This window comes from Lampris incognitus, chromosome 13 (assembly GCF_029633865.1).
Source record: "Lampris incognitus isolate fLamInc1 chromosome 13, fLamInc1.hap2, whole genome shotgun sequence".
Classification (NCBI taxonomy): Eukaryota; Metazoa; Chordata; class Actinopteri; order Lampriformes; family Lampridae; genus Lampris; species Lampris incognitus.
In genome coordinates this window covers 17,864,126-17,936,214 of record NC_079223.1, presented here as the reverse complement: position 1 = coordinate 17,936,214, position 72,089 = coordinate 17,864,126, and the positions used below count along the sequence as shown (strand labels likewise).

General features: G+C 43.7%; 1 pseudogene; it reads left to right on the top strand.

Annotated features, from left to right (window-relative positions):
* Window positions 1–60,483: 60,483 nt before the first annotated feature.
* Window positions 60,484–71,791, top strand: LOC130123165 (glutathione S-transferase alpha M14-like; annotated as a pseudogene).
* The last annotated feature ends 298 nt before the right edge of the window (window positions 71,792–72,089 follow it).

Here is a 72,089-nt window from a genome sequence, read left to right as displayed (position 1 = left end):
CAGTAAGTACAATAACTTCACCCTGACCCCACTGCAATAAGTACAATAACTTCACCCTGACCCCACTGCAATAAGTACAATAACTTCACCCTGACCCCACTGCAATAAGTACAATAACTTCACCCTGACCCCACTGCAATAAGTACAGTAACGTCACCCTGACCCCACCGCAATAAGTACAGTAACATCACCCTGACCCCACTGCAGTAAGCACAGTAACGTCACCCTGACCCCACTGCAATAAGTACAATAACTTCACCCTGACCCCACTGCAATAAGTACAGTAACATCACCCTGACCCCACCGCAATAAGCACAGTAACGTCACCCTGACCCCACTGCAATAAGTACAGTAACTTCACCCTGACCCAACTGCAGTAAGTACAATAACATCAACCTGACCCCACTGCAATAAGTACAGTAACATCACCCTGACCCCACCGCAATAAGCACAGTAACGTCACCCTGACCCCACCGCAATAAGTACAGTAACATCACCCTGACCCCACTGCAGTAAGCACAGTAACGTCACCCTGACCCCACTGCAATAACTACAATAACTACACCCTGACCCCACTGCAATAAGTACAATAACTTCACCCTGACCCCACTGCAATAAGTACAATAACTTCACCCTGACCCCACTGCAATAAGTACAATAACTTCACCCTGACCCCACTGCAATTAGTACAGTAACGTCACCCTGACCCCACTGCAATAAGTACAATAACTTCACCCTGACCCCACTGCAATAAGTACAATAACTTCACCCTGACCCCACTGCAATAAGTACAATAACTTCACCCTGACCCCACTGCAATAAGTACAGTAACTTCACCCTGACCCAACTGCAGTAAGTACAATAACTTCATCCTGACCCCACTGCAATAAGTACAATAACTTCACCCTGACCCCACTGCAATAAGTACAGTAACATCACCCTGACCCCACTGCAATAAGTACAGTAACTACACCCTGACCCCACTGCAGTAAGTACAGTAACTACACCCTGACCCCACTGCAATAAGTACAGTAACATCACCCTGACCCCACTGCAATAAGTACAATAACTTCACCCTGACCCCACTGCAATAAGTACAGTAACTACACCCTGACCCCACTGCAGTAAGTACAGTAACTACACCCTGACCCCACTGCAATAAGTACAGTAACATCACCCTGACCCCACTGCAATAAGTACAATAACTTCACCCTGACCCCACTGCAGGGGGTTTCAGGAACGCTGGTGTATCCCTACCAGATCCCTAACAGACAGTTTCACCTCTACAAATATGCAGTCAGTGACTAAGCTGTGGTCAGCCTTACTGAAGAGATCTGTGTGTGCGTGTGTGCGTGCGTGCGTGTGTGCGTGCGTGCGTGCGTGTGTGTGTATAGCACGAGTGAACTGCTATCTCTGTTGTGCAGCCCTACACTCTAGGCACCGAGTCTGGCTGAGTTGACAAATCTGCTCAGATACATCCCCATATCACCCATGGGGGGACCCCCACTAGCTCTGGAGTGAGGGTGTTTATCCATATATGCATGTGTGTTGTAGATCCTAGAAGATTCTCATCAAAACTATTGGCGAGAAGCCATAGTTGAGAGGACAACACAACATTTCCACCAAGTGAAGTTATTGAAAAAGACAACCATCCGGACAGCATTGGTTTAAATGTAGGTTTCGTTGAACTTAAGAGGATGTATATAAAGTCAGTTCAAGAGAAAAGGAAAACACACAGAAGAAAGGTTATATAGTAAATACTTAATGGTGTCTTACTTTCGTGTGTTCAGTGTCGTGTGTTTTAGGGCCGCATTAATCCATCACAGTCAGAAACTAAAACATTAGAGAGGTCCAAACTGATGTGTCAGTTGTAAAAACAGTACATGTACAAACACTTTTGTAAAATTAAGTGTTAAGGGGTGTGCGGGTAGCGTAGCGGTCTATTCTGTTGCCTACCAACACGGGGATCGCAGGTTCGAATCCCCGTGTTGCCTCCGGCTTGGTCGGGCGTCCCTGCAGACACAATTGGTCGTGTCTGCGGGCAGGAAGCCGGATGTGGGTATGTGTCCTGGTCGATGCACTAGCGCCTCCTCTGGCTGGTCGGGGCGCCTGTTCGGGGGGAACTGGGGGAAATAGCGTGCTCCTCCCACGCGCCACATCCCCCTGGAGAAACTCCTCACTGTCAGGTGAAAAGAAGTGGCTGGCAACTCCACATGTATCAGAGGAGACATGTGGTAGTCTGCAGCCCTCCCCGGAACGGCAGAGGGGGTGAAGCAGCAACCGGGAAGGCTCGGAAGAGTGGGATAATTGGCCAGATACAATTGGGGAGAAAAGCAAAACAATTTAAAAATTAAGTGTTAGAAACATGTAGGAGGCTATGTGTTTTAAGAATTATTGACATATACTATCACAGTATGATAAGGCCATGTCATTTTGTACCCCATCAGTGTATACTCCCACATACATATAGTATCCCTGCTGTGCCTCTACCTCCACCCTCTGGCCAAGCTCCGTCAATCAATAACCAGCTGTTCTGCATTTTCGTACACTTAAATATATGAAGTTCATTATGACCATTACATGCAGTTGTACTGCATTAAATGTGCTTCATGATTCCACCCACGTACATGAGAAAGGTCTTACCTTCCCCAATCTCAGCGAAAGCTGTGCCGGTCAATTACTGAACTAGTCGCTCCGGCACCAGCAATTAACACAAAATTTCACTGCGCGAGACAGCATGTGTTTGTGACTTTTCCATCAACCCTTGCAATTACAGCAACACCAATATACTGATATGCAGGCGGCATGGATGAATGGAAGTAGACGGCTCATTCTCCAAGACTCAAGAAACGTGGTTTTCACGAGATTCGTGTTTAATTGCTCAGAACGTGTGAGCATAGTCTTAATCATTCATCACATATTCATTCTCCTTACGTAACGGACTGCTGTTGCTTTACAATTAAGTAAAACTGAAGAAACAGGGGACCATTTTCATCCTATTTAAGATTCATCCATGCGCTATAAAGAAAGCAAGCTGAAGAAAAGAGGAAATCTATTTGGTCACAAAGTAATGCTAAGCAATCTACCATGAAAAAAAAAGGAAGCCTCAACAAGGAATTTTCCCTGTGCTGAGAATATGAAATGAGACCATCTATTCACCAGTCGACTGGTTGCTGTTCTTTAAAGCATGGCATTCAAAGCAAATGAACTGAAAATTACGTGTTCCTTCATTGGATTTTTGATGAGGCAGATAAAATGTACACACCGTGCAATAAACTTTGAACTTCGCTTTAAAGGAGCTCATTAATGAGAGGCTGTGTGTGACAAAGAGAGTCTGGGAGTATGAGAGAAACAGATATTGTGTTTACTCAATATGCTGGTGAGGATAGATCCTCATCGGGCGTCCGGGTGACGTAGCAGTCTATTCCGTTGCCTACCAACACGGGGATTAGCAGTTCGAATCCCTGCGTTACCTCCGGCTTGGTCGGGCATCCCTACAGACAAAATTGACCTTTCACAAAGTACCGCCCCAGAACGGTGCTTGTCCAATCCTACCTTAGCAACGGTCCGTCAAGCTTTCAAACACACAACAAAACGCTGAAACGGTGTGCCTATGGGATCTGCAAATCGGATACTAGATATCTGAAAAGTTTGGAGGAGGTGTAATTTTCTTTCCCTTCCCAAAACCCAGAACGCAAGAAGCGCAATGTCAACAATAGATTTGGCAGTATAGCAGACCCCATGGCCAGCTTAATCCATCCAAAATCAACAAAAATACCTGTCTGCTCCAGGCTAAGCTTGCTACTAGCTATTACTGATAGCTAATACAGCTAACGTATTATTACTGTTACTTTTACCCACACAATGCGCTGATTTCTTCCTTCATGTTTTGGTGTTTTCCGGCTACTTCCTGGATAGTTCTGAAATGCTTGACGGGCATAGCAACAGTAACTAAGGGGGATGGGACTTTGCGAAAGGTCAATTGGCCGTGTCTGCGGGTGGGAAGCCGGATGTGGGTATGTGTCCTGGTTGCTGCACTAGCACCTCCTCTGGTCGGTTGGGGTGCCTGTTCAGGTGGGAGGGGAAACTGGGGAATAGCGTGATCCTCCCGTGCGCTACATCCCCCTGGTGACTCCTCACTGTGAGGTGAAAAGAAGCGTCTGGCGACTCCACATATATCGGAGGAAGCATGTGGTAGTCTGCAGCCCTCTGGATCGGCAGAGGGGGTGGAGCAGCGACCGGGACAGCTCGGGAAATAGGGTAATTGGCCAAGTACAATTAGGGAGAAAAATGGAGAGGGGGGGGCGGGTAGATCCTCATCAGTTGGAGAAATTGTGTGGAAACCTAACTCACAAAAGATAATAGGCTGTATTGGTGTTGGTGTTAATGCAGTTTTCTTATGTTACCACCTAAAACAGCAGGATGGATGCGAGTGTACGTTGAATTATTATTCTAATATTGCTCAGATTGGGTAAAATTTGTAAGCCACCATACCTGACACTGATTTAATAACAGCATTCTTCATATGTATATCCCTACCACTGAACAATTCATGTGAAGTTATAGCAATTCAAATTCAACACACACGTTCCATGCAAATGAAGTAAGTTGTACTTTTCTGATTCGAGAGGATGTTAGCGCCGTTAAAGAGTGTTCACTGTATTAATTAATCAGCTTTGATATGCGCACCAAACTCAAAAGCATACCACCAGAGATAAGCAGTTAAACCTGTGCTTTATTGCACTTAACTTCTTTTTTCATCAAAATAGTACTCTTCCAACATAACGTCATATGACTGTTCATATCGTCTCTTTAATTTCCTGCCAGATTGGAAATGCAGCTTCCTGTAAAATGTATTTCATTGGGACTTGGGGTCATAGCATTGATTTTACCCTAAAGTGTGAATACATTGCAATTTCCATTGATGACTTATTCATTTTTATGCATAATCCAAAAGGCATGAGTCCACTGTGTGTGTGTGTGGGGGGGGGGGGGGACTCCATTGTTCACAATGCAAATACATCCTCCATCAAAGTAAAGCAAAAAAGAACTGAATAGGTATATTTTGAAGCAACTGGATTAACATTCATTTGTTTCAGAGTTTGATGTTATGATAGACACTCCTGAATAGCCAACCACCCACATTACCCAGTAAGGTGCTGTGATAAAACTAGTTAGTCCAGTGCCTCACAGCGGTTTTGAAGTCCATATTCAAACGCTCCCTTTTTTTCTGGTTTGACTGTGCAATATAAATATTGCAGAAATAATGCCCAACGGGTACTTGGTAACCAATTAAAACCTGAATAAAATTTTAACTTTCTGTATTAACAAAGGATAGGGTTGAGTGTCAAACTGCAGAGGTGTTTAAGGACACTTTTTACTTGTTTCTAGAGAATCCAACTTCATAGAAAGTAAGCGTTCATATCTTTAGGCATATGAAATTAAGTATTCATGTGTTAAGTTATGCAGAAGACATTTATTAATTTATTTTTTTCAATATATGATAAATGTACTCATTTTGTGTTGATCAAGTCTGATAAAACAATCTTTCCAGTCTCACAGAGAGTTGAATCAGTTCATCTGGACAAAAAGTTTATCGTGTTCACATGAACTGATTCAACTTTCTGTGATTTTTTTTTTTTACCTGGATTATTGAGCATGCATGAAGAAATCTTTCCAGTATGTTGCTTTTGTTTGTCATAATGCAAATATTCAATAGAGTTGAGTCGAGAGCAGCAACATGTCCTGTCTCCTCTGTTAAACTTATATCTTCCCCTTTCAGACAGGTAACAATAGCACCGTCCATCTCTGCAACGTCACTACTGACACAGAAGAGGAACCTTAGGATGGGTGCCAGATCATGCATACGTTTCCCATCTCCTATGCCATTTAAAGTTTACAGCAAGATGTTACCAAGACAATGCCTCCCCAGAGACGAGCCAGAGATATTGTACTGTTGTTGCTAATGCAGTATACCTGCTAAGGTCAAACTTTATTACTGCTATAAAGGAGAACTAGGACTCTAGCCGGTATCCTTCTTGTTCTTTCCTAGTCCTTTAGGACCTTTTAGATGTTCTCTTCTCTTCCATGTGCAAAATTCTTGTAATGTAAGATTCTTATAATTTGCAATTTCCACTCAGCTTTAAGTCCTGCAGAGGACGGCTGCTGTATAAACAAAACATGTGAATAAATCCTGTCCTATTGAAGATCAGGTTCACAGAGGGAGAATAAGGCTCTCATTCCTGTTATAACTCCAAATATGGGTCTATTTTTGAGACACTACAAATATGAACAGATGACCAGAATGTCTTCTACTGTAGGTTTGAGAGACAATTCATACCCCTTACCCACTACAGCCCAATGACAACAGCCCCCTTCACACCTCTGTTAACTCCCCCCCCCCCCGCGATACTCAGGCTGTAGTTAAGATATGTGTTGAGGATGTGAACCAGCTTTTCCAGAGACAGAAGACCAGGAAAGCACTTGCTCCAGATGGCGTCTCCCCCTCCCATCTTAAAGCCTGTGCTGACCAACTGGATCCAGTCTTCACACCGATCTTCAACAGATCCCTGGAGCTGTGTGAAGTCCCCTCCTGTTTCAAACGCTCCACCATCATCCCAGCCTGTTGCTCTGACGTCTGTGGTCATGAAGTCCTTCGAATGACTGGTGTTGGCCCACCTGAAGAACATCATAAGGCACCTGCTGGACCCCCTGCAGTTTGCCTACTAGGCAAACTGGTCAGTGGATGATACAGTCAACATGGGACTGCACTATATCCTGCAACACCTTGACTGCCCTGCGACATATGCAAGGATCCTGTTTGTGGACTTCAGCTTGGCGTTCAACACCATCATTCCAGAAATCCTCTCCTCCAAACTCTCCCAGCTCACTATATTGCCCGCCATCTGTCAGTGGATCATCTGCTTCCTGACAGGCAGAAAACAGCAGGTGAGTCTGGGGGAAGTCACGTTTGATATATGAACAGTCAGCACTGGTGGTCCCCAGTGAAGTGTCTTCTCACCACTACTCTTCTCCCTCTATACCAACAACTGCACCGGCAAGGACCCAGCTGTTTGCAGATGACACTATGGTCATCAGACTCATCCAGGATGCGTATCAGCGGGAGGTTGAGCAGCTGGTGCTCTGGTGCAGTCAGAACAACTTGGAGCTGAACACACTCAGGACTGCGGAGATGACAGTGGACTTTAGGAGACATCCCTCAGCACTGCTCCCCCTCACAATATCCAACAGCCATGTGTCAACTGTGGAGACATTCAAGTTTCTGGGAACTACCATTTCCAAAGACCTGAAGTCGGAGACCAACACCAACTCCATCCTCAGTGATATGACGGTCACCTGTGCAACATTTTTCTTTTTTCTGTTTATCTCTGCTCTAGGGATGGAAGGGAGGGAGGGCGGGAAAGAGGGAGGGGACGCATATGCTTGACTGTTTGGTTGTGTTATGTTTAAAAAAAAATTGCAAAACCCAAAAAACAGAGAAAAAAAGGTCCCACGGAGGATGTTCCTTCTGCGGCAATTGAGGAAGTCTGGTCTGCCGCAGGAGCTGTTGAACTAGATCTACACCACAGGCATCGAATCTGTCCTGCGCACATCCAGCAACAAAAGCTACTACAGTGAACAGTAAGGACAGCAGAAGAAAAATTACTGGCGCTCCCCTGCCCACCCTGCACGATTTGTACACCTCTGTCGCTCGGAAATGGGTGGGCAGAATCAGCACAGACCCCCCCACACAGACACACCCAGGACACGGTCTGTTTGAACTCCTACCCTCTGGCGAGCGCTACAGAGCAATGGGCACCAAAACCACCAGACACAGGAACAGTTTTTTCCCCACAGGCCATCGTCCTCATGAACACTTGACAGCATGGCGCAGGAACAGACACTTATTATGTAAATATGACACTTTGTAAATAGCCCCCTCTGGTCAAGATGTCTCACTTACTTATCTCCAATGTGCACTACCTCTTTTTAAATCAGATGTCCAATAAGTATATGACACAGCATATAATCATAAACTCCTAATCATTGCATGCAACATCTCACATTTGATTTCATATGTGGGAAACTGCAACCGCAGCTACACAAAAGAAGTACACATTTGAATATAACTGGAGAAGAGGATTGCAGTAGCAAGTGGCACCTCACATCGGGTACAGACTTTAAAACGTTGTCCAAGTTCTTTGGTATTGGCAAAGCAAGTGTCCAAATGTGTTTGGGAGGTTTGTTGTGCTATACACACACTTCAGCTGCAATTTATTAGTTTGCCTCAAGGGGAAAGACTGCAGCAGACTGTGGATGGAGGAGAGATGGGGGTTCCCCCAATGTGGGGGAGCAATAGATGGCTCTCATATCCTCATCGCAGCCCCCTCCAACAAGGCAAATGCTTACTTCAATCACAAAGGGAGTCATTCCATCATCTTACAAGCTGTTGTGATTACCTCTCTCAGTGAGTAACACACACACAAACACACACTCTCACTCAGTGGGAGAAGGCCAACACTGAAACTCGTGTCACTCCGATGGTTAATATAGGCTCTAGTGTACATCTTTTGAGGTATATTGTGTATGTAATGTATCAAATGGTGTATAAATAGTTACGTATTTTTGTTATGTTAGACTATGATAGAAGCTTGTTTGCCTGCCTCATGGAATCAAAGTAGGTCATTAAAGGTAGTCTATTTCCTTTTCCATCAACATACTCACCAATATCAACATTGGATGGGCTGGCACTGTGTATGATGCAAGCGTGCTATGAAACTCCACACTGTTCGATCTAGCTGAGAGTGGCAGCCTTTTCCCACCGGTGAGCCACATTCTTGCAATATTCTGAAGATGGCCTGCTCATTTGTTTGTACTTGTGCTATGCATTAACTGTAGAGAAATCTAATTATTAACTCCAAGAGTGTTTTTTTCCTCCCCATTTAGGACACTTGAGAAATTGGGGGTGTGCCCATTATGCCCTTGGGAGACCCTGTAGGGATACCCTGACAAATTAGGGCTAGGCATCGCTTGGATTTTTTAACGATTCTGATTCCTATTCTGCTTTTCAATTCTGGTTCTTAACGATTCTCGATTCCGCTTCTTTGAGGGGCGGGGTCAAAACAGGTCACAGGCTTCTTTCACAGAAGCACCTTTTATTTAAAAAAAAACTTTATCCAAGCCATTCTGTTTTAAGAATGGATCATTCATGTGAATGTCTCATTCTTATATTTACATTTACAACAATTGTCTTCATACATGAAAATTAAGAAATAAAGACATAGTCACACCCTGGTCCTAACTACCAGGTATTAAACTCCTTAAATTATTAACAGTTCTTGCTTAGCAAAATGAGCACATCTGCCTTCTCAGGCTGTACATGTGGAGCGTTCATCACAGGAAAAAACAAAAAACACATTTCAGTGTTTGCATACAGTTTATAGCAATTGGCTCATGTATTTTGTTTGCTGTCTCGCTGTTGCGAATAAGACAAAAGTTATTCATTTTCACCTGCCCAATTGCGACGAGATGCTGCTTGCTGTTTGCTCAGGGTTGGCTGAAGAGGACGCCGAGGCAGGAGATGGAGACCACGCTACACTGGTTAATCTGTACAACGTGTAGGCGAAGGTGTTGGGCCATATTTACTGTGTGCATCCTCCCCTGCACGAAATAATTTTGCCACAGGTGTCGCACTGTGCCAACCCTTCATTTTTCAAGGCAAAATGAAGCCATACTCGACCGCTGCTCGCTCTGGTCCATGATGGCGCACATTTAACTTGCGGATGCGGAAACTATGGAAGCTGCATGCCGCCACCACGGAAACTGAAAGTAACTTTAGCGCGAGTGAAATTTATTTAGGAACCGATAGGCAGAGTGAAAATTTGTCTTTCTTAACGATTCCTTTTGGAATCGGAATTTTGGAACCAGTTCCCAACCCTTGTTCCCAAACTTGTCACCTTTCGGCGAAATTCGCCGTTTTGAATCCAAAATAGGTCACCTACATGACTCGTGGAAATCTGCTGAGAAATAATTGGGGGGGGGTCGAGAGCCCCCCCACTCAAAGCAACTTCCATAGAAAGACAATGGAGCGCGAACATCTGACGTTGTGGATGCATGCATCGACTGTCAACAAAAGGCAACAGCCAATCAGTTCGCTTGTTACAGTACAGCGTGAGCCCTTGGTCTACGACCTGCTGTGCGGGAAAAGCCAAAATGAAGTTGCCACAGCAGCGCGTGCCAGCCACAAAACTACAGAGAAGGTGTCAACTGAAAAATATTGGCCAGTCAGAAAGTCTGAAGTAAGGGATTAAATTGGAGGAAATAAGAATTGTTAGCAAGCTAGCCAACACTGTTAAGGGCGGATGTCAGGTACGGGGGGGTGGACCCGCACACTTTGTAAGAACATCCGGTCAGCAGGAACCACTGATAAACGCTAACAGTAACATGAGTAGCATTAGTGTTTGTGAATTTGTCTGGTTCACAGGCTATAGGCATACGGCAAAACAGTGAAAGCGGGCCCTTGAGACACTGGTCTAGGCCAAGAAGAAAAAACAAGGACAGAACCCTCAAGCCTTGTCCTCCCTCAGTCCTACAGCATAGGATATTCTTTCATATTCACATTTGCTATTTTTCTTTTCACATTTTAACATGGTTTCTGGCACAGAGTGAATATAGAGAGTAATAATTTTGAAAACAATTGTAATTAGTTGTGTACCTCGTGGGGCTGCCTTTTGTTAATTTTCTTTGTAAAAGTGAGCATATCATTTGTAAAGGTACATTTGCACTTAATAAATTAATACTTCGTTCTTTATTTTGCTCAATCTTGTAGTTTTGTTAGCTTGTGACCAGCACTAGAGTTATCCTAAAAGGCATCAGAAATGAGCATTTAGTAGCTTATTTAAAAAAAAATTAAAAAAATAATAAAAAATCCCATCCAAGTGACTTCTTCAGTCTCAACTGAGGCCATGAGGTCACTTGGATGAGTGATGAAATATTTCTCCCAATAAACGTGTCCAGATGAACTGATTCAACTTTCTGGGATTTCCTTACCTGGATTATCGAGCATGCATAAATAACAATAAAACATATACTCTATAATCTCATCAGCATAACAGTGCTTGGTAAATTCATTGAGACAGAAACCAACCCGCCACGCAGTACAGGTCATTCCATTCCATTCCATTCTCCAAACCACTGTCTTTGGACTGTGGGAGGAACCCGGAGCACCCAGAGGAAACCCACACAGACACGGGGAGAACATGCAAACTCCACAGAGAGGACGACCCGCAACGACCCCCAAGGTTGGACTACCCCGGGGCTCGAACCCAGTACAGGTCATGAAGTACTCAATTTAAAGGCAACTAATTGTAGATTAAGGTGAAAAGATGAGTTTTAAGTTTGGATTTAAAGGGTTCAACAGACTTTGACTGCCTGATGGCAGCATGCAGGTTATTCCAAAAGAACAGGGCCTGATAGGAAAAGGCCCTGCCACCAACTGACTTCTTTTTAACTTTGGGTACACACAGGAGCCTTGCATTTATTTGTTCATTCATTCACTCCTTATCTTAAAAGTGTTACAAAAGATTGCACATATACATAGATAAAGCATAACAAATTAAATCAAACAAAGAAACATTATTGACTGAAAAGGTGTAGGCTGAAGCTTTAACTCATTAACCTACCCTTTTTATTTCATACAAAAAAAACCCAAACTATACGAAACAACAGTCCCAAAGTACAAAATCAAACGTTTCATTTGTTATTGTCATTCATTCATTATCCAAACCGCTAATCCTTACTCAGGGTCGCAGGGATGCTGGAGCTTATCCCAGCAGTCACTGGGCAGCAGGCAGGGAGACACCCTGGTCAGGCTGCCAGACCATGACAGGGCCCACACACACACACACAATTTATAACGGGCGATTCACCTGACCTGCATGTCTTTGGACTGTGGGAGGAAACCAGAACACCCAGAGGAAACCCACACAGACACGGGGAGAACATGCAAACTCCACACAGAGGATGACCCGGGACGACCCCCAAGGTTGGACTACCCCGGGGCTCGAACCCGGGACCCTCTTGCTGTGAGGCGACTGCGCTAACCACTGCACCAACGCGTCATGTCATATGTCAATCATCATGTCACGCCATTATGTTTATACCTGTTTTATTCATTGTTATTTTTGAGCATTTTTTAATTCATAGTGTGCTACACATTTTTAATTCCCCATCAGTTATTCCATAAATTCACCCATTAAACCGTTAAGACATCTATTCTTTGTATTTGTCCTAGCCCTTGTTTTTTTAAACTTGCAAATCCTTCTGAGTCTGTACTGATTCTGATTTTAAGCAGGGACATTTTGAGAGCGGAGAGCTTGAGATGGAATGAGAGCAGAAAGGTATGTGGGGCAAGCCCATTTAGGATTTTCAAGTCAGCAGAGGCCCCTTGAATTCTGATCTAACATGGATAGGAAGCCAATGTCAAATTGTTGAATGCATTTTAATACAATTCAAGTTCGTTTCTCAAACTAGGTATTACATACCGTCACTATCGCCATTGTCTCCCTGGGTTATAATAGCAGGCATCCTGTGGCTGTGGCATCTCCACTGGCAGCCATCGCCACATTGAACAGATGCTCTCCTTTTCTGCTATCGAGCTCAGAGTCCAAAACTTCACCTTCACCGAGTCAAAATGTTGGTCGGTCTCCTAGCACCTTGTCCAATTCCTCACAAAAAGGGACAGCTTATCCTGTCCCTACAGGACTTGCTGTTCGAGGCCTTGGCTTTTCGAAAAGCACTCTTTGGGGTGTTTAATGTTGCATTGCCATTGCTGCCATGAGCGACTGTAGCTATTTGTTCACTAGTTTGCGCTGTGCTAGCTTTTCAGCCCAAATTGCAATCTGACAGCGTCACTACTCCAGCCATGAGAATCCATTCTGCCTTTTGTTGTTATGGCTTCTCCTCTTCTTCTTTAAATTTTTGGGGCTTCTCCTTGTTGTTTGGCACTTCTATGCCGTAGACGGCGCGCGAATGAGTATGTACTTCTGCCTACACAGAGTACGTCAGCTGACTAGGCCAGTGGTGCCCAGCCCTGCTCCTGGAGAGCTACCCCCCTGCCGGTTTTCACTCCAGCCCTTACTTAACACACCTGATTCTACTAATTACCCACCGACCAAGACCTTGATTAACTGAATCAGATGTGTTAAATCAGGGTTGGAGTGAAAACCGGCAGGGGGGGTAGCTCTCCAGGAGCAGGGTTGGGTGCCACTGGACTAGGCGGTCCTTCAATGCGGCTTGGGTGCATTGAAATAAGTAAATGGCTCAGGAGAAAGAAGATTTGAGTTTTCAGACTGGCAAAATCCAACTGAGATGCTGTGGCAGGACCTTAAGTGGGCAGTTCACGCCAGACCCTTTTCAAGCCTGCTGGTTATTGCCAGGTCTCGGCTTGTCACAGAGGGTGATCGGGCTTTTGCTGTTAGAGCCCCCGCACTACGGAACTCACATCCTATCCAACTACTAAGACAAACCAAGTCTATCTATCCATCCATCCGTCCGTCCATTATCCAAACCGCTTATCCTGCTGTCAGGGTCGCGGGGATGCTGGAGCCTATCCCAGCTGTCATTGGGTGGCAGGCGGGGAGACACCCTGGACAGGCCGCCAGGCCTTCCTTTAAATCTCATCTCAAAACGTCTCTTTTTAAAGCTTTTACAAACGTTTGATATTTTTTATTTAGTTTTTATTTTACTCTTCCTTGTTTTTGTAATCTTATTTTATGGTCCTAGAAAGTTGAATCAGTTCATCTGGACACTTTTTGAGAGAGAAACGTTTCGTAACTCATCTAAGTGACCTCTAAAGTCGCAACTGGCTGCAGGTATCCCCTACCTTATAAACAATACAGTGGCATAATGATCGAAAACGACGATAGGTTCCATATGCAAGTTGCCGTGATCGTTAACAAGAATTACAATGGCCATGTGTACTATTCACAGAGGATTTGGGAGTGGTTGCAATCACAGCATTGTATGATGGCGACAGATGTACTCTTAGCCCCCCTCCCCCCATCCCCCTCAGTTCAGGGATGGTTGTTCCCTCTTCACATAGTTGGCCTCTTTGACTCACTGTTCAAACCTGCGTTCCTCCCTCTGAAGGATGTGTCCATCTTCATCCTTGAAGGAGTGGCCACTGGCCTGCAGATGGGTGTAGACTGCAGAGTCCTGGCCTGACGTGTTAGCTCTTTTGTGTTGTGATTATCCTCTTGGCCAGCGTCGATTTCGTTTCCCCAGTGTACAATTCTGGCCTGGGTCGGGTGTATTTGACTATGTGGGTGTATGCACAGTGCTGGGGCGTGGATGGACATGCCCCCCCCCTCCACCCGCCCGCTGGATGGGCAGTCCCGGCGGTCAGTTGGTCATGGGACACAGCTCCGGGCCAGCGGCGCGTACTTGCCATCCGCAACTTGGGTCCCACGCCTGCAAGTATGTCTTGTGCCTGCATATGTGATAGCGAGTGAATGTGAGAGTGACTGTGTGCATGGATGAGTGCATGTAGATGAATGTGTTTGCAGGCGTATGTACCAATTTTGTGTTTTCAAGTGTTTATGCGTGTGTGTGTGTGTGTGTGTTTCTCAGCGAGTTGAAAAGCTTGCATGTAGAGCAAAATGAAATATCACGAACAATTCAATGTTTGTTGGCTTATTTGTTTGTCTTCAGGGGGTGAGAGAGTGTGTGTGTGTGTGGGGGGGGGGGTCTCATTGGATTTTGAGCTAGAGGGTCCCATTAGGGACGATGTGCAGTGAAATCGCTGCTGACACACGGGCTGCCCTTTGAAATAACATAAAGAACTCCTTGGTGAATGTTTTGTCTGCTGTAGCGGGAGTGTGTTTCTAAAGGTGGCATGTCCACATAATCACTATAATGACATAACCTGCTCGCAACGCACAGGAACGTGCTTTGCGTTATCGAGTTTGTGTCTTTTAGCTTCCCCGTGTGAGCTGGAGGTTGCCACAGGAAAAGCAAATAAATCAGAGACAGGGAACATTTCTACTTTGACTCCTAAGTGTTGGCACGTTAACAGCTTTGTATGTTTCTGTGTGTGCGCGTGCGTGAGAGAGAGAGAGTCTCTGTGTGTCTGTTCGGGTATATGCATGTATGAAAATGTGTGCTTTTGTCAGTAAACATGTATTTATGTGGCGTTTATATCAAACTCATGCATAATGCATAACGCATCAGGAAGGAATTCATTCAGGCCCAGCGCATTTGGAGGAGCGAGTACATGTATGTCTCCAAAGAATATAACACAATCAGCAATCCTTCAAATAGTGCGATGATAGTGTCAAGTGATGTTAGTGCTTATGTGCACTTGTCTTGTGTGTGTGTTGCCGCATTTGAAACTAATGAAGTTTAGCACAACTCCCTGTAATTTCCCAAGGACCAGCTGAACGTCTTGACGTATTGTGTCACGCTCGCAGTTGGATTGATCCATATTTGCATTTCCTCGCAACTGCGCCGTACGTTTTCTCCGTGGCGTGAGATTTTCGTCCCTGTCGCAGATTCATCAAAGTGTAGCCCTACTTGTCTCATCTGATGAAAAACGAACCACGCCAGCGAGGGATAGGCCAGAACCGTTGGATTGTTTCAAACGGCAGACACGCCGGCTATCTGAACAGTTGTGTGATGGTGAAATGAACCAGCGGGCTGGCGGTGGATAAAAACGCTGACCTTTATAGTAACGGGATGTTTTCAGCCAGTCCCACAGCTCAGTCGTGACGCCATTCTGAAATGGCTCGAAAAAAATAAAAATTGAAAAGCAGATGTCTTGTGTTTTGCACCGTGCTTTGTACCCCCAGCAATGACACGGAGGCTCAGAAACCCGGGCCCTTCATCTTTTGCCCCCACCGACTGTCCTCGGATGTGCCCTCCCTGTTTATGAGGTTAAATCAGCGTAATGATTTTTGTGCTCTCTGCGTGCCCCCTTGGGACGGTCATTATGCCCATTTTGTCGCCTGTCTGCTCTTGTGTGTGCTTTCGGCCCGGGCCCCGGCAGCCGGGGCCGAGCGACGCTGCAGCACAGAGGAGAGAAGCCGAGAGTTTGTGGCCCCGAGTGTTGTGTTCACAGCTTGGATAACGCAACACATATACTGGGATATTACTTTCACTATGACTCGCTGTCAGCAATTCAGATCTTAAAAAGCAAAAGGGCACGACGGGGATTGGGCTGAGAAGCACCAGGGGTTATAGATGGCCTGAATAAAGCAGAAAAGGCTCACCTCTCTCATTGTGTGCATGTGCGTGCACGTGATTTGACAAAAATACAGAATGTTTTACAGTGACAGGAAAAATATATGCCTGGGAAAAAAATTATTCATAGAGATCACAAATGGGAACAGTCATCAATTACTCTCTCTAATATACAAATCTTGCAAATCGTAGATTACACGAGGGCATTAACCAAGGAATCAGGTAAGTATTGCACAGTGGCCTGTAGCCGACAGTCAAATTAAAGACATACCCAGTCAATGCCATAACTGCATAAAGCTTGCGAAGAAACTCAAACAACACACAATGTTCTCATTCGGACACGTCTGCAACAGGAAACTAAAACCGATTAATGTTTTTTTTGTTTGTCTCGCGAGATTTCAGTGAATCTGAAAAATCCTCATAGAAAATTCAGCAAATCCTGTTATTTAATTTCCCCTTCGTAAACCCAAGTACTGGAGAAACATACTGCACCAGAATGTTTTGATTCTGAATGTCAAGACTTCCAAATAGTGGTTTCTCTTCCCCCTTTTGATATTGAACTCACTGTATTCATTATCCAACCATCCATTATCCAAGCCGCCTATCCTAATTAGGGTCACGGGATGCTGGAACCTATCCCAGTAATCACAGGGCGGAAGGCGGGGGGAAACACCCTGGACAGGTCGCCAGTCCATCTCAGGGCAGACACGTTCACATCTAGGGACAATGTTGGTAAGTCCGATTCACCTGATCTACATGTGTTTGGATTGTGGGAGGAAACTGGGGCACCCGGAGGAAACCCATGTAGGCACTATTCATTATCTTATTATATTATATTGTATTTTATATATATATAATCCAGTGAGTCAAGTAAATTCTTTATGAGACAGTACAAGCCGTCATTCATATAGTATTATATTGTATTCATTATATTTACATTATATTGATCTATATTTCATATTGCTACAATGCGGAGAACAGAAAAATTGACTTACCCCTGCACTACACTAGTATTTGACTACACCTCTACCGAGATGCACTACCATCCTGCTCCCTTCAGTAAATACACGCACAAAGCTTTCGCCTGCTCTTCCTGTTAACGCATCACTAAGCTGCAGTGGATGATTTCCCATTAGGAAATATGCAAGCCGCATTCTGTCTCATTACACCACGCGCGTGTCGGATGATTTTACATGTTGTAAACTACAGCATCTCTGAATGTACCACACAGCTGCTTATTGATTTCAATCTCTGTGAGGAGGGAGAGAAGCTCCCCTATTTCTAGGTTGGTCCATTTCCCAGACATTTTCAAATACGCCCTTGCTTTCGCTGTTTTACAAAGAATTCCCTCGCTTCAAACTAACGCCTGCCATGAACAAGTCATACATCCCTTGTGATCGGGTCACCCACTCCCATTAACAGGTCCTACACCCCGTTTACACATGCAGCCTAATTCATAAATCGCATGTTATGCATTTGTCTGGTTTATGAGTGAACGCGCACCTGCAGTCGATATTCCATAAAATCGATCTTGGAAAATTTATGGAAACGTTTGCGCGACAACAGTGTGAACAAACGCTGTGAGAATGCCGTATCAGTCTTAGTAGGCAAAATGCTTTAGATTGGTAAGTAAGACGTTGTACTGTCAAACGTGCATATGTAGACAACAATGTTGGATCTAAAAATAGGACGGCACCTGCAGCAAACAGAAGCGTTGGTCGGACCGGCCGACCGAGATCAAGCCCCGGTGCTTGGTCCCCACCTGTGAACACGCATCAGTCACACCCGCTTCATTATTCCACCTCCAGTGAGATTCCCGAGGGGCATTCGTTTCATCACAGTCCATGCACTCCCATCTCCACCTCATCACCAACTGACTTGGCACACGGATGGCAGGGATGAAGTCAGCACGGGAGGAGGGATGAAACAATCAGAGGTTTCTCCCTCTCTCTATTGATGTCTCTCTTTGTGCTTTCAATCAACACCTCTCCATCAAGCTGCCTGTTTTGCTCCCCCCTATGTCTTTTTGCGTCCCAATCCCTGTCTCCCTTTCTGTTATCTGAAAACAGAAATACCCATCTATATTTAGTCGTGTCATGTGATGTAACCTAGTGATCCTTGATCGTAGCCCTTGGAAGCTTTGTAAATACGGATACTGCCCTACTGTCATCGCCTGTGTTGGGATTGAGTCTTATTTCAGGCCTCGCCCTCACCCATCCTTCTCTCCCCTGCACCGTCACTCTGCCCCCCCCCCATCTCATCATTCTTGCTTCATTTCTCCTGTGCTCTCTATTCCAAGTCTTTCCATTTCTTCCCGTTTCTCAGTTTCTGCCTCTGCCTCTTTCTCTCTCTCTCCTCTCAATCTCTGTCTCACTTTTCCTCAGCAGCAGCCAGTGGAGAAGGGACTGTGTCAGTATCAAATGATATTGCGTCCAGTGAAATGCGGAGCTCTTCCACTCGCACACCGGGCCTACGGACACTTTGCCTATCTCTGATTAAATTCATCAGCACCCTCTTTTTCTCCTTTGAGCTTCTCCATCAAAAGGCACTCTCGCTCACTGTCAGAAATAGCTACGAGCACAAACGTGCACGTGCACATGCACACACACCGAGTTGGGTGAAATTATACCTGAACACCTTGCCTATGTCCACCTTATTCACCTGGTTCAGTGCATTTACAGCTGGAGCAACAATTGTAACTTTGCACCTCAAAGCTTTTAACCACAAACATTACTTTACTTAAGGTTTTGTTTTTTTTTTTACTTTGGTGATTGCTTATGCAAACTTGTGAACTCCCCCCTCCCCACTAGCACATTATACACTAAATTGATATTATGCAAATAGAGAGAGAAAATGAGGAAAGGAGATGAGCGCCGTACTACTGAAACAATCCGAGACAGCCAGCAGCCGTATGAATTAATTGCGTCCTGGCAAACAGGACTGGAGGAAGCCACTGTAGTAGTGTGCAAGTTGTGTGTACGTGCACGCATGCGTATGTGTGTGTCTGTGTGTATGCATGTGTTGGGAGGGGGAGGGGTGTCTTTTCCCTCTTGGTGTGGCCTGTAGCTCTTCTGGAGTTTTTAGATCTGATTGCTGGGCTGTGAGGCCGGACATCTCACAGAAATCTCCTCTGAACGCCGAGGAAGTGCTAAAGGCATGTTCTCGGCTGATTTTTTTCCTTTTCCCCAATTGCTTATTTTACTTTACCAGACACAGCTGGTCAGCCCCTCTCACAGTACACGTCCTTGAATTAGAATTTCCCCTCTGATTGTGTGATGCCTCATTGAGTCATTGAGAATGAAGGAGTTCTTTTACCTTATATACCTAAACGCAAAAAGCTTCAAAGCACCTTGGTTATCTTCGTTTTGCTCATTTAAGGTGGTTCTAGAGGCCTCGCGCTCTACCCTGTATTATGAGAGTAACTTGTGTGTAATGAGAAGCCGTGATCCCCATTACACAACATCTAGCCAACCCCGCTTGTTTATTCCAATCTGTACTCTGCACCACGATTCAAGTGAAAATAACTGTCTGAAATGTTAATTCCCTGGATACTCTCACTGCAGGAAAAAAAAAAAATACCCAAGGCTGTATTTCAACCTAAGGCAATGCATTATTCACAAGAACGTAGGCTGTGGGATTTGGTGGATAATAAATAAATAAATAAACACCCCTCCATTCTTGATGGACATGGTGTAAATCTGACATGATACACCTGCACCTTCCCCTCAGCTCTTGCAGCCCTTTCTGCAAAGAAAACACGATGTCATCCAGACGTTTACCCCACACGTTGACGGCAACCGCGCTTTGCTGTGCACAAGCTGATATTTAGGATTCCCGCTATGAGCGTACCATTTGGAATCCTTTTGACTTCACATCAACCTCGCTGGAGTTTTGTTTTCTGCCCTTATTTTTTTTGTGAGATTTTTTTTTTCCAAACTGTATAACCCAGAATACAAGGCTCGAACCTGACATGGTTTACGGCGTGAATGCCATTACAAATTTTAAGCCCCAACATGTTTCATAGATATTTATTTTTATATTCTTTTTCTCTTGTTGCTGATAAGATTGCTTTTATAGTGAACACTGCAGGTTCTCTGGTGAGAAAGACAAAATGATCATCCATGAAATAAGATTGCCGAAAAGGGGGCTACATGATAAATTGACCTGAAAAACTCTGTTTACAGTAAGCAGCACACTGCAGCGTTAAAAGTGAGATGAGAAAGCGTACTGACACTGCTTGAAAAACTGTGCTTGGAGACTCTGAACATTTGCTTTACTTAAAGCGGCTGTAGAACACTTTCCAAACACTGGAGTTGGTCCCCGGATGCTGCAGCTACCCACTGCTCCTATACCATAGGATGGGTTAAATGCAGAGAACGAATTTCACCGTCACCTAACATTTCGTTGTAACCTACAATAACAAAATAAAGTGTCTTTCTTTCTTTCTTTCTTTCTTTAAGCACAGGCTTAGTAAAAGTTACAGACGTTACACAGGCTCTGCATCAATGGCAAATGAACAATGGGTGATTTCTCACAACTTCTTTATGGAAACCTGAAGTGCATAAACAACTGCACAAATGTGCTTACAGAAAAGAAGCCCAACATAAAACACCAAATATAACAGCTAGAGTTTAAATCATACTTATAATAAGACAAACCAAACAGATTTACAGATAATCAAATTAAAGCGCTACGTCTTCAAATGTTGTGCTTTGCATATGTTTATGATAATTAAAAGAAGGAACCAAAATGCTTATTTAATCAGTGCCTAACTGATGATAAAGGTTTGCTTAATATGGTGGCTTGAACAAAATGAGAAGTTGTGTGAATTACTTTGAATCTATGACAATTACCAATCAACGTAAACATGCTTTTGGTTCAATCATCTTCAATTGTTTTCAGAAAACAAAGTTTGTTTACATTTTAAGGCCCAAACTATATTGAAAAAGCAAGTGGACCTTCCAAACATCCCAGTTCTCCAAAACTCAGGGTGGACTAGATCTCCAGACTAGATGTTTTCAGTACAAACCTGTTTTATGGATTTTACTGTTTTTGTGACAGAGTATTCTCAACGGTTCCGTCTTGGGGAAAATTTTGCAGTGAGGCAGAGAGCCTCATAAGTCAGATATTGCTGGCTTCCTGGGGTAGGACATTACTGCCACAATACCACTCAGGTGAAGTAATGGATCGTGTTCCTGTTAACTTTACTGTCTCAGACCAAATGCGGCCTTTATCATGCCAGACACGCCCCTAAGCATCTTCACATTTGTTCTCTGGTATGAGAGACAGATTGGAAGTCAGTCACGGCACGTAAATTAAACACTTCTCATCTTCTGTTTTCTTGGTCCCCTTGTTCCCCAAGCCTTTCCTGGATGGTGCCTCCAGCACGCCAGGCGAGTCCTTTACTGGGAATTCGTTAATTGCATCACCCAGTATTCGTGGCACACTCTGAACCCAAGGGGGAGATGAGGGTTTCTTTCAATTTGTGCCAATCAAATACACTGTGCTTAACTTCTATTTGCCCGTTACTCATTTGCCAAAATCCTGCAGGTGATGAGTGACAAAAACAGCAAAGCTCTACCAATGTGTCTTAACACTATTTTTTTTTTATGTGCTGTTTGGATTTTCTGGTGTTTGCATTCTTATCAGTGTGTGCCCAATTAGCCCAAACATTTCCTACCTTGATTAGGTGCCATGCAATCAGTGGAGAACATGTACATGCAATTTTCATAACCATATCCTCATTTATAAGGAATTGGTAAAGATATTTGTGTCATTCAGACTTCATTTGACCTACACTGACTTATGTGGACTTTTCTCCCATCACGAAATGAAGCAATCGTGGGTTAGGGTATGAGATTATGCAAAGCAAAGGTTTAAATCTTCAGACACTCCTATCCCCCTACGTGTGACCCAGAAACCTGCAACTGAACTGATCACAGTAAACATTCTGCTTAGTAACCAAAACCTACAGGGATTCCTAATTAGGTAGGGAAATAGCACAACATGCAGAGTAGGGATGGGATGTGTGGTGGGTTCTAGGGGCTGTTTGGAGAGTGGGCTGATTGGAGGATGAGGAAGAGAGGAAGCATATAGCAGAAGAGAGGAGGGAAAGGGGTGAGACGGAAGGAGAAGAGGGGTAAGAGAAGAAGAATACCAGGGGCTAATTTTTTAATGATAAAGCAAAAGCAATAAGAAAAAAAAATCATATTTGGCATTTAGAAAGAGAAGCAAGGCATTGGGATAGAGAAGGAATATGAGATAGGGTGTGAAAGAGAAAGACAGACAAAAAGAAGGATTTGACAGAAGACGACAGGGTGAAAGGGAAAATAACTCGTACATTAAACACTGCAAAAATGCCCTGTCAAAACTGAAAGAAAGAACTAGCCTACAGTTAGTATTCAAGTAAGAAAACCCCCAAAACAAGCAAAATAATCTGCCAGTGTGGTAAGATATTTCAACTAGGTAAGATTTCTTGAAACAAGATAAAATCAATTGATTTTAAGATACTCTATCTAATCTGAAGCAAACATATTTAATCATACAATTAGACCAAACCACTTAAAATCAGTTCTCCAGTTAGACGCATTTATTTTACGTCTGAAAATGTTTAAGATGAAATAATTAAGTCAGATAACTCAAGGTAAATATTCTCAAATCTTGATAAATAATCTTATGTAGTCAGTTCGTGATAAGTAAATTACTCTTGAAACAGGATGATGGGATATTTCTGTGGGATTTTACTTGTTCAGATGTACTGATTTTGTAGTGAACGTGCCTGAAAAACCAAAGTGTAAAGCCGGAGTGATGAAAAAGGACACAACACCGCGCAAGAGCCTCCATACATTATCCAGCCAGGCAGTGTAGCAGTCTTCAACACACCTTGTGTGGACATACCTGCCTGTCAGCTCGCCAGTCTGCAGTACTCCATGGGGGTTACATAGGGCCCAGGCTTTCTGCCCATACGTTTGGCTCCAGAGGCCCTTTGAGTAGGCATGAGACGGCAGCTTTGTGGCAACATACCAGTCTGGGTCAGCCAGCACTATGTAGCTAATACGTGCCTAGACTTTAACCACAAAGCCCCTACGGCCCCATAGCCAATGAGCCCAGAGATTGCTGCACCTCTTTCACTTTGGGAGCTTGGGATCCAAGAGAGAGAGCAGAGGGGAGATATTACAGAGGCTTGAAATGAGAAGTAAAACAAACAGACGTTTTAAGAGAGGGATATGGCTGGCTGCTTCTGCAAACTGGTTTTGCCCCTAATAGGTATTCAATGCCAGCATCTGAAAATCCTATCCTCTCTACTATCACCAATAGCTAAAATGTACCTGAAATATGAAACTAAAATAAGAGTGTTTTCGATAGGATTTCTCTGTATGTATCTTTATTTGCAATTCAAATAGTGGCTGTAGGCCTCTTGTATTGAAATCACACTTGCAAATGATGCAGGGGAGTATTTGTGAGGTTCACAGGAGTGTTAGCTGGAAAGCAGTGAGTCCAGAACACCAAGGTGGATGCTTCTGTAGAGTCAAATGCATAAGATTTACTTGATCATCTTGCATTCAACTCTGTAAAAGATTCAATCTGTGTGTACACTCCTTCCGAGTACCAGAGTTAAAAAAAAACATGCATCTCGAATGGTCTGAGTAGAGCCAACACTATTTATTGTACCCCCTGGGAAATAGTACATTCAGAAAAAGCAGTACACACTGAGCTTGAGATGAGTAAGTGATTTCATTTATGTCGCACCTTTCGACAGCAAAGGCCTCAATGAGGTGTGAAGAATCAAATAGACAACATACTTAAGACACCTGTTTGATGATGAGTGAGTGATAACGATTTATGATCCTTCTGCCAGTGCAAATCACTTGTAGGAAGGACCGCTCTAGTTGGCAGTACAGCAAAGGGAATTGGTCTCTGGTTCAAAAGGGAATTTGACCTTTCATTTGTTGCATTGAAGTACTGACAGAATGGTTTGCTGAGGTTTCAAATGCTTAAAAGGCGCAAGCAATTCCCAAATGTGCAGGCAATTCCCAAATGATCAGATGGGTGAAATATAGGACTCTATTTTCATGAAAAGGAGCACAAGCGCAGCTGCAAGCATGGGTACACATGGGTGTGACCGGTATAAATTTTGGTAATTTGGTGACCAGAGACACAAGCGCAACCCTGGCGCCGTTGGTAAAGACGTTGGGAGTGGTTGCAATCACAGCGTTGTACGATGGTAACAGATGTACGCTTAGCCACACATACATTAAAAAGCAGCACATACATTATAAGCAGGTGGAGTCGGGGCGGGCTTCCACTTGGCCAATCAAACCAGTTCCTTTCATACGCTTTAAATGTGCTGTAGCACAGCGTACTGTCACTTTCGTGATGGATGTGGGATGAGGTGGGAAACCCATTAGTACTGCTACGTTCCAAGGTTGACTTGAATGAATGAAATCCGGCGGCAGTAAAAAAAAAAAAGTTCCCTGCACCGCTGCTGTCTTCCAATTACATTGTCTATTCCTATAGATTGTGACAAAATGAAATACACATAATCTGAAGCAGCACGCAGAAAGATCATTATTCAACAGTCTGGCTGACATACCTTATAAACTGACTTCAGTGTTCTCACTGTGCACAAACCGACAGAGACTGTCGGTTTTGAACCGAGGAAGCCTCTTGGATGAGAGGCGAAACGTCTTCACGGATATATGCCAAGTCCAGCTGCACTTGATTCAGCTCCTTTGGATAACCACGACCTGGATGAACGAGAACATTCACAGACACTGTTTGGTATAGTAAACGGCCTCCATGTAACAGAGCTCAGTGTTGTACATATAGTTAGTCATCTTTTGCTGGGCTCGGTCTAGCCGTCGGCAGTGTTATGAAAACAGAACAGTGGTGAAGGGCGTTACAACAAATAACGAGCATTAGGTACAGTGGTTCTCAACCTTTTTGGGGTCCTGGACCCCCTGCGTATTTTTGATCTACCCTGAGGACCCCTCCACCTGATCTTGGGGGAGGGGGGTTGCAATTTGATAGAAACAGTAGAAACTGCATTTTAAATTGCATTATAGCATTTATTCACTCTTTGGGGCAAAAATAAGAGCTTTCAGTTGTAACTTAGATATAGTTAACAAAACAGATTTCTTATGCAGTAACTTTCAGATATATGTAACAAAACAGAATATGTATTCAGTAACTTTCAGATATATGTAACAACAGCATTTTTATGCAGTAACTTTTAACAATGCAAACGGGAGCGAGATCTCTTATTAAAATACAATAAATTACACTTGTGAAACAGATGTAATTAGAGAAAAAAGTCCTGTTACCCTTTATAGTTTAGGTAGATAAAGGTCTCAGTCACATTTGAGTAAAATAATCCTATTTCTATAAATGTCATAGGATCTTTTTTTAAAGATATTTTATTTTCACGGACCCCTTGCAATTACACCACGGACCACTAGGGGTCCGCGGACCCCCGGTTGAGAAACACTGAGCTAGTATGTCCACGTTCAGTCCATGTTTTCAGGCTGTTGGGGTTTCAGAATAATGGGCTGTCGGAACAAAAGGCAGTCCCCGTATTAGCAACATAGCTAGCAAGTTAGCCAAACTAAAGTGGATTGCGGCCGTAACATGACAACTTGTCATTATAAATCCACCTCCACACTTAAACACTGTTCAGCATCTTGTGATCGAAAAACCATCGCCGTATTTCAACGCGATTTTAGGTAAAAGTGGGCGTACAGCTGATTTGCAAAATCATTTGGACACTACAACGTTAGCTTTCACGTCGGCTGTACAGCTTGGGGTGGATTTAGCTACAACCAACAACTCCGTACTTGAGCACTCGGCAGTAGCCATCTTGTTTATTTTAAACATAACACATGCACAGCTAAGAAAGCATACTTGCAAGCGGTCACCCTGAATCTCCAGTTTGGCCCAACAACGTGGGGAAGTGCCTCGCCTTTCATGAACAACCGTGTCGAAAATCCAGCATTGTACTGTGCCCGGTTCAGGAAGCAGTCCTCAGTAAAATAACGGGAACACAATAAAAGGTCGGGGTTGTACTGGTGAGGAATAGTGGTTAAAAAAAAAAGAAGAAAGAATTTTAACCATCCATCCATTATCCAAACAGCTTATCCTGCTCTCGGGGTCGCAGGACGCCGGAGCCTATCCCAGCAGCCATTGGGCGGCAGGCGGGGAGACACCCTAGACAGGTCGCCAGGCCATCACACAAGGCGGACACGCCACTGATTCTTCATTTCGTCTTCCTTTGGTTAGGCTTGGCGCGTTAAATGTCGCACTGCGGAACTTCCGGGTGTGTGTTTGCATAAGAGCTTCCGGTACAACCGGACGCTTACGTCCTACTGAATCATTAGTTAGCCGCTAACTTCTTCTTCCGAAATCTTAATGTCGTCCAAAAAAAATCAATGAATCAAACAGAGCAAAAAGGGGCGTTCAAGAATCAACGCCGTGAGTCAGGCTCCGCTGCGCACTGTTGGGTACCACGGTGTGCGAATTCGGCGCGCTATAATTCTCTTTTACGTTTCCATTCATCCCCCGGTAACCGCGAGGAAAGAGCTAAGTGGCTAGCGAAGATTCGGAGGGATGCATTTACCGTCACCAACACTACAAAAGTGTGTAGTCGCCATTTTGAAACCGGGTGATTGCGCTGTGTTAGCTACAGGTGTGTTAAGGGGCCTTAAGAAAGGAGTTGTCCCCACACTCTGCGTGAAATGCGAGTGGTGTTATTGTAAATAATGTGTTGGGTTTACATGTTAGAACTTACCTCACGCCCTCAGCCATCGTCCTCTGTGTTGGTTTAGGCCTCGCAGACAAGACAACCATTTTGTCCATTGGGCCTGGCTTCGCACCCTATGTAACTGAAAGACATTTGTTTTGATATTGATGTCATGTGTGTTTATGTAGGCCTTTATACTTAAGTAAAAAAGAAAAAAAACATTTAACATATCGTTGTTCCTGGCTTGTGCCAATGCTGCTTGCTCTCTGTGCAGCTCAGGACAGGTGGGACCACTGGAGTCTTCAACTGAGAAGAATGTGGAGACTGATACAACAGAGCTATGGTGTGGTTACATAAGGCAGCACCAGCGACACAGGGGCACTGTGTATGTATGAACTCCACAGGGCATGAGTCCTTCAAGATAACCTAAAAATAGTAAGGAAAGAGGTGGCATAAAAAAAATCCATGTCATGAAGATATTGTTCATATTTCATTAAAAGGTTGTAGAATTATTGGTCTTATTGGTTGCGATAGGGCTTACATACATGGGTTCAAGAAAAACTCAAAATCCAAACTAGCATTTCAGCCGTACATAAATTTGCATTGGACATGCATTCTAATCAGTAATTATTTTTTCATTTTTAATTTTTGGTTCTTGAAACTGTCTCAACTGATTCATTTAAAGGAAGTATGAGTATGTGGATAGTAACAGATAGGAACAGTAAGAAGATGTGTGAGTGGAAGGTGATAGTTCTTAAGGTCAGTGGAACATCTGACATTGAACATGGAACAGATATACTCAAGCCATTTTCTGGGGACGTCATGCTAAACATTTTGCAATTACATTTCAAAAGTGTGCGTGCACACACACACACACACACACACACACACACACACACACACACACACACATATATATATATAAAACACGCTGGTGTTTTGCCTAACATCCAAACTCTGGTAACACTGACTCCCCAGAACATGACTGAGAACTATACCGAGCTAGCTGTGTGTAAGCTACTGAGGTGCTTGAAAGTTTGTGAACCCTTTAGAATGTTCTATATTTCTGGCATAAATATGACCTAAAGCATCATCAGATTTTCACACAAGTCCTAAAAGTAGATAAAGAGAACCCAATTAAATAAATGAGAAAAATATTGATAAGTAGATAAGTAAAAACACTGGACTATAAATGAGACTTTTCAGGCAGTGTTTTTTGTCAGACAGAATAGCTCCCTTTGGCGTGGACTTTGGGCTTTGTAACTGCAGACATTTTACATGCACCTCCCAGCCACATAACACAATAAAGGAAAGGGAAAACCCCAAAAAGCATGATATGGCCTCTTTGAAAACGCCTGTCCAGTTCTGCTAATGGGATTGATAGTAGAGCTGACTCCCGTGCTACAGGATTTTCAACCAGATGTCAGGATAGGCAGTTTTTACTTATGGATACATCTGTCTTGACAAGATATTCACTTTGTGAAGTTAGTTTGAATTTCCTGTGCATCACGATGAGTGCAAATTGTCTTTGATTCACTTTAAATTCAATAGCCACATATCAACATTTTTTATTAACTTATTCAGAAGGTTGCATTCAATTAGTTGTTGCCATTGGTTTAATGATTTATTTCAGCAGGGTTAAATTCATGAGTTGACATCCATTAAAACACATTTGGGTATTCCTGTGTGGCTGCACTTGCACTGCTGCACGAAAATAGCTGTTCAACACACCTGTATCTGCATTTAGACGTGGTCTAAGCTGGTGGACGAATAATTTCAGGCCAAAATGTACACCAAAACTGTACTAAGCCAGCAGATCTGCATTAATATATCCACTGCTGCGCCCCCACACCCCTCTCGGCGCAGGCGGGTTCCTTTCAAGCCACAAAATCAGACGCAGGAAACTGCCAATCAACCTGTATTTGCATCCCCACCGGCTCTGCGCTGGCATGAAAACAGAGCAAATAGTGTCATCCCATTTGGTAATTTGGTAAAGTTTTGGAGAAATGAAATCGGGGGGGGGGGGGTACAAGGCCAAGTTTAAAATTCCTTTGAAAATACAATTCTACAGCACTTGTATAACTTTGCCTCAATATATTATGCCGGCATGCTGCCCTGTGACTGGTGAGCCACTAATTCACTTCAACAGTACAGAGGTCACTGTAGCAGGGAATCATTTGCAAGCGTTAGACTGAATGCAGAATCTCTGCCAACTCCGAATCAAAGTATCCTGCACGTCCAGCTCGATTTCATGATAGACTCGTCAGAACTACGCCAGTGTGTTTGATTGAACATCCTGAAGCTTCTTGATCATTCTATGGCTCCTGAACCTGATTCTCCATCCCAAAACCGAGAGGAAAAATATCAGTGAGTTTTTTTTTCGTCTTCAAATCCAAGTTAACTGCAGGCTGAAAATTACACGGCCGCTTCTGAAGTGTCAAGATGAAAGGTATATTTTCATCTTTGATGCCCACTGTATTTTTTATTTATTTATTCATTTTACTAGTACAATACATTCCCCAAGTGTCTATGTGATTGAAGACTATTCTGCGATCACTTCAGGTGAGGACTACACACCCACAGTGGGAGTGCTGTGAAAAGCACAGAGCGAAAGCTGCAGAGCATGGCAATAGACAGAAAGAAAGCAGAAAGAAACAAAGAAAGAACAATTTATTTTCTTTTTAAATGAGAAAATATTTGAAATGCAAAAAAGGAATGAAAGGAGCACCTACAAATAATCTGTAACCTCTCTTTTATAAGCTGGTTTCATTTTGGTTTCAGCTAATAGTGTATGGTGGAAAAAAATGAGGTTCCTACTGAAAACTGCCGCCTTGCATCAAACTATGAAATTCAAACAACTGCTGTTCTTTGACCTTATGCTCTTATCTCGGTCCAGGTGCTCAACAAAGTACCTAAGAATGCACAAAAAGCCTCGACAGTTACCTTGTATTGCCTGCGCTGTACTACTATTTTTGACCTGGAGAGGAATTCACATACACACACTCATTCATTTACTCACCATCGACTTCTCTATCTCCACGGTTGGGTGTGTATGTGCAAAGGAATGAAAAATTGATAGCAGGGCTCTAAAGTTAAAATAATTTTAGTGAGGCTTGAGAGATGCAAAAAAGGGAAAAAATCTTTACAAAACACACAAGTCCAGTGTAAAATGAATGACTTGATGTTTAACCCCCCTGCGAGTCCTCCTTGGATGGATCATATCATTTTACCTCCTACTGGAGCTGCTTGAAATAACAGAGGGAGCTGCTGAGAGTTCTTTAAAAAAGGTGTAATTTAGTTAAAAATAAGAGAAAGGGAGTGTCGATTTGATGCATGCTGTGTTACCATGTCGATAGTTTCATCATCGAAGACTGCTGTCCATAGTCTATAGTTCTGAACATATATGCTAGTTTGTTTTTTTTTTGTTTATAGTATGGGTGTCACTTTTGCCTCCCTCCCACCTATAAATGCCTAACTGAATATGGTTCTTGTAAATACACAAGTTAGTTTATCACTTTGAATTCTACTTTCTATTTAGGCTATTTTGTCATTCACTTTTTCAAGTCAAGCAGTGAGCTGTGCACTGCAGCAAAAGCTCTTAAAAGAGGTCGAGTCCCTGCATTGGGGAGAGGACAATCAAATTGTGACCTTTCCATAGAAAACAATACAAACATGAAGATGAGTTCACTAAAAACTTAGTTGGTCAGACTAAATAACAGGATTTTTTTGCATCAGCAATCCCCATGTGCCCTTGTTTTTGTTTTTGTTTTTTATCACATCCCTATATGTAAAGAAAAACTCAGCAAAGAGCCGGCTGGAACTCTGGAAATATTAAAAAAGGTGTCATGGAAAAAAATAATGATCTCATTACATGAGATTGCTTTCAGTTACTCACAACCGCTGTTCCCAGACATCTTTGAAGTGATACGTGCATAGTTCCACTAAACAGAATTAAGTCTCAGAAGGAACCACTAAAGTTTTACACCAAAATTTCTTCCCATGTTTCACTAAGTGAGGATGCTGATGTATTCTTCTACATTATGAAAGCATGGGATTTATTGATAAGAGTTGGCCTTCACATTGGCGGTGGATGAAAACAAATGTACCAAGCATTTGAAAGCACCTTGAAAAGCTCTACATGAATGCAAGTCCTTACTATTTCATTAAATATACTCTGCAGTACTGGAAAATAAACACTACCACACTGATCTAATCAAACTTTTTTAATTAAAGGGGAGGTTCTGAAGACAGCTTTCGGAAATTAGATGCTTGATTAGTGTTCCCATACATTATGATGTATATTTTCTGTCTTGGTTACATCTTGTTAATGCTAATGAACCAACAGCTTGCAAAAGGGAAGAGGACTCATGCATATAATTTGCAGGTGGTACTTTGTTGTTAGAAATCAAGCCTGGATTTGACAGGATCTGATTCACAAGGCTGGCCGCACCATCAGTTGGCCAACTGAATTGCTTTTACCACCATTTAACCTTGGCGCAATGGGAGTTTATCTACAGCGTGCCATGATAGTTGCTGTTTCTCAACAACAAAGCGTCATGGCAAACCGAAAAGATTAGATGAGTTGCCTGCCCAACAGGGGGAGCAAGATGGGTGACGCAAAAGTGGGAGTCCCCGTGGAATGTGTTTCCTGGGGTTACTGCTCAGCTGATAGCCCATCACTGCTCTGATGGAGGGAGTAATTAAAAGACAGGAGACCGTTAATGGTGGATGAGAGGCTAGCACTTTGTGTGTGTGGGTGAGTGTGTGTTTAGGTGGGGTAAAATGAGAACAAGAGGGTGTAAAGCTCATTGGGATCCCATGTCTTGCCACTTGTCTTCCTTTGTCCCTTTCAACTAATGGAGGGGGGGAGGGGGGCTCTCATGAGCAGATAAAAAGGCCTCCATGAGGGATAAATGGGTTTGTGTATGTGTGGACACAAAAGATACCGATTGAGTCCAAAGGTCAGTGAGAGGAGCATGCAAAGTTTATTCTCTCTCACACACACACACACACACACGCACACACACACACACACACATACACAAACATGCAGAAGGATGTACCCACATGCAAACAACCTGCATTGCCTAACAAAAAAGAATACACCCCCTCACAAACACATACACAAATCCAAACACACATGGCACAAAAAAAAAAAATCAAAAACACAGGAGGTGTGCACATGTATTGCTGCACTTTGTCTGCTATATATATTCACTCAGCCCACTATTACCTCTGAGTCCATTATGTTAGATGAATAACGATTCTGCTCCAGCAGTCCAAAGCTGGCAATGCCCTCCTTCGTCTGCATGCTGTTTTTCTCCAACATGTCAGATTAAGAGGAATTAAAGAAAGAGAGAAAGGAAAAAATAAGGCTAGAGAGCTGGGCAGACTGCGAACATGTGAGTGAAGAATAATGGCATGGCAATGGATGCAGGATTTAAAAATTTATCTTTGTCTAGCTGTTACAACCCCCCGCCCCACCCCACCCAACATAATATCCAGATTTCTGCATTCAAAATCACAGAAGCGTGACCTGCTGAGTTGTTTTTGTTGTCATTTGACGCTCGGTCCCCCAAAAGCCTTGGCTTGCACTGGAAGTGGAAGTCTTCAGAGAAATACGTGATGACTGCAACAACCAATATCTACTACGGGCAATCCAAAATGGCAAATGTCGGCAAACACATTGTGTATACGTTACCTTTCTTTTTTTTAATTGGGTTGTCTTGCCTGCTTTGATTTGATGTCGCTATTTCCATCCCTGCATGACAATTCAAGCAGAATTACACTCAGGACCTTTAATTTATTTATCTGTTTTGGGGGTCAACCATAGCAATGCCTAAACGGCAGAGGTAAATGGGATCAGACAGAACTGAAGAAACTCTAAGTGAACTTTCCAAAGTCAAAAAGGCACACTTAAAACCAAAGAGCTTAGCAAGAGCAAGGGAGCATGCATTGTTGTTTGAGATTGCCATGCAAATGTTTTTAGTCATGCCCGGACTAAGGAGAGAAAAATGGTTTCAACATCTGCAACCTCTGTTTAAAAATCTTTCACGCCAAACATATTCACCTCAACTTTCAAGGTAATGCAATTGGCTGTTACAGGGACTATTTGTATTTTCCAGATTCTCTTCTTTAATTAGGGGTGTAAAAGACAGACAGACAGACAGACAGACAGACAGACAGATAGACAGACAGACAGATAGATAGATAGATAGATAGATAGATAGATAGATAGATAGATAGATAGATAGATAGATAGATAGATAGATAGATAGATAGATAGATAGATAGATAGATAGATAGATAGATAGATAGATAGACACAAATTGTCAATGTTTCTTAAAAGTGTTCTTCAAAGGCAAAAGAAGCTGTTGTTGTATATGTGTGGATTTAAATAGAGATAACAATAATAATGATAAATCAATCTTATACAGCTCTTTTCTAACACTCAAAGTCACTTTACAATAAATGGGGTGAAACAAGACAACAGATAAACATCTTTCCCATATCTTCATGCTGTGGCTGATCAACTTGATACCTCTGTAGTAGTTACTACAGATCTGCACATCACCCTTATTCCTGAAAATCAGTTCCAGTACACTTCTCCACTCCTCAGGCATCCTGTCACTTTCCAAGATCGTGTGAACAATCTAGTTAAAAACTCCACTGCTATCTCTCCTAAAAAAATCTCCATGCCTCCACAGTTATATCATCTGGACCAATTGCCTTTCCACTCTTCATCCTCTTCATAGCTGCCCTCACTTCCTTCTTGCTAATCCACTGCACTTCCTGATTCACTGTCCCCACATCATCCAACCTTCTTTCTCTCTCATTTTCATAATTCATCAGCCTGTCAAACTACTCCTTCCACCTTCTCAACACACTCTTCTCATTTGTCAGCACGTTTCCATCTCTATCCTTCATAACCCAAACCTGCTGCACATCCTTCCCAGCTCATTCACTCTGTCTAGCCAATCAGTACAAGTCCTTTTCTCCTTACTTAGTGTCCAACCTCTCATACAACTTGCCATATGCCTTTTCTTTTGCCCTCACCACCGCTCTCTTTGCCTTATCTTCTTGTACTCCTGTCTACTTTCTTCATCTCTCTGACCATCCCACTTCTTCTTTGCCAAGCTCTTCCTCCATATACTTTCCTGTACATCCTCATTCCATCACCAAGTCTCCTCGTCTTCTGACTCAGTGGCACAGTGCTTGCACTGCTTCCTCACAGCAAGAAGGTCCTGGGTTCGATTCCCACCTGGAGCAGGGTTGGCGGTGTGCAGTTGCTGTCTATGTGTACTGTGTATGTTCTCCCTGTGCTCAGGTAGGTTATAGCTAGACTACAGGCCTGTCTGTGTGGAGTTTGCATGTTCTCCCCATGCTCACATGGGCTTCCTCCAATATAAAAAAGAACCCCAATAAAAAAAAAAAATGCAGAACGTTCTCATTTTCTGTCCCTGACCACGACATGGATATCCACCTGGAATTGGTCCCCAGGCACTGAAGGAAAGGGCTGCTGCCCACTGCTCCTGGCTACCCCTGGATAAAGACAGCAAGTTGGGGAAAATGCAGAAGCAACATTTCTTCAGCCATTACTCCCTGCATTTGTTTGTGTTCTAGTGTGTAGCTATAATGTGTGTGTTTTGCATAGGGTGATGTGCTGCATGGAGTTCAGTAATTAGAGGAAAGGTGCATGCTTGCTTACTGCCTGTTTTTCTAGCCTCTTGCTTACAGCCCACTGCTGCTGGCTAGCCCTTGTGGTGAACAAGGAAGCAGCCCAGTACATAAGCCTTCCCCCGCCAGTCTCTCCTTCGCCAAGATCCCTGCCAGGCCTCCTCGTGGACACACACGGTAACTGGGTGCCTCGTGGCCTCAGGCAAACTTGGTAGGGGATCTCGGAGCTGCAGTGGTCCCCAGAGGCTGTTCATGGCCAACCACTGCCCCGCTGCCTTATGGGAAGGCTATTGAGACAAAGAATAGGGAAGCACACCCCAAGAGATAAGCAACGTGTTTGGTGGCACACATTAGGCAGTTCTTTGACAGTCTGGAGTTTCCGGCAGCCTCCTGGAGTCATGATGGGTGACTGGTCATCTTGGGTATAAGCCCTTGCCACCAGGACCAACCTGTTATGGTAAAGACAGTAATACTGAGGACTGCTTACCCCCCGTGGCACTCTAAAAAACCTCCTCGCATAGGTCTCCACCTCTGACCATGGTGTACAATATCCAGCCTTATATCCGGGTAAAGTCTGGTGGCGGTGGGGTGTCTGGCCATGGGAGCAGGGTAGAATTGGCCTGGGAGCTCAGAGCCCTCCACATCAGTGGCATGGGGTATATGGTCACTAGCAGCTGGGATTGGGTGGCAGCTGCTTTCGGCAGACCCCCGTGTGATTAAGCAGCCCTATTTAGGGACCACACTGCTCACCTCAATTGGGAAAGGGCCTAGAAAAGATGGCCTAAAAAGTGTCCACTCAGCCAACCTCCTGGGTAGGTTACCATGCCTTCCGGGAATTCCATCTTGTGATAAAAACAAGAATATGATCCCATTCAAATTGGCAACATGGAATGTTAGGACTATCCTTGATAATGACGGCAACAGACCACACCGAAGGACCGATCCAATTGCTGAGGAACTGAGATGCTACAACATGGACATCACTGCTGTCAGTGAAACCAGGCTCCTAGGTAAAGGCTCCCTGAGAGAGGAAAGAGGAGGGTACACCTTTTTCTGGAGAGGCTATCCCCTTGGCGGACAACATCATTATGGTATTGGACTGGCAATCAAAACAGCATTCTACCCAGCCTCACTGAAAAACCCATCGGACTAAGTAAGAGGCTAATGACCCTCCATATCCCCCTAGCAAAGGAACACTATGCCACTCTGTTAAGTGCATATGCACCAACACTACCATCTGACAATGGTGTGAAGGACAGCTTCTATCAGCAACTAGATGAGGCCCTTCATCGTATCCCAAAAAAGGACAAGATCCTTCTTCTGGGAGACTTTAATGCTAGGGTAGGAAAGAACAATTGTATATGGAGTGGAGTACTGGGTAGGCATAGGTTGGTCAGGTTAAAGCAAATGGTCTGAAGCTGCTAACACTCTGTGCAGAGCATCATATAACCATTACGAACACACTGTTTCAGCAGAAGACCAAATATAAAACATCCTGGATGCACCCACACTCTAAACACTGGCACCTGATTGATTATATCATAACAAGAAGTATTGACACTAGTGATGTCTTGCTGACCTGGGCCATGAGAGGTACAAAATGCTGGATGGATCCTTCCTCCACTCTTATATGTCGACCTGTGTTCCTCTCTCTTCTTGAAATACATATTCAACACAGCCATTTCCATCTTTCTCGCAAAATCTACCACCATCTGTCCTTCCCCATTCCTCTCCTTCACAACATACCTACCCATCACCTCCATTCCCTTCACCAACATGCCCATTGAAGTCTGCTCCAATCACCACTCTCTCCTCCTTGGGTACACTCTCCACCACTTCATCCAACTCACTCAATTCACTCCAGGATTAATTTTTCTCTTCCATCTCACACCCATGTGCACTGACAACATTCATCATCACACCTTCGATTTCCAGCTTCATACTCATCATTCTGTCTGACACTCTCTTCACCTCCAACACAACTCTTGACATATTCTTTCTCCAAGATTACCCCCTACCCCATTTCTCCTCCCATCCACACCATGGTAGAAGAGTTTGAACCCACCTCCAATGCTCCTGGCCTTACTCACCTTCCACCTGGTCTCTTGCACACACAGTAGATCTACCTTCCATCTCTCTATCATATCAGCCAACTAGCTCCCTTTACCAGTCATAGTGACAACATCCAAAGTTCTGACTCTTACCTCTACACTCCTACCCTTCCTCTGGACATGCTTTCTCCCTCTCCTTCTCCTTCGTCCAACAGTAGCATAGTTTCCGCCAGCACCCTGCTGACCAACATTACTGGTGGCAGTCGTTGGTAAACCAGGCCTCAACCGATCCAGTATGGAAATCTGACTTATGACCTACGATCTGCATATTTGATTTGGATGCCCTTCCCGACGCAACCCTCCCCATTTATTTGGGCTTGGAACCGGCACTAAGTGCACTGGCTTGTGCATCCCCAGTGGGTTAGCAACCATTAAAAACTACATGTATAGTAGTTGTTAAGCAACCATTAACAACTTCTGTACATATTTTACAATAGAGTAAGGTGTCTGTTTGACCTTTCTTACTGGACCCATGGGACAGACACCACTCTGCTCTGTAGTCACCAATTAAATTGTGACATGCCTTGCCTTTGCACTTACCTATTTCTTAAGTATATCATCAAACAAAGTTGACCATGCCAATTTGTTTTCAATTGAGATGACTGCCAATTGGATCAAGCGGTCCACATAGTCAATTTTTCCCATTCCTTCAAATGCGTTCTCCTTTCCTCTCTTTCTTTTCCTGTTCTGTGCCCCTGACAGTTTCTTTGAGCTTTCTCTATCTCAACTCCTTCTCTATGTCATGACAAGTTGACAACTTAGATCACAGGGTGCCACAAAGCTTCAAGCTCTAGAATTTTTTATGACAGCATTTTAACTCTCACCATTGATACGGTCATTGGACTGCAGCATGTCTTGGCCGTGGGATCAGTCTGTCACTTCGAAAATATGTCTATAACACAGCATGTACCTATTTTAAATGACAAAACAAAGACAACTGACAACAAAGACACATTTTCTTATCTTGTACATGTAATTTTTCTCCATTGTATTAGCGCCTCCCTTTGCATAACAACTCTATGTGTTTTGTATGTTGCGTAGCCCCTTTTTGTGTCTCTGTACTTGTGCTCTTTTGTTTATTTCTATTAATGTGTGGTGGAAAGGAGAAACTCACTCAAAATCAAACAAAATCTATTTTGGAAAACTCAGTGGGGGTATAATATATGGTTTTCACATGGTACTTGGCACAGTGTTAGCATAAATGAAAAAAAATGTGGCTTCCTCAGCGTCTGAATCCAATGGCCATTTTATTTTTCTGGCAGTAAAGTTAGACTAAATGTTCTCTCATCGAGGTAGTGTTTATGGCTACAACTCTAGAGAGGAAATTTCCATCATTTGAATGAAGTTCACTTAAGGAAAAATCCCAATTTACAGATAATGTTTGGTTGAGACTTTAATTATGTAATGAAGAGTACAGTTGACCACCATCCTTCCGAAACTAATAATCATTATTGATTATTGATTACTATTGATACCTGTATAACTCACTCAATTTCTAAAAATGATAATGCAGAAATCTGAAGCGAAAGGAACCCCAAAGTATTTACATTGAGCAATGAAATTCGTCCCATAAACGGTCCCATGAATAAAATAGAAAGGGATATATGTGTGATGAACTCATTACCATAAAGAATATTGGTATGATTAAGCAGTTACAGAACAATTAATCACCTGGTAGTGATGTACCAAATGCTGAATTCTATAAACTCTTTTCAAAGGAGGTTTTCTTCTTGGTGTATTTAAAGAAAGTATGGACTATGGCAGACTATCGCATTCTCTTACTCAAGGTCTAATCACGTTAATCCCAAAACCAAACAAAGATCTTCTCTTACTGGACAACTGGCGTCCCATATGTCTATTGAACAGAAATTACGATGTAGTGGCCACTCTTTACCAACAGAATCAGGAAGGTCATTGACATCATTATAGATGAGACACAGCCTGGACTTTTAAGGGGTAGACTTATTAATAATAATACTAGACTTGCATTGGATATCCTTGGCTATTTGCATTACATAAAGGAATGAGAATGGCTTTATGCAATACCCAGATTTCCATCTTTTTTTCAAGGCTTCTGATACAGTCAAATATGACTTCATTCTCAAAGCTCTTTGGTTTTGGCAACTTTTTCATCCCAGCAATTGGAATTTTAAATAAAGTGGGTAACACTTTGCACATTGGTTTTGGTTTAGCAACAGGATAGACTGATGTATAAATGAATACTTCAGCCTTTTGCATTTAAATTGAGGGACTCTAAATTGTCTACTGGAGACCAGAAGTTTAAATTTAGGGATGTGGCAGGATGAGGAAAAACACAGGAGACCAAGGCGAGTTTGATGTTTATTCCTCAACTCCAAAAACCAACTGCAGCAGGAACAACCCTGCACCGGCGAGCCCGGGAACGTAAACCACGCCCCCAGCTCACAGTCCTGCTGGGTGAGAGGCATAGCCCCTAGTGTCTGCCACACAGCCCCCCCCCCCCCCCGAACACCCAGAAGGGACTCCTGGAAAGAAAATTAGTGTCTCACTGGAGGCTTAAGCAGCCTGCCATAACGGCTGCGCCGTCCCTCAGCCGAAACAGTAGGTGAAACACAGTCCAAAGCCGGCTGAGAAGCAGAATGCTGAACCCGTGAAGACACTGCCGGGGTCCTGGAAGGAGGACAACCCCGACGGGGAACCTGGGCCGGAAACACAACTTCGCCTGCCACCCTGTGCGCCGGTTTAAGCCTATCAAGCGTGACACGCTCCTTACGCCCACCCATATCTAGCACAAAACCCTTAGGACCCGTCTCAAGAACCCGAAATGGGCCATCGTATGGGGGTCGGAGGGGCGAGCGGTGAGCATCATGCCGTACAAAAACAAAACGAGCCGACATGAGCTCCGCAGGCACGAACGACCGCGGAAAACAGTGGTGAACGGGGCCTGAAACCCGAGTGCTGTCGGACAAAAAAGGATAAACGGCCGGACGGGGTCGAGGAGCGGAACTCCCAGGCAAAAATTCCCCAGGGACGCGGAGCGGCTGACCGAGCACCAGCTCAGCGGGTGACGCGTCGAGGTCCTCCTTAGGAGCCGAACGCAACCCGAGCATAACCCAAGGTAAACGATCCACCCAGTTACCATCCGAGAGCGCAGCGCGCAGCGCTGCCTTGAGCAACCGGTGAAAACGTTCACACAACCCGTTAGCCTGAGGGTGATACGCGGTAGTGCGGTGTACTTGCACACCCAAGGATCGCGCAAGTGCCGACCAGAGCTCTGACACGAACTGGGGGCCCCTGTCTGAGGTGATATCTGACGGAGTGCCGAAATGGGCGACCCAGGAGGAAAGAAAAGCGCGTGCAACATCCGAGGATGTTGTGGAGGATAGAGGGACAGCCTCTGGCCACCTGGTGGTCCGATCTACCATTGTGAGCAGGTGCGTAAAACCCTGTGAAGAAGGTAGAGGGCCCACCAGGTCCACATGCACGTGGTCGAAACGTCTGGCCGGGATCGGAAACGGTTCGAGGGGCGATTTAGTGTGCTGGTGGACCTTAGCGCGCTGGCACGCTACACATGCAGCTGCCCACCCCTTGACGTCCTTGCGGAGGCCAGGCCAGACGAACTTGGAACCGACCAACTTCACCGACGCCCGAACTCCAGGGTGCGAGAGGGAGTGAATCGAATCGAAAACTCGACGGCGCCAGGCCACTGGAACAACGGGGCGGGGACGGCCAGTGGAGACATCGCAGAGGAGGGCAGGACTGCCTTCCTGCATCACAGCGTCCTCTAGCTTGAGACCGGTACGCGTTGACCTAAGGGCAAGGACGTCCGGGTCGCTGGGCTGGTCGGCAGCCATAGCGGAGAAATCCAAACCGAGGTGCACAGGACACACAAGCACACGCGACAGACAATCAGCAACAGGGTTGGACTTCCCGACCACATGCTGAATGTCCGTTGTGAACTCGGAGATCGCCGCTAGGTGGCGCTGTTGACGAGCAGACCACGGCTCAGTCACCTTGGACATGGCAAAAGTCAGCGGCTTACGATCCACATAAGCCGTGAATGGGCGACCCTCCAGCAGGAAGCGGAAATGCCGGGTTGCAAGGTGCAGTGCCAGCAACTCCCGGTCAAAAACGCTGTACTTGCGCTCGCTATCCCGCAGTTTGCGGCTAAAAAATGCGAGTGGCTGCCACGCATTCGCCACACGCTGTTCAACCACAGCCCCCACGGCTATGTCAGACGCATCGGTTGTTAAAGCTATGGACGCCGTGGGTGTGGGATGGGCGAGGGGGGCAGCGTTAGCCAGGGCGCACTTAGCTCCGTCAAAGGCCTGGACCTGTTCGGGAGTCCAGTCGACAGGGTCGTTAGCCTTCTTAAGCTGCAGGGCTTCGTAAAGTGGCTGGAGGAGGTGGGCAGCGCGAGGGAGGAAACGGTTATAGAAATTCACCATGCCCAAGAATTCCTGCAATGCCTTAACAGAGACCGGGCGGGGAAATCCCGCCACCGCTTGCACCTTAGAAGGCAACGGGACCGCGCCTTGCGGCGAAATGCGATGACCCAAGAAGTCAATCACCGGCAGTCCAAACTGACACTTGGCCGGGTTGACTATCAGGCCGTGTTCGTCCAGACGACGGAAAACCTGTTTCAGGTGCGTCAGGTGCTCTTCAGCTGACGGACTGGCCACTAATATGTCGTCGAGATAAACGAACACGAAAGCAAGGTCACGCAACACCGAGTCCATCAGCCTCTGAAAGGTTTGCGCTGCCCCCTTCAAGCCAAAAGGCATGCGCATGAACTCAAAAAGCCCAAACGGGGTGATCACTGCGGTCTTGGGCACGTCCTCTGCGCGCACGGGAACCTGATGATAGCCGCGCACCAGGTCCACCTTAGAGAAAATAGTGGTACCTGCCAGGCGTATGGAAAAGTCCTGTATGTGTGGGATGGGATAGCGGTCATTGGCGGTGACGTTGTTCAGGCGGCGAAAGTCGCCGCAAGGCCGCCACGACCCATCCGCCTTGGGGACCATGTGAAGCGGCGAGGCCCACGGGCTGTTGGAACGCCTCACTATACCCAGACGCTCCATGATGGCGAACTCCTCCTTAGCTATAGCCAATTTTACCGCGTCGAGGCGCCGCGCGCGCGCAAAAACTGGCAGGCGTAGTCACCGATGGAAAATCCACCAGCAAACGCTGAAAAACATCACCTAATGCTAAAAAGTTAGCGTGTGTTAACGGCCCGGCTCCCCCTGTCTCGCACGGAACAGTGGCGAAAGACACAGCATCAATTAAACGGCGGTTTGCAACATCAACCAGCAGACCACTAGCACACAGAAAATCCGCGCCGATAATAGGAACAGTAATGGCGGCCACTACAAAGTCCCACTCAAAATGGCGCCCGTGGAAGCAAACAGTCACCAACCTTGTGCCAAACGTCGCAATGGACGAACCGTTAGCTGCACTTAACTGTGGGCCGCCGCCTTTGGCCGACCTGTCTGGCTTAGCAGGAGGGAGTAGGCTCTTTTGCGAGCCTGAGTCCACCAGAAACCGTCTTCCTGACATCGTGTCCTTAATGAAGAGCAGCTCACTACGTCCGCCAGCGCCCACAGCTGCTACTGAGCGCTGGCCTGGAGTTTCCCGCCGCCTCAAACGTGCACGGAGGGACGCAGCGCCTCGCTTTGCCGCCGAACCGCTGGTGGAAGAAACAGAGGCCTCTCCCGCGCCGTCTCCGGGCAGTCACTTCAGCCACCACTGCCGGGTCCGCGTCCTCCGACGTCGGCTGCAGAGGCTCCGATGCCACACTCCGCACAGAGAACCGTCTGGTAGCCAGCAGGACCCGATCGGCCTCCTCAGCCAAACCTCGGCAGTCACCAGCGGCCAGACACGGGGAGTTAGCCAAAGCCGCGCGCACAGGAGACGGGAGCTGGCGCAGGAAAACGTGCGGGAAAAGGAACCCACCTTCGTCTGAGCCTAGCAGCGACAGCATATTGTCCATGAGATCCACAGCCGTCCCGTCGCCCAAACCGGATAGGGAAAGGATTCTATCTGCCCTCTCTGCGGCAGATAGGCTGTACCTCCGGAGCAGAAGATGTTTGAGGGCAACGTATTTATCGTGTTGCGGAGGGGCGCGCAACAGCTGCATGGCCCGGCGTGTGGACTGCTGGTCCAGCGCAGCGACGACAAAATAGTATCTGGAGTCGTCCGCGGAGATTCCACGCGGGTGGAACAGTGCCTCGACATGCTGGAACCACGAGGCCGGGTCGCTCTGCCAGAACTCTGGGAGTTTCACAGCCGCGGCGAGAACGGCCGGCTGTGAGAGTTGGGGCGGCGTGGCCGAAGTGGATTCACACTCCTCTTCTGCTCCAAACATGTTCAATTCGGGGTCACCAATGTGACAGGAATGAGGAAAAACACAGGAAACCAAGGCGAGTTTGATGTTTATTCCTCAACTCCAAAAACCAACTGCAGCAGGAACAACCCTGCACCGGCGAGCCCGGGAATGTAAACCACGCCCCCAGTTCACAGTCCTGCTGGGTGAGAGGCATAGCCCCTAGTGTCCGCCACAGGGACACTAAATCACCAATTAGAGACGAGAAGTAGGGATTCTCCGTTTAAAACATGCGAGAAGTCGGAAGAGGTACTGTCAGCAAGTCCGAGCATGCTGTTGTTGTGAATTGCTTGAAAGTAATTGGGAAAAAAAGCAAAGTAAATGTGCTGTTGTGTCTTCTTACAAATAAATTCTATATGAGAAGTCCATGATAGCTTGGCATCTGTATTTGTATGAAGAAACTTGGTTAATTTCCATGTCGTCAATTGTCACTGGAGGCAGCTGACAATCAGGAGGAAGGCCAAAAATATTTTTCTCTGTCTTACTAGTATTGGTAGGAGCATTTTTATCACACGACTCAATTCGCCAGTCAACATTACACTGGTACAGGTTGGGGTCGCCACTGTTAGTCAACAGTGATAATAAGGTGGAATGATCAGAATATTTTAAAAGAAACTGGTTGGGCACACACGTGTTGCAATCTGCAGTGTACAACGTGAACAACAAAGGTGAGCTAATGCAGTCTTGAGGCGCTCCAACATTAGTCCTGACCGGAGAGGAAAGGGTATCATTTACCTTTACTAGCTGTATTCCGTTTGTCCGAAAAGAGCTGTACCAGTAAATTAAGTTTTGGATTGAACTGTAACTGAATCATTTTGGACAGGAGTAGATCGGGTTGAATTGTATAAAATGCAGATGAGAAGTCCAAGAAAAGAGCTCTGGCACATATTTTAGGTTTGTCAAGACGTTTGGAGGTGAGATGCAACAGCGTGACAACTGCATCCTATGTGCTGCGACCTTGTTTTTAGGCCAATTTAAAAGGATCCTGTGTGATACCTATTGCTCTGTTGAGATGTTGGACCATAATCTTTTCCAGTGATTAGATAATAACAGATGTAGGTGCTATTGGCCAAAAATCATTGTACTCTTCAGGACATTGTCTTTATGCATGCTCAATAATCCAGGTAAGAAGCATCTCAGTTGCTTTCAAACCAGAAATTGTGCCAGAAATTGGTACACCCCACAGATTGGGTCCCCTGGCACAAACAGAGTGTACACTGTTAAGTGCCAGTAGTATTGCTGTGACTTGTACCTCAGGGAAACCAAACAGATGCTGGCCAAGAGAATGGCACAACACAGAAGAGATAACAAGTCAGGCCAGGACTCCACAGTCTACACCCATCTACAGGCCAGTGGCCACTCTTTCAAGGATGAGGATGTGCACATCCTTGATAGGGAGGAACGCTGGTTTGAACAGGGTGTCAATGAGGCCAGCCACCTATGTGAATAGGGAACGACCATCCCTGAACCGGGGCGGGGGTTAAGAATACATCCGTCACCATCTTACAATGCTGTGATTCCCAAATCCTCTGTGAACAGTACACATGGCCATTGTAACTCTAGTTAATGATCACACCCATAGTTGCATATGAGACTGATCATTGGTTTCGGTCGTTATGCTACTGTATTGTTTATAAGGGTGGGGATGCCTGCAGTCAGTTTAGACTGAAGAGATCACTAAGATGAACTAAACCTTCTTTGAATGAGATCCATTCTTCCGAAAGATAAAACTAAAACTTCCTCCTATTTTTCATACTGGAATGGCCTTTAACACTCTACAACAACAGCACTCAGTGGACCAAAGCATGTGGCCTTCACAAAATGTTTTTGTTGTCTAACAAAGCAATTGAATTCTCTTATAAAATCCTTCACACGTGTTATCTGGTCAGGAGCAGGACTTGTTATCTGGTCTGGAGCAGGACTCAGGAGCACTGTTAAACCCTAGTAAAACAAAATGAGTATGGAAACTAAGCCGCATGCTCTGGGAAAAGCCTTTGAGACTTAATGCTCCTAATGCTATAAATGAAAAAATCCTTACAATTTAGATTTTATCAGTTAATATTGTTTTCTTTGGATTAACAGACAGCAATATTTGTAATCATAATGAGAACTCGGTAACGCTTTATAGTAATAAGGTGGTAATTATCATGTAATTTCGTAGACATAAGGTTTCTAAAAATCCGTATTTTTATTTGTTTTTGAGGGTTTTTTTGTATTTGTTTTTCATTGACTCTTTCTGCCTAAACCTTAAAGGCGGAACGTAATTACTCAATTCAATTTAGAGTAATAACACAAAAACAACAAAGAACCCCAAAAGTAGTGATTGTGTCCTGTGTGGTACCTATTTCCACAGGTTACACAATTTTGGTACCTTATTACTAGAAATAAGGTGGTAGTTTTTACAGGTAATTTTACAGCTAACCCTAACCCTAACCCTGACCCTAACCCTAACCCAAATTACAAGGTAATTTCAACCTTATTTCTAAGAAATTACGTGATAATTACCACCTTATTACTAGGAAATTACTAGGTAATTTCCGACCCCCTAAAATAAAGTGTAACTGAGAAATCTTTCTCAATGAGTTTAGTGGTATTTCATGACAAGTACTATATCCACTACAGTAACATCCATCCATCCAGCCATCCAGCCATTATCTGAACCTCTTATCCTGCTCTCAGGGTCGCGAGGATGCTGGAGCCTATTCCAGCAATAATTGGGTGGCAGGCAACACCCTGGACAGGCCATCACAGGGCACACACACACACACACACACACACACACACACACACACACACACACACACACACACACACACACACATTCACACACACACACACATTCACACCTAGGGACAAGTTCGTATGGCCAATTCACCAGACCTACATGTCTTTGGATTGTGGGAGGAAACCAGAGCCCCGGAGGAAACCCATGCAGACACGGGGAGAACATGCAAACTCCACACCGAGGACGACGTGGGATGACCCACCAAGGTTGGACTACCCCAGGGCTCGAATCTAGGACCTTCTTGCTGTGAGGCGACCGCGCTAACCACTGCGCCACCGTACCGCCACACTAACATTAAGTCCAAATTTGTTGTGCATACGATTTATCTAGATCTAAAAACAAACAAATTCTACAGCCCCTAAATTTTATTTACTATCATCAGTGTATTGTTTACTTTGACTGTCTCTTGATACCCTACATCGCGCTCTATGTCATTACAGTTCCCTTTTTCTGCTTTATGCACTGTTATGATTGTACTTGTTTACGGTGTTCTTTGTTTCAATAGCAAAAGAGGAGCATAAGAACAAACCATAAACAAAAACAAATCAATAAACAGCAAGAACAGAAAACCCGTGTTTTGACCCTACCCAGCGTCTCCTCTCAGCACTCAGCTATTTTTCACACGGAGCGCTATCTTCACCTCCAGCTCCCGCATTGCTTCTTTGAAATAGGCCTCTGGTGGACATGCGGCCTTGTGCTGTGTTTGTTCAGTCAGCATGACGCGTACGAGGGCATACTTCATATAAGGAGGTGCAAGCAGTTTACGGGAGCAGGAAAAGTGGTATGATCCCATCTGAGGGGGACTCACTGGGGGGGCTGAACACCACACTTTAGAAAGGCCCAATTTCATCGCTTTGTAGGTGACAATACCCAAAATAAGATTTATGTTTCACGCGGGGTTAAGTCACCTACTGATTTTGTACTACGAATCAAATGCTGTCTTATGGCACTCTTATGAATTCTGGAGCAGTAATACGATGTTGAAATGAATAGCTTTCGAAATACGGGACTACAATGGTGCAGTCCCATTTTTCTATATTTTTTGACGGTTTTTTTTTTTTTTTTGCTATTGTCTTTGATTTCATTTTCACGCCTCTCAAGCCTCACTGAACACATTTTAACTTTAGAGCCCCACTATCACATTTTGGTTTCTCATATCATCCTCCAAAATCCTAAATAATCTCTTTTGTGTTCCTTACAACTGAATAACATCATTTCAACAGCGTCTCAAAAATGGAGCAGAAATGTCTAAAATGCTCAGCACCAAACGTTAAGGCCTTTGCCTTCTCCGGTGGTAATTCTTTTTATTCTAATCCTGTATTTCATCTAAACCTTGTGTTCATCCCTTCACACAAATCTGCTGAACTCATACTATATACACGTACTATCTTCCAGCACCCTCTGAGTATGTCAGTAAAACGTATAATGGCTAATCAGACATACTACTTTGTCATAAAGGGGCCCCATTTTCAGCTCTTTGCAGCTGGTCCAGTGGATAGCACTGTTGCCTCACAGAGAGAAGGTCCTTGGTTCAAACCCCAGTCCATCCCGGGTCCTTTCCCTGTGGACTTTGCATGTTCTCCCCATGTCTGCGGGGGTTTCCTACGGGTGCTCCGGTTTCCTCCCACCATCAAAAAGACATGCATGTGGGGCCTCCGGGTAGCATGGCAGTCTATTCCGTTGCCTACCAAAATGGGGATCGCCGGTTTGAATCCTCATGTTACCTCTGGCTTGGTCGGGCGTCTCTACAGACACAATTAGCCATGTCTGCGGGTGGGAAGCCGGATGTGGGTATGTGTCCTGGTCGCTGTACTAGCACCTCCTCTGATCTGTTGGGGCGCATGTTTGAGGGGGAGGGGGAACCGGGGGGAATAGCGTGATCCTCCCACATGCTACGTCCCCCTGGTGAAACTCCTCACTGTCAGGTGAAAAGAAGCGGCTGGCGACTCCACATGTATCGGAGGAGGCATGTGGTAGTCTGCAGCCCTCCCGTGATCGGCAGAGGGGGTGGAGCAGCGACCGGGGACAGCGCGGAGGAGCGGGTTAATTGGGGATAAAGAGGGGGGAAAACAATCCACAAAAAAAACCCCACTAAAATGACCTGGGCAAACAGTTCAATGTCCGTTCTACTCTCATTCGATTTCTATGGTCGGGTGTTCGTCTCTCTGTTCAGCCCCTTGGCTCTGCAGCCTCACAAGGCGCTCTGCCAGAGGAAATGATTAATATTAATTTCCCCTGAATTACACCGAGTTAATTACGCAAGAGAATACAAATAGAAGGTCTTTCTGGTCTGTTTTACTTCCTGCACTCCCCACCAAAAAAAAAGGCATTACTTGAAGTGGCATTGTTTGACACAGCCATTTTTTTCCTGTTTTTGTACTGTACTTTTCCCTCTTTCTTTTTTTTTTGTGCATTCCGCTTTATTCATGACAGTAGACCGTAAGTGATTTGCTTTTCTTCTCCATGTTTGGGAAGTATGTGGCTGGGCTGTAATCTCTTTGAAGGGGTTGTCACTGCTAATGAACGATGCAACAGAAACTCTGGCTTCAGAAGCAGCTTCTGTGGTAAATCTGTTTTAGTTTCATCGTTTCCATCCCACACTCGCAAGATCTGCAGGGTTGAACACGGGTCCCTGCGGAGATACATGAAAGGAATCATGTGATGGAGGGTAAGGGTCTCTGAGTTTTGCTGTGAGGCGTTTCAAGCCCCTCGCCTTTTCCAGTGACACTGGACTAGAGCCACAGAGGCCCTGACAGGCTTCCCCCTCCCCCCTTTTTTCTGTGCTTTTTTTGCTAGCTGGCCTCGTAATTACAGTAAGGGCATGGACTTTCTCTGTCTGTCTCTCTGTGGTGTCTTCAACAACGTCTCCCCCTTTTCTTTCTGTCCGACTGACATGCACAAACACTTACACGCAGACATCCTGTGAATGAGACGTAAGCCCTGAACTCACCATAATATATAACCAGCTGACACGCTTGGCCTACTTTTCAAGCAGCAAGCATCATGGGAAGCTATGCAAAGTAACAATAATTAAAAGAAAACACAAGAATTCAAAAATAGGATTATAAAAAACCTATCCTCATAATAATACCTCAGTCACCAATCCTTTCTTTTAAACTACAATGACGTTACGTACAGACTGCTGACAAATTAAAGGAAAAACCTGAATGCTTGACTCCTACAGTGATGGGGTCCGGGGGCTCTGATATGCTGTGGAGGGCCTTTTCTTGGCATGGTTTGGGTTCACTTGCCCCTTAAAGGGAAGGGTCACTGAAAATCAATACAAAGTTATTCTGAGTGATCACCTTTACCCTATGATGAGACATTTCTATCCTGTTGGGAGTGGTCTCTTCCAGGATGACAATGCCCCCATCCACAGGGCACGAGGGGCCACTGAACGGTTTGATGGGTACAAAAATTATGTACATCATATGCTATGGCCTTCACAGTCACCAGATCTCAACCCAAATGAACACCTATGGGAGATTTTGGACTGATGTGTTAGACAGTGCTCTCCACCACCATAATCAAAACACCAAATGAGGGAATATCTTTTGGAAGAATGGTGCCCATCCCTCCAGTAGAGTTCAGAGACTTGTAGAACCTACAACAAGGAGCACCGAAGCTGTTCTGGAGACTCGTGGTGGACCAACACCTCACTAAGACACTTTATAGGGTTTGGCCTTTAACGTGTCACCCATCATCTAGTGTGAGTGATTAGACTGTTCTAATGACGCAAGTTGTCAGTAGTCCTAATGTGTCTGAATTTTTGTTTGGGTTTTTAATCTCAGTGCACTTGAGTGAGTTATGCCATAACAAAATCAAAATCGTAGTAATCATTGTTCACAGTTGATTCTGAGTTTTACCTGTTAATGTATTGTTGGTAAAGTTATTTTGGGAGCTTGGCCGGCCTGCCTATTTTCACTTCACAAACAATTTCACTTCTTTAAACTCGCCGCTATATGGTTTATTCATCTGCATTAGTCTGCAGTGGTAGACATGCAATGCACCAAATAATCCCCCCCCCCCGAGCCCTACCAAACAGCAACCATTAAAATTGGCAACTGCAAAAGCATCAATTACTATTATTATTATTATTATTATTATTATTATTATTTGTCCCTATTCAAATACAATAAACAAAAAATTAGCTATTGTCTTAAATACAACAGTCATAGAAAGTATCACAAAAAATTACATTTTGCAGATTATTTCGGATTTGCAGCATTTAAGTGTTATTTCAGTACAGGAAAAGATAAATTGGACTGTTTCTGGGTTTGTCATGGTATGTTGGATCCAGTTTGTAGAGCAGCTTTGACGCACCTACCATGTCAGCTATCCTTTTACATTCCAGTTTTGACTGTGGATCAAGAGTGTGACAGATACAAACTGTCTGTTTTATTTAACTTCCTACTTTGTATTCCTAATAATCACAAAGCTTAAAAAAGAAACACTAGAATAATGTGAGGAATGGATCCATCCGAGGCAGCTTAATCGATAAGAAAATCTCATCAAATCATTGCACCCCCACTTATCCCAGTCAAACGCAAAAGTAAAATGTACATATCCTTGCTTTTGAGGTCACTGCTGACTGTTTCCACCCGTCGACCACTCAAACAGAAGTCTGAGGATGCAAACCTGCTGAACTAACAACTGAAGGCCAAGGGTAGCCGTCAACAATGGGGGCACGGCACTGGACTTGTTCAAGTGGAGGACTGGGACCACTATGAGTACACGGAGCTGACATCACTTAATGTTCTCAGCAAAACTCGGTTCAAGGTAAGTCAAGGATGCACAGAGCAGGTGAGAGACCACTGCCATGTGGCTTGGTGAGATACACTCGAGCAAAGCTGTTGATTCATTTGGAGTACAAGTGGCACTGACAGAGATCCTCCCTGTAATATAGAGTGTAGGAGATCGCCAGCTATTCATTTGGATGGCAAAAGCCAGAATTTTATGGAGTGAAAATGGCATAAACCTGCCCAGTTTTGGAAAATTACAGGAGTTATCTCTCAAAATGATCTCAATAGATGTTTTACTGCCTTTCATCTCAACGTGGTGACTGTAACATAGTGGCACTGGCCCACTGCAGTCCAACTGAAAAAATAAGAGGACTCTTTTTGACAAGTTTGAGCAGCAGTGGGACATTATGTAGATCTATTTGTGACAGCCTTCTCTACCTGGTAAAGGTGATGCTCTCTGCTTTCCAGGTATGGATATGTACTGGATTTCAGCAAGCCTAATGGCAAGGATGAGGCACCATTAAACCTGAATAAGACTGCAGCATACCAAGAGTAATCAAGAATAGCCTCTGCAAAACAGCATTACCAGAAGCAGTCAAGATATTTACCTGGTAATAATAATCAGTATTTTGTTATATTATTGTTAAATATGAATTCATATATAAAAGCTTGCCTGTTTTTTGTTTTTGCCTTTTTTTGTCAATCAGATTATAATTATCATTCATATCCTCTTTGAGGCAGCTTCAAGCTATTTTTATATCCCATACATTTCTCCATTCATTTCTTCTGCCACCCAGTGACTGCTGGGATAGGCTCCAGCATCCCCACGACCCTGAGCAGGATAAACGGTTTGGATAATGGAATGGATGGACATTTCTCCATCTTGCTATCATCTAATATGACTCGTCAGCTGTTGTAAAGCTGAACATGCTTCTGTACTTGATATCAAACATGTTATATGGCCATATAGATGCTAGCAAAGACCTCAGCGGAAGCTACCTTTTTTTAAATGTTCCCTCTGTTAGTCCAATGTATGTCTTTTTTTCCATTGTCATTTCTTGTCACCGTAGCTTAGTAGATGACTCCTTTCTTCTGGTATTTACTTTCAAGGGAGCATGAGTCGTTCACAGGGCAGTTGCAGTTGAGGGTGTCCACTTGTGGTGAAGGTTTCTTTGATTTGTTCATGATGTTTGTGTTGTGGGATGATATTATTTGTTGACTATTAGGCATGCAACTGTAGCTAATTTTGATGGTCTTCCTATTGAATATCTTTCTCAGTTGGTGGTCCGAGGTGAAGCACTTATCCGAGCTATGGTGACAAGAAATGACAATGGAAAAATAGAGACATATGTTGGACTAACAGAGGGAACATTCAAAATAAGGTTTAATGCAAACATGTGTAGCTTTAGAAATAACCGTTTAAGGAATGTAACATATTTGAGCCGTTATATTTGGTCATTGGCGTACAGAAACATTAATTATTCAACCACCTGGAAAACACTCTGAAAAAACAAAGCATACTCAACCAGTAACACAATGTGTAACCTACCAACAGAAAAGCATTTTATCATTTGCAAACCAGAAATGCCAACATTGAATAACAGGAATGAATTGGCCAGCAGTTGCAGACACAGATATAAGCATCTATTTTGTAATTATAAATAGATAATGCCCATAGACAAATGCCATTAACTTTGTATGCAACCTCCCCCTCCCCCTCCTACTGGACAGTTAGCGATCACATGTATTTGAATGTAGGCACCTCCCCCATCCTCTTCCCCATTGGACGTTGTGCACATAACGTGCACGGCGAGACAGTTATATATATATATATATATATATGTAGCGTTTTTTTCCCGAAACCTTCAATGGTGTTATGAGTGCTCAACTAATGAGGAGTGGAATATCAACAATAAGTGTGCAACGCACGAAACAGGCCTGTACTGCAATGTATTAAACTTGTTTTTCCTGTATCTGTGTTGATATATACACTCACCGGCCACTTTATTAGGCACACCTGTCCAACTGCTCGTTAATGCAAATTTCTAATCAGCCAATCATATGGCAGCAACTCAATGCATTTAGGCATGTAGACATTGTCAAGACGATCTGCTGCAGTTCAAACCGAGCATCAGAATGGGGAAGAAAGGTGATTTCAGTGACTTTGAACGTGGCATGGTTGTTGGTGCCAGACAGGCTGGTCTGAGTATTTCAGAAACTGCTTATCTATTGGGATTTTCACGCACAACCATCTCTAGGGTTTACAGAGAATGGTCCGAAAAAGAGAAAATATCCAGTGAGCGGCAGTTCTGTGGGCGAAAATGCCTCGTTGATGCCAGAGGTCAGAGGAGAATGGCCAGACTGGTTCGAGCTGATAGAAAGGCAACAGTAAATCAAATAACCACTCATTACAACCGAGGTATGCAGAAGAGCATCTCTGAACGCACAACACGTCGAACCTTGAGGCAGATGGGCTACAGCAGCAGAAGACCACACCGGGTGCCACTCCTGTCAGCTAAGAACAGGAAACTGAGGCTACAATTCACACAGGCTCACCAAAATTGGACAATAGAAGATTGGAAAAACGTTGCCTGGTCTGATGAGTCTCGATTTCTGCTGCGACATTCGGATGGTAGGGTCAGAATTTGGCATCAACAACATGAAAGCATGGATCCATCCTGCCTTGTATCAATGGTTCAGGCTGGTGGTGGTGGTGTAATGGTGAGAGGGATATTTTCTTGGCACACTTTGGGCCCCTTAGTACCAATTGAGCATCGGGTCAACGCCACAGCCTACCTGAGTATTGTTGCTGACCATGTCCATCCCTTTATGACCACAGTGTTCCCATCTTCTGATGGCTACTTCAGGCAGGATAACGCGCCATGTCATAAAGCTCGAATCATCTCAGACTGGTTTCTTGAACATGACAATGAGTTCACTGTACTCAAATGGCCTCCACAGTCACCAGATCTCAATCCAATAGAGCACCTTTGGGATGTGGTGGACCGGGAGATTCGCATCATGGATGTGCCGCTGACAAATCTGCAGCAACTGCATGATGCTATCATGTCAATATGGACCAAACTCTCTGAGGAATGTTTCCAGTACCTTGTTGAATCTATGCCACGAAGGATTAAGGCAGTTCTGAAGGCAAAAGGGGGTCCAACCCGGTACTAGCAAGGTGTACCTAATAAAGTGGCCAGTGAGTGTATATACATGTGTTCTTTGCCGTTTAGCTCTAATGACAGCTGATGATTGCACATAGCATGAAACAGGCTTGCACTGTCTAATTAACATATTTTGAATCACTGGATTATTTTGCTCCTTGTTTGTTTTGGGTTGTGGGTTGCTGGAGCCTATCCCCGCAGTCACTGGGCGGCAGGTGGGGAGACACCCTGGACAGGCCGCCAGTCCATCACAGGGCCGACACATTCACACCTAGGGACAATTATGGACGGCCGATTCACCTGACCGACATGCCTTTGGACTGTGGGAGGAAACCGGAGCACCCGGAGGAAACCCACACAGACATGGACAGAACATGCAAATTGCACACAGAGGGTGACCTGGGATGACCCCCAAGGTTCCTGCTCAAACTTAAATGAACTGGCACAAACTGTTTCTTCCTACATATCCCTCTGTGTGGAGTCCAATATTCCCTGTAAAAACATTACAGTTTTCCCTAATAATAAACCATGGGTTACTAAAGAACTTAAAAATGTCATAAATAAGAAGAAATGCATTTCTTTTATACAGGGACTAGCCAGGATAAGAAAAAAATTACCAAAGAAGTAAGGAATGAGATAAGGAAAGCCAAAACAATGCATAAGGATAGGATGGAACATAAGTATAGCAGCGGTGATCTGTGGGCAGCTTGGAGGGGAATTAAATCTATGTCTTCAATCACTCATACAAACAGTGACAGGAGACCTCTTAAAATTGGGGGAGTAAACGATAATGATCTCCCAAATATTTTTAATTATTTTTATACCCACTTTGAAAAACACGATTTTTCTGAAACATCTCTGGCTTTAGAAAGTCTCTCTCTTCTGTCATCAGTCAGGAATGTGTTAGAGATATTTTAAAACAGGTAAGCATCAGGGAGGCCCCTGGTCCAGATCACATTTGTGGATGCACATTGCAATACTGTGCTGACCAGCTTAGCAGTGTCCTCCACCATATCTTCCAGATGTCACTTCACTGTAACCAAATCCCTGCTATCTAGAAATCCTCTACTGTGATTGATACCTGTCCCAAAGAACACCAATCCTTGCCAACTTAATGATTTTAGACCAGTTGCAACAATATCATTAATAATGAAAATCCTTGAGAAAATTGTTAAAAACCTTGTTTTGCTAACTGTGGATGGAAAACTTGATCCACTGCAATTTGCTTCCCTGGCAGGGAGAGGTGTGGAGGCAGTAGCAAACTGTGGGGTCTGGCAGTGGGCCTTCAACGGCGCAATGATATTGTAATCAGCCAAATTTTGGGGGTATTTTTTAATATGTAAACAGCTCCAACACACAGCTCTAACACACACACACACACACCCACTGCCAGTAACTCAGTGCCTCAAGATCCATCAAAATCCATTGGATATCAAATAGCCTTTGTCTCGTTCCATACTTGGAAAACAATGAAAATGCACCACGACATGGCCTCCGCTTCTGGCCTACAACATCACCATGGACAGTATGCAGCATCATAAAACCTCTTCTTTACAAACTGACCACACCAAGCCAAAGCAATTCATGAGCAAACAATAGAAATAATGATAAAATCAACCTTCACATGCAGAATATGCCATGAGCAAAATCGCAATACAATCATATGCAAAATATGCCAAACCTTATGCCATAATATTGGGTATAGTAGGCCTAATGTCACATGAGCAAAGTGTGGTATTAACCAGCTATGAAGTGCCATCACAATATGTGAAATGAATACACCAGCTTTGATCTGGAGTAAAATGAAATTAGGCAGCTTACCTTATTAGGCTACTTGAATATAAAGTCCATCCGTCGGTCCGTCTTTATGAAGTGGGCAATGGCAGCATCATGCAGTTTGTCCTTGTATTTAAGTTCCACCAGAAGGCCTTTTTCTATGGACATCAGTGCGAAAGCTCCCAATCGATCCCACTGTGTTTCTGGTGTGAGTCTTGATGCACTTCAGGGCCGAGAAAGACCGCTCAACTGAAGAGGTAGATACGGAGATGGTCAACACCAGACAGGTGAGGTGATGAAGCATAGGCAAGACAAGAGCGGGAGTTGGCCTTCGACTTCCAATCACTTGTTGCTTTTCCCCGAAAGCATGTCTTGAGAAGGGTAACGCTAACAAGCTAGCTACAGCATCGCTTTCATCTCCCCCTGTAGCCATGCTTCGTAAACTTCATCGCACTCGTCTGATACACAGACTAACGTTAGTGATGTGCAGTTCGATTGGTTTAAGTGAACCAGTAAATTTGGATCGCCATCGCCAATGTGAAAGAGTTGGTCAGTCACAATTAATGACTCCTCAGCAACCGCACATCTTTCTTTTATATGAGTGAGCCCGCATCTGGATAGGTCTGGACTTCTAGAAGTCCTAGGGCGATTTTTTTTTTTGGTCCCACCCACTACAACAGCAAAATATGATTGGCTGATTCACCTGTCACTTTCTAAATAAACACAAGCACAAGACTTCTAGCAGTCCTAACCAATGAGGGAGCCACCAGCTAACCCTTTCTCTGCCAAGAGACAACAACAACAACAACATCTGATTGGATAACTCGATTTTCATGGTTTTACTACAATAACCCTTTCATTACTGAAGCAAACTTGATTCATTACTGAAGCAAAATTACTGAAGCAAAATTAGAATTAGAAGAGAGAATTATTATTGAATGAAATATTTTAAATATAGCATTTAAAATGCTGATATTTTGGGCCTTCTCTGAAGTCCTAGAAGTCCCTAAGGGTTCGCCTCTCTGTGGAGGATGCAAAACTTTTTATATCTAATAACCTGTATAAGCACTGGGAAAAACCGCAAGCCCATCCCAAGCTTTTGTTTGCTGACTTTTAATTGGCATTCATATGATGCAGCCCCATCTTTTAATAAATAGGTTGCTATGTGATTTTAATAACCAATGTAGCGAATTTGGGGGGGGGGGGGGCAGCCAGGAACCGCCACAGCCGGGACACAAACCCAGGTCTCCTGCACCATGGGCGAATACGTTAACCAGTCGACTTAAGGGATGGACTACTACCCTGTTACTTGCTCTTAGCACTTATTGTATTCACTCATTTAAAAAAAAAAAACTCTTTCTGGCGCTTTTACTTTAGCACTGGTTTTGCTCTTAAATGCTTGTTTAGAGAGATGTGCTCATGACCTCTGATGACTAGTAGTTCTCCTGATTTCTTACGTTAAATGCACTTATTGTAAGTCACTTTGGATAAAAGCATTGGCTAAATGACTGTAATGTCATGTAATGTCATGTAATGTAATTTAACTCACCAACTTGTGTTATGGATCTTGGACTTCTTGACTGACAGAGGGCATCAGGTGTCTGTAAATGGCTGTCTCTCAGACTCTAGCTATATCCATAGGCTCACCACAAGGATGTGTCCTTTCGCCCTTACTTTTTATTATGTACACTGATGGATGCAGGAGCACTTAGGAGGGCAGCTATTTGGTCAAATTTTCTGACGACACTGCATTGATGACCCTTCTCCAGTGTTCAGAATCAGTCCATGGGAATGCTCTCACTGATTTTATTTCTTGGTGTGATAACAACTTCTTGGACTTAAATGTTTCGACAACCAAGGAACTGATTATTGATTTTAGACGTAACAGAGTTGCAGCCAAAGAATGCGTCATACATAATGAAAGTGTGGAAATGGTTCCATCATGTAATTTTTTTGGACACTATCATCGATGATCACCTTAAATTTGATGTGAACACTGAGGCTATGGTGAAACGAGGGCAACAGAGAATTCACCCTGCGCAAATTAAATCCCTTTTCTGTCAGTCCTCTGTTGCTTTTATCAATCTTTCACAGGTGAAAGACAGAAACAGCCTTAACAACATTGTTAAAATCTGAGTAAAACCTTCTATGAAGCTTGCAACGCCTTATAAGCATCTATAACGCCGTATAAGTGTAGCTATAAGTCATTGTAAGATTCATTATAACCTTGTATATGCCCTCACAACACCTCATAACCACCTTTATGATACATTGTCAATTTAAAACGGATTTATGCATTATAAATACAGTGCATCCGGAAAGTATTCACACCCCTTCACTTTCCCCACATTTTGTTATGTTACAGCCTTATTCCAAAATGGATTAAATTCCTTTTTTTTCACCAATCTACATATAATACCCCATAATGACAAAGCGAAAAAGATTTTGTAGAAATTTTTGCAAAAACTACTACCCTGTTACTTGCTCGTAGCACTTATTGTATTCACTCATTTCTAAAAAAAAAATCTTTCTCATGCTTTTACTTTAGCACTGGTTTTCCTCTTAGATGCTTGTTTAGAGAGAAGATGCACTTATGACCTCTGATGACTAGTAGTTCTCCTGATTTCTTACGTTAAATGCACTTATTGTAAGTCGCTTTGGATAAAAGCATTGGCTAAATGATTGTAATGTCATGTAATGTCATGTAATGTAATTTAACTCACCAACTTGTGTTATGGATCTTGGACTTCTTGACTGACAGAGAGCATCAGGTGTCTGTAAATGGCTGTCTCTCAGACTCTAGCTATATCCATAGGCTCACCACAAGGATGTGTCCTTTCGCCCTTACTTTTTATTATGTACACTGATGGATGCAGGAGCACTCAGGAGGGCAGCTATTTGGTCAAATTTTCTGACGACACTGCATTGATGACCCTTCTCCAGTGTTCAGAATCAGTCCATGGGAATGCTCTCACTGATTTTATTTCTTGGTGTGATAACAACTTCTTGGACTTAAATGTTTCTAAAACCAAAGAACTGATTATTGATTTTAGACGTAACAGAGTTGCAGCCAAAGAGTGCGTCATACATAATGAAAGTGTGGAAATGGTTTCATCATATAAATTTTTTGGGTACTATCATCGATGATCACCTTAACATTCATCAGTACACCTTCGATTTCCAGCTTCATACTCATCTCTGTCCAACACTCTCTTCACCTCCAGCACACTCTTGATATACTCTTCCTTCAAAATTACCCCTACTCTACCCCTATTTTACAATTGTAATTGCAAAATACAATTTCATTATATCATACCAATTCTGCAAGACCAAGATCTTGCAGAATTATAGTGTATTACTCAACATAACATACCAATTCTGTTTGTCGAAATGGTTTTTGCAGGACGTTTCCTCACCCGTTTGGCGTCGCCCACAATGCACCGCGTAACTAACATGCAGATAACTCTATTGCGATTGGCTAAAATGTGTCGATCAACCCACACTGCCCCCCTCCTCCCACCCGCCCACTTTAGTCCAAGTCCACTTCTTTTGCCTAGGAAATAGTTTTTTCCATTCAAAGTCCAAGGTTGGAATTTCCCAGTTTACATTTCCAATTTCCGACCTCCAATCGTTCCAGGTGCACGACGCCAAACGTAAAATATAAAAATAAACAAATAAATAAAAGATAGAAAATAAAAACATGGCTGACCGTGACAAACTGGTGTTTTTTTGGCAAGTGTATGGACCACTGAACTGTCAGCAGTGCAGCCTCCTTGCAACGAAACAGGAATAACTTTTGTACGGAGAAGCTAACTTTCAGACATTGATTACCCTAACCATCTGCCTAATGACACACTGGCGAAATATTTTTACATCAATTTACATGCAGAACATTTTTCCCTATACGATAGTATGTATTATCTTAATGAAACACATGCAAATATACTTTACTTTGCCTTTTAGTTGCTGGTTTACCATTTACGCCGCGCGCCTCCATGGGTGCCGCAATTGTGTGACGTCAGACAACCGCTTCTCCATGAAGTGGGGTGGGTGGATTTGCCCTCAGTTTACAAGCAGTACTTGAGTGGCCTTCCGCTGTACTTTTTCTAGTAGGAGGACGGAAAAGCTCGATTTCCGAGTTGTCTGCAACACAGCAATAGTTCACTCGTATTTTCAGGAGTAACGAAAGGGCCAGTGCACAAACCCATTTTTTATACTCCGGCTTTTAACTGGTTCTTATTTCGTTCTTGTCTGTGCTGTTCGTGGGTGTGGGTCACGTGTGTGTATGAATATGTCGATAGGGAAATATTGTCGATGTGCATCTGGACTGTAATTAACGTATTTTTGCTCGGCTGTGTAAATCACTTCGAGTCAGCTGTGTTGTATTTAAAGTACTACAAGAATAAAGTTGAGGTTGAAGTATTTCAGTCAGTTCCCAAGTCAAACCAGTAATTCTTGCTCAGAATCTGCACACATGCATATTTTCTGGGGGGGGGGGGGCATGGTTGCCTCACAGCAAGAATGTCCTGGGGTCAAACCCCAGGCCGTCCCAGGTCCTTTCTGTGTGGAGTTTGCATGTTCTCCCCATGTCTGCATGGGGTTTCTCCGGGCGCTCCGGTTTCCTCCCAGACGTTGTGATGGTGGGTGGTTGATGATGACGCGGTCTGATGATCAAAAAGCATGTTAGGGTTAACACTCCTGTCTGCACCCCAGAACAAGGCAATGGAAAGAAGAACTGGAGTTGGTCCCCGGGTGTTGCAGCTGCCCAACTGCTCCTATACAAAACATGGGTTAAATGCAGAGAACAAATTTCACTGTAACTGTACAATAACAAAATAAAGTAGCTTTCTTTATTTCTTTTTCTTACAGATTTCCATCTCAGTTCATATTGCCATGGCTGACAGCGTTGTCCTGTATCATTTCAATGGGAGAGGGGAAATGGAGGCGATTCGTTGTCTTCGAACTGTTGCAGAGGTTGAGGTAAGTTAAACAAAACTGCGGGGATTTGACATTAGGACATTTTATTTGCATGTTCATGTGTCCTGTGATTCTTGTCAGAGTTCAACTTCCACTTTCTCCTTTCGCAGTTCGACGAGGGGCATCTGCCAACCCCAGAACAGTATGAGAGACTCCTGAGTGGTGAGTTGGCTTAAAGATGTAAACTGCAAACAGTCATGTTGGCTCCTGGTGTCACTTGGTTGCTTTTTTCTAAAAGCTAAAATGAGATGGTTGTGAGTGTGTGTTATCTGACCTTGTCTCTCTCACTTGCAGTTTGCCATGACCTGCTGCTGTCCCTTTGTCTGCAGATGGGGCTCTCATGTTTCAACAAGTTCCTCAGGTGGAGATCGATGGCATGAAGCTTGTTCAGACAAGGGCAATCTTGAATTATATTGCCGAGAAAGACAATCTTCATGGCAAAAATATCAAGGAGCGTGCCAAGACTGAGCCATGTTATTAAACGCACTCGCAATTTTGAGACTGTCTGTTACAGCCCTGCCCCAGAATGTAGTTTTGTTAACTTGAAATGAGTGGGATATTTTTTTTTCTTTCTGTTACTCCAGGATCAATATGTACTCAGAGGGACCGAGGGACCTGATGGAGATGATGATATTGCCCTTCACACCGCCTGCAGACGTGAGAGCTAAGTTGGAGAACATCCAAACAAAAGCCACAAGAGTGTTATCTCCCTGCGTATGAGAAGGTATCCCATATCCATTATGCAAATCATGAATATTTTCTTTTTAAAATTCACGCTTTAAGGAAAACATGTCCGCTATTAAAGGCACCAAATGATGGGAAAGTCAATGAATCCCCACAACAAATGTCTTAACTTCAGCAGTAAAACAATTAAAATGATCAGTACAGTGGCGTCCCGGTGGCGTGGTGGTCTATTACATTGCCTGCCAGCACAGGACCATCGGTTCAAATCCCCGTGTTGCCTCCGGCTTGGTCAGGCGTCCCTGCGGACACAATTGGCCGTGTCTGCGGGTGGGAAGCCGGATGTGGGTATGTGTCCGGCTTGCTGCACTAGCGCCTCCTCTGGTTGGTCGGGGCGGCTGTTCGTAGGGGAGGGGGAACTGGGGGGAGTAGCGTGATCCTCCCACGTGCTACATCTCTCTGGTGAAACTCCTCACTGTCAGGTGAAAAGAAGCAGCTGGCGACTCCACATGTATCGGAGGAGGCACGTGGTAGTCTGCAGCCCTCCCCGGATCAGCAGAGGGGGTGGAGCAGCGACCGGGACGGTTTGGAAGAGTGGGTTTATGGGCCAGATACAATTGGAGAAGGAAAAAAAAAATAAATCAGTACATCCTTTCTGAATGTGGCTGTCAGTGGGCATATATATTGTAGCGAATTCTTCCTGTGGTTGCCCCCCGAATTCGCTACAATATTTATATATAAATATATATATATATATATATAAACACCATTGACGATTTCGGGGGGGGTGCTCTCTCTCTCTCTCTCTCTTTTTATATATATATATATATATATATATATATATATATATATATATATATATATATATATAAAATTGCATTTTAGCATTTTATACAGCGCTTTTCTAGCTGCAACAGCCACTCAAAGTGCTTTACATTTCTGGTCAAATCTGAATTTCAGACACCTGTTACAATAGAACGCAAGCCGTTTTCTGTACAATCGCTACCTATTTCGTATGCGTAAGGACACTGAAATGTGATTTACAATGATTAACTTGTTCACACGTGTTTTACAAAAAGATTTGACATGGGCCGTTTGACACTACTGACATTAAGCAGACCAGTGACAGACCTTAGTCACGTATGCAGCATATATATATATGTGTGTGTGTGTGTGTGTGTGTGTATACACACATATATACACTACCGTTCAAAAGTTTGGGATCACCCAAACAATTTTGTGTTTTCCATGAAAAGTCACACTTATTCACCACCATATGTTGTGAAATGAATAGAAAATAGAGTCAAGACATTGACAAGGTTAGAAATAATGATTTGTATTTGAAATAAGATTTTTTTTACATCAAACTTTGCTTTCGTCAAAGAATCCTCCATTTGCAGCAATTACAGCATTGCAGACCTTTGGCATTCTAGCTGTTAATTTGTTGAGGTAATCTGGAGAAATTGCACCCCACGCTTCCAGAAGCAGCTCCCACAAGTTGGATTGGTTGGATGGGCACTTCTTTGAGCAGATTGAGTTTCTGGAGCATCACATTTGTGGGGTCAATTAAACGCTCAAAATGGCCAGAAAAAGAGAACTTTCATCTGAAACTCGACAGTCTATTCTTGTTCTTAGAAATGAAGGCTATTCCATGCGAGAAATTGCTAAGAAATTGAAGATTTCCTACACCGGTGTGTACTACTCCCTTCAGAGGACAGCACAAACAGGCTCTAACCAGAGTAGAAAAAGAAGTGGGAGGCCGCGTTGCACAACTGAGCAAGAAGATAAGTACATTAGAGTCTCTAGTTTGAGAAACAGACGCCTCACAGGTCCCCAACTGGCATCTTCATTAAATAGTACCTGTTAGAGCCTGTTTGTGCTGTCCTCTGAAGGGAGTAGTACACACCGGTGTAGGAAATCTTCAATTTCTTAGCAATTTCTCGCATGGAATAGCCTTCATTTCTAAGAACAAGAATAGACTGTCGAGTTTCAGATGAAAGTTCTCTTTATCTGGCCATTTTGAGCGTTTAATTGACCCCACAAATGTGATGCTCCAGAAACTCAATCTGCTCAAAGAAGTGCCCATCCAACCAATCCAACTTGTGGGAGCTGCTTCTGGAAGCGTGGGGTGCAATTTCTCCAGATTACCTCAACAAATTAACAGCTAGAATGCCAAAGGTCTGCAATGCTGTAATTGCTGCAAATGGAGGATTCTTTGACGAAAGCAAAGTTTGATGTAAAAAAAATCTTATTTCAAATACAAATCATTATTTCTAACCTTGTCAATGTCTTGACTCTATTTTCTATTCATTTCACAACATATGGTGGTGAATAAGTGTGACTTTTCATGGAAAACACGAAATTGTTTGGGTGATCCCAAACTTTTGAACGGTAGTGTATATACATATACGTATATATATATACACATAAAACTTTGTTAAAAGAAACACTAAACGGTAGGGAAAGTGCTCAACAATTAAGGGGCAAAATAATCCAGTGAGTCCAGTAAATTCTTTATGAGACAGTACAAGCCTGTTTCATGTCAAATATGAAACAGGCTTGAAAAATGGAACAGGCATGAAACAGGCTTGTACTGTCGCATAAAGAATTTACTGGACTCACTGGATTATAGATGTGTGTTTGTGTGTGTGTGTGTGTGTGTGTGTGTGTGTGTGTGTGTGTGTGTGTGTGTGTGTGTGTGTGCGTGCGTGTGAGAACTTGTGTCTGTGGAAGCAGCACTGCGTTTAAAAAAAAAAATCCCCCCAAGCGGTTAACCACAGCCTCTCCACTGTGGTTAGTTACAGGTGCGCCTTGTGCCATCTGTCCCAAAGCAACACTAGAATTACACAGACAAGATACACATATACTATGCATGTAACACACACATACACACACACACACACACACACACACACACACACAGTTTCAGCCTCACACATCAGCCGTCACATACACACATAAAGAAGTGTGACTGAGCTCAGAGGAGAGGAATAGGGGAACAGAAAGGCAATGCTAAGTACTCAGACAAGTTTATTTGTATAGCCCAAATTCACGAGGTGGTCCAGAAGGACTTCACAGTCAGTACAATATACAGCAGCATAAGACATACAACACCGTCTATCCTTGGACACTAGACCCAACCGAGGAAAAACTCCACAAGAAAAACCTTATCAGGGAAAAAATATGGGCAAAACCTCAGGAAAAGCAACAGAGGAGGGACCCCTCTTTCAGGACGGACAGACAATGCAATAGATTTCAAATGCATAAAATACACAAAAATAACCAAATTATAATGTAACTTCATAGATTACACACAGAGCAAGGTGATGTAGAATAATGCAGCAAATTTAAATGTGCTGGGTAATGAACTTATAAAGACAGTGCAAGGCAAATTTAGTCAATCTGCGTCCATCCAAGACAACGTCACTAACCCCACAGATGCAGTCAAGAGCCGGCGGCACCCCGCACCACAGACCAGCTCTGCTCAGTGGGGCCCTGCAGAGAGAATAGACTTCACATACACACAAGAGGCGAGGCAGACCGCCACACAGCATTCACACACAGCGAGAAACAAGACAAGAGAAGTGAGGAGAGTGATGCCGAAGTTGTCATAGCTAGAACAACTAGTATAAAGGCAATTTTAAACGGGATCATCGCAAACGGTAGCATAACTCTCCAGGAGGGTGGGCCGTGACTAAGGGAAAACAGGACGCATCACAGACAGGCTCCGAAATCATCAGGCGGTCGAAAGAGAGATGATCCGTGGTCATCAGAGAGTTCATAAGGGAAGAAAAACTGTTCTGGAAACGGAGAAAGAGAGCAACAGAGAGACAGAGAGGGACAGGGGGCCACACAGCATGGCACACACGTGGTCAGAGATACAAACAGACGGTTAGGACGATGTGATGCATTCAGAAAGTTCAGGAATTCTCGTCGGCAGGAGGAAACCAAGAGATCACCGCTAAGACCTGCAGTTGTAAATATAGTGAGACTGGGATCTTCCCTAAAGAGGATAGTTGTGACAAAGCTCAGAAGGAAGTCAAACTACCAAAGAAATAAGACAACTAGTTGAAAGCTAATAAGAACAGACGGGTTTTCAGTTTAGATTTGAGAGTCTAAAGTCAGATTCTCTGATGGCGGCTGGGAGACTGCTCTAAAGAAAGGGGGCGCCGTAGGAGAAGGCTCTGCAGACTGCAGACTTCCGTTTAACTCTAGGGACAGAGAGGAGGCCTACACTTTTGAGAACAGAGGGCGCTAGGAGGTAAATAAAGCTATATAAGATCTGACAAATATGAGGAGGCAAGCCCATTAAGTAGGTTAAAGTAGCACTTTAAAGTCAGATCTAGTTTGAACGGGAAGCCAGAGAAGGGAGGCTGGAATCGGCGCGATATGGTCAAACTTTTTTTTGTTTTAGTTAAAGTCCCCCCCAGTCATGTTTTAAGACATAAAATTCTCTGCTCTATATAATATATTGTCTGATGTGTTTCTTCTGTAAAATAAGTTCATTTATCTTGCTACGACTCCTACTTTTGGCTGCCCCTGTCAGGGGTCGCCACAGCGGATCATCCGTTTCCATCTCTTCCTGTCTCCTCTGCATCTTCTTCTGTCACACCAGCCAGCTGCATGTCCTCCCTCACCACATCCATAAACCTCCTCTTTGGCCTTCCTCTTCTCCTCTTCCCTGGCGGCTCCATATTCAGCATCCTTCTCCCAATATACCCAGCATCTCTCCTCCACACATGTCCAAGCCATCTCAATTTTGCCTCTCTTGCTTTGTCTCCAAACCGTCCAACCTGAGCTGTCCCTCAAATATATTCGTTCCTAATCGTGTCCTTCTTTGTCACTCCCAATGAAAATCTTAGCATCTTCAACTCTGCCACCTCCAGCTCCACCTCCTGTCTTTTTGTCAGTGCCACTGTCTCTAAACCATATAAGTTCATTTATCTTGCTAAATTCCTAAAAATCATAACTACTCCCCCCTCAATAAAAAAATCCAGAATCTGTGAATATGCAAATTATCCCCACCCTCAATTAAAATCTCCCCCCTCCCCTTTGTCTGCAATGCATATTTAAACCTGAGCATCGAACACAGTAAGTAGCCTCTGCTTGTTTTCTTTTTATCCTTGCTACTGTACCCTTCACAATAGCAAGTATTGATATAGGAGTAATTCGGCCATACATGTTCAAATCGGAAACCGATTCCGAAGAAAAAGAAGAGCAAATTGATCAGGGTCACTGTGGCTTGCTAGCGCCAGCGGGGAGGAGGACACACCTGAGGCAAGTTGGCATGATTGTGGAGCCTTTATCCTCCCTGCTGAGCCACTAGTTTGCTCTCTTGGGTCAGCATGGCAAGCAGAGCCTCACAACCCCTGCCACAATGGGCAGAGGCAAATGTACTGGCCGATAGAGAGGGATGAGAGACTGCAGGCTGGCACAGACGGGGAGAGAGATGGCGGGAGAGCCAGAGTGGACCAGCGAGGCGGGGGAGTGCTGGGCCATGGCCACAGGATCAAGGGAGATGCCGGTTAACTGTCACCGTGAGGAAGCGATGGAAGGGGAGGGAGGAAGGGGTGCGAGGTGCACTGGGGAAAGACTGGGAAAGCTCTTTGTGCTGGTCAGACCTGTGGTTGGCTCTGTCTACTCTTCGTGTTTGTATGTATGTGTTGTAATAAATATATCTGTGACCGATGATATTGGCCTCCATTCCTTTGTCCAAACCTCCTCGCGGGAACAGACTTACCACAGTTGCGTACAAGTGGACGTATTAGAAGTGTAATGTATTTTGGTTTGTACGCATGTGAGTCCCATATCTGTAAGTGAATTCCAACCATTTCAGCAGTATAGTGGGATTTTTTTCTTTTTTTTCTTTTGGTAGCTACTGAAAGGAAGCTCCAAGATCCGGTTTACATCCAAAAAATTGTATAATGACCGCATACTTCATTATAAGGAGGCTCTGTCCACAACGAAATCATCTTATTATGCAAACTTATTTAGATCAGGTGAAGTGAACACTAGAAACGTGTTTTCTGTGGTAAACAATATTTTACAGCCACCAGACACTCTTACACCACCTGTATTCAGTTGCTCAATGTAATGCTTTCATGGCCTTTTTTAATGCCAAAATTGAAAATATTCATCAGCATTGACATCTTCAAACAGTACTGCATGCAGTTCATGTTATTCACCCTCCTATGTTCCCCTCTGTTCTTCACTATCTAGTTTTAAATGCTCAACTGTTGCAGAAATATCTGGTCTTATTCGCAAATCCAATTCATCTACCTGTCGGTTAGACCCCCTTCCTACTCATTTCGTAAAAAGTCTGTCTACCATCTCTATCCTCTTTAATAACTGATATCATACATTCCTCCCTTACCTCTGGTCTTGTTCCCTCATCTCTCAAAACAGCTGCAATAACTCCAATACTCAAGAAACCTGGTGCAGACTCAAACAATTTGAATAATTTTTGCACAATCTCAAATTTACCATTTCTTTCTAAAACACTTGAAAGACTTGACTAACAACAATCTGTTTGAACAATTCCAGTCTGGTTTTTGCTCCATGTACAGTACGGAGACAGCATTGGTGAAAATCACTCATGATCTTTTGATGGCAGCTGACTCTGGGCTCTTAACCATACTTGTCCTCCTTGATCTGAGTGCAGCCTTTGATACCATCTCACACAACATCCTCCTAGAAAGATTAGCTTCAATTGGAATAACTGGCACCCCCCTTGACTGGTTTAGATCATATCTCTCTGGCCGCACTCAGTTTGTCCAACTTAAAAATTTGAGATCTCAGTCCTTTCCTGTTACTACTGGTGTTCCCCGGGGCTCTGTATTGGGACCCCTCCTATTCATTATTTACCTACTACCTCTTGGCCACATTTTCAGGAAATTTGGCATTCAATTTCACTGCTACGCAGATGACCCCAGCTTTATCTATCCACCAAACCTACCTCCACTCTTCCGCCCACATCCCTTTCTGACTGCTTACTAGAAATTAAATCCTGATTTTCATACCACTTCCTCAAACTTAATAGTGATAAAACTGAGGTCCTTTTAGTTTGCACTAAATCTACTTTGGCCAAAACTGATAGTTTTTTTCTTACTATTGACAATTCTATAGTTCCCCCATCACCTCAGGTTAAGAGTCTGGGTGTCATCCTGGACAGCACATTATCTTTTGAAGCCCACATCAACAATGTTACTTGCTCTGCATACTTCCACCTATGCAATATTAATCGTCTTCAGCCATCACTTACACCTAAAAGCACAGCCATACTCACTCACATCCTGGTTACATCCCGTATTGACTACTGTAATTCTATCCTCTTTGGTCTTCCCCTCAAGTGTCTTCATAAGCTTCAATTGGTCCAGAATTCAGCTGCCTGTATCATTACCAGAGCTCCTTCCATAGATCATATCACTCCTGTTCTTCAGCAACTCCAATGGCTTCCTTTTTTATACCATATTGACTTCAAGATCCTGCTCCTCAACTTTAAGGCCCTTAATAACTTAGCTCCTTCCTATCTTTCTGAACTCCTTCATATCCGCACGCCCTCCCGCACTCTCAGATCCTCTTCTGCTCTCCAACTCACTACACCATCGGCTCGCTTGACTACCATGGGGACTAGAGCCTTCAGTCATTCTGCCCCCGCCTATGGAACTCTCTCCCACAAGAAATTCGCAACATGACTCTCTTTCAACCTTCAAATCCCATCTCAAAATGTGCCTTTTCAAACTGGCATATTCAGTCTGATCCACGCTTCCCCGAGTTTTATGCAGATGTTGATTTTATACTTATCTGTTGTGTTAACCTTTTATTGTCTACTCTGCTTTGTTTTGATTTTACGCTGTCTGATACAGTGCTTTTTTTTACTGTGTTCTGTAAGGTATCCTTGAGTGTTTTGAAAGGTGCCCACAAATAAAATGCATTATTATTATTATTATTATTAAAAAATGCACACTCTACCATGTTTGCAGTCAAAACTTTCACTATGTTAATGCAAACTCACTGTCTGTACCGACAAGTCTGCTCTGCTCAGGAGGTTTCAGTTTTCTTTGCCTGCCCCACATTTGCATATTAGGCAGTGATTGGCTTTCAAATTTGTGACATGCCAAATCTAGCTTGCCCGGGTTAGGTTTGAATCACAGACATCTCCCTCTACAGTAGCGGAATGTGAAAACACTGCTCAAATGACAAATTTAGCACAGATACAAGTCAATATAGTCAAGGTCAGACATTTTAAGGGACACAAACGTATAAGAAAGGATCTTTAATATTCTAGCAGCAGCATTTTGAACTAGCTGAAGGTTCTTTTATGCTAGCGTGTGGCAGGCCAGAAAAAAAGGACATTGCAGTAATCTAATCTGCATGAAAAAAAAAGCATGGATCAGGATCTCGGTATCAGCCATGGACAGAGAAGACCAGATTTTGCAATGTTTCGTCGGTGGAAAAAGAAGGTTTTGGTGCTTTCTCCAATGTGAAATTCAAAAGATAGGGATTGGTCAAAACCACCCAGATTTTTAGCTGTGGAATGTAGCACTGGAAATTTATTCCACAGCGCCATATAAAATGGCCAAGAGGAGAAACGTAAAGGGAGAATTGCAAAGGACAAAAAACTGAGCCCTGGGGCACACAATTTTTCGCTACAGAGAAATCAGATGTAACGTTACCATGGAAGACACACTGTTCTATCAGATAAGTAAAACTTAAGCAAAGACAGAGCCAGACCTGAAACTCAAGGCAGTCCAAAAGTATAATAATAATATTAATAATTATATGTATATATATATATGTGTGTGTGTGTGTGTGTGTATATATGTATATATATATATATGTGTGTGTGTGTGTATGTATGTATGTATATATATATATGTGTGTGTATATGTGTGTGTATATGTGTATGTATGTATATATATATATATATATATATATATATATATATATATATATATATATATATATCAACACGGACACAAGAAAAAAGATTTTAATGCATAGCAGTACAGGCCTGTTTTGTGCGTCTCACACTCATCAGCTGCTAATCTGCTAATCAAGACACACTCATCAGCTGCTAATCGAGACACACGACACAGGCCTGTACTGCTATGCATTAAAATCTTTTTTTCTGTATCCGTGTTGATATTCCGCTCCTCATTAGCGGAGCACTCAACACCATTGATGGTTTCAGAAAAAACTTTTTAAAACAAAGTTACAAAGTACTTTACAAGACAAAAAAGTGGTAGACAAAGAATAAAAAATTTTAAAAACAGTTTAAAGTTAAACAACATTGGGAAGGAAATATAAATCAAGAGGAGCTGCATATGATGAAAAATAAAATAAGTACAATAAAGAAGTGTAAAATAATTAATAAATAGTAATAAAATATAAATGTGATAAACAAACGGTAAATTCAAACCACAAATCCTGAATAAGTACACTTGTAAAAGTATGTTTCAAAAGGGATTTAAAAGAGGATAAGGACCTTGCCAGTCTGATCTCCTCGGGGAGGTTGTTCCAGAGAGTAGGGACCTCAGCAGAAGAAGCCCAGTCACCATTGGTCCTTAGCCTAGACTGTGGAATGGCTAGCAGAGCCTTGGCTGAGGACCTCAGGTTGTGACTGGGCACGTATGGTGTCAGGAGATCTGAAACATATTTGGGTGTGAGTCCAGAGTGGTCCTTAAAATTAACAATATTTAAAATCAATTTAAATATTTACCAGGAGTTCATGAGGAGAAGCTAAAATAGGGGTAATGTGCTCTCTTTTTTGGTTTTGCTGAAGAATATGGCTTTTTGGACAAGCTGTAATTTATGTAGACTCTGTTGACTTAGACATGTGTAGAGGGACTTATAATAGTCCAAACAAGAGGAAATAAAAGCATGTATGATAGTCTCTAAATTTCTACTGGATAAAATTGAACTGATCTTGGGGGGTATCCTGAGCTGCAAAAAAAACAAAAAAACAAAACATGACTGGACAACTGAGTTATTGTCATTGTTCAAGCTGAGATGGTTATCAAAGATGACACCAAAGTTTTTGCAGTTTTGGGCTATATTTTGAGACAGACAACCTAGATGTTTTGAAGCATTAGCATAAACTGTGCCAGAGCCAATGATGGACTGGACAACTGAGTTAACGTGCTTGTTCAAACTGAGGCGGTTATCAAAGATGACACCACGATTTTTGCAGTTTTGGGCTATATATTGAGACAGAGAGCCCAGATGTTTTTAAGTATTAGCATAAACTGTGTCAGGGTCAATGATAAGTGCTTCAGTCTTATCAGTATTTAGCTGCAGGATGATCTGGGCCATCCAGCATTTGAGGTCATGCATGCAGTCATGGAGTGTATTAATTTGATTAAAATCATTAGGGTTAAAAGAGAGGTACAATTGGGTGTCATCTGCATAGGAATGGAAGCTCACATTATGCCTGCGAATGACATGCCCCAGGGATAACATGTAGAAAGAGAACAAGAGTGGTCCAGGGGCAGACCCCTGGGGAACCCCGCAGGTCATCGTCACAGAGGGTGACCATGACTAGCCAATGGCTATGCTAAAAGATCTATCTTTCAAGTATGAATAAACCAAGTTTAAACTGAACCAGCAATGCAAACTGAGTGTTTGAGGCATTCCAATAAAACAGAATGATCAACGGTTTCAAATTCAGCACTTAGATCTCTACTACTACTTTCAGCTGCTCCCATTAGGGGTCACCACAGTGGATCATCCATTTCCATCTCTTCCTGTCCTTTGCATCTTCCTCTGTCACACCAGCCACCTGCATGTCCTCCCTCACCACATCCATAAACCTCCTCTTTGGCCTTCCTCTTTTCCTCTTC